Source organism: Danio aesculapii, chromosome 4 (assembly GCF_903798145.1).
Source record: "Danio aesculapii chromosome 4, fDanAes4.1, whole genome shotgun sequence".
Taxonomy (NCBI): Eukaryota; Metazoa; Chordata; class Actinopteri; order Cypriniformes; family Danionidae; genus Danio; species Danio aesculapii.
Genome location: NC_079438.1, coordinates 52152800 through 52224888, shown reverse-complemented (window position 1 = coordinate 52224888; position 72089 = coordinate 52152800).

Sequence of the window (72089 nt, the reverse complement as noted above, 5' to 3'; positions counted from 1 at the left end):
AGGCCTATAAATGAAAAATATATATATGAATTCTCAGAGACCGATGACAGGATTTGTTAAATTGAAACAGCCTAGGGATGCTGCAATATGGAAATGTTGTGTTGACGCTAAAATCTGATAACTGATATAACCGGTAATTTGATATAATCTACTCTGTTCACTTCAACTTCCTGTTCACTTTCACTTCTATCTTTGTAATCCAATAACTGCTTAAATAGGCCTATACATTAAAATTTCTATAAACATTTTTCAGAGCTTGATTACGTGTTTTGTTCAATTGAAACAAACTAGGAATGCATCAATATGAAATTTTTTGCTAATACCAAAACCGATAACTCTATATTTAAAAGAATATGACTGATAAATAGGCCTAAAACTGAAAATTTGATATGAATTTTCAGAGCCTGATGACAGAATTTGTTTATTTGAAAGAGACTAAGGATGCAGCAATAGGGAAATGTTGGCTGACACTGAAAGCTGATATAACTGATTAGATTTTGGGTAATACCAGTAACCGATAACTTTCTATTTGGAATAATATGACCGATAAATAGGCCTATAATTTTCAGTCTGATATAAATTTTTCAGTGCCTGATTACAGGTATTCTTTGAATAAAACAAACTAGAGATGCATGTGAATCTTAGCTGATATTGAAAACTGATAATTTGTTATCATTTACCCTGTTCACTTCCAAATAAACTCTGATGTAGTTTGACTGAATCATAAATTAAACATGAACCGAAGACATGAGGTAAAATAAATTGCATCCTTAAGCATTCCAAGTTTTGTAATGTACAGTTTTCCTTTTGAGTCTGTATCAAAATAACAGATTAAACTATGTATATGAACACATGCCAAAAAACCAATGGTCCTTTAAGAACTGCTCACTGAAAGGTTCTTTGGGGAATCTAAAATGTTTCTTCAATTGCATCATTGTAAAAGCCCCCTTTTGGAAGATTTTTAAGAGTCAGTGTAGATGAGGCGTTAGGAAGCTGTAAAGGTTGGTTGTCATCTTTTCTACAAGATGGTTTCCTATGGGAAAAGTGAAGGTTCTGAGTCATCATTCATCATTTGTGGTTCTGGTCTATTTTGCAGTCTCAAATGGCAGGAGTCTATCTCTGTACCATCCATCTTTCAGGCCAAAGTCTCACCTCAGCAGTGCAATTAAACTGCTAGTGCGTAATAAACAAGTTAAACAGGATTAAATTTAGATATAGTGAAGGTTATACAATCTTCAGCTGCTTAATTCAGTTCAAACCTGGTTTACCTTTGGCCCTGCACAGTGTCATTCAGCGTGTCGTCCTGTCTCCCCCCCAAGTCACCCTGGGACGGTCCTGTTTTGAAGACTTCAGTCCTTCTCATCACAGCAATGGGGACTGAAAGGGACTACTGCCGTAAACCTCCATGTCTACGGCGTCCACAAGAGATTTGTCAATACACTGAGCCATATAGGTTCTGGCAGGCTTTCTTCAGGGACGGCATTTGCCTTGAAGTACTGTCTTTTCTCATCTTCAATGTCAGCCCGCAGGCTGGAAGACAACATATGTTCTCTTCATGTCCACCAGACACGGACCCACCAGTCACATGACACATTATTGAGCTTAAACGCATCGCATACTTCAGCTTTCTTCACCAGTACCAGAACATATGGCGCAAATTACCGTGGCAGAGATACTTTGACAAACACAGTGTCCCGGCACTGAAATGACAAAATCATTAATTGGTATCTGGGTATGTTGGTGATTTTTCGCACAGCGTGAAGGCCTGTCTAAAACTCACAGATGTAAAAGATTAATCTGTTGCCTTCAGGTAGGTGAGATGAAAATCAATGCCTGCGTTGACGACGACTCGCTGTTTCGAGTTGCTCTCCTCTTTACACACAAAAAGCTCTTCCTCTACCTTCTGGGGAAATTGCTCTTTTTTTTTTTTGTCCTTGAACAGACTCATTGGTGGTGACCCCTTTGGCTGTGGTAATTATGACAATTTGAGGAATGGCCTGCAACTATCAGCGATTTCCTCTCATTTACTCAATGTGGAATTTAATTGATTTTACCACCCAAGAAGTCAACTAAATATAATCATATCATAAAGCCTTTCTCGTGTATTAAGAATGGTTTGTTTCCTCCTCTTGCTTTTTTATTAATTTTTTTTAGCTTATTTTGTTGTTAATATTTTAGTTTTAGAACAGTGAAAAAATTATATTAACTTCATTTTAATCTTAATTTTTATTTTTATTTAAATATTTTTTATTTTATAAAACCAGCACAACCTGATAGTGAACATAATCTGGATATTATATTATATTATATTATATTATATTATATTATATTATATTATATTATATTATATTATATTATATTATATTATATTATATTATATTATATTATATTATATTATATTATATTATTATATGTTTATAATGTATCACTTATTATTTAATACAGTGTACTTTTAAAATATGTTAAAAAGTGTTAAGACTCTCTTCAGTTTGGTCAACTAGCACTAGCTAATTAAACTATTTTGTCAGTATTATGCAAACAATATGATCAGCCAGAAATATTTAACATATTTAATAATGGTAATGTTATAATAAAATGTATGTTATAATTGGTTACGCCGTAACCCACTGTGCATCAACGCAGTTCCGTTTTTAATATTCAGTCAAGTATTTCAGTGCAGCCATAACCCACGAGTCCCACGTTGAGAGCTATAATCTTGCTCCTCTCTGGATGTGTGGAGCTCTTGTTAATGTTAAACAGAGATTAGCCCTTTCATTTGCCATACAGCTCAGTTCTCGCCCCCTCGTCTCCTCTGCCCCCTTCAAGTATTCAAAATTAATACTACCCTCAGCTCCGAGGCCACTGTCTGATATTAACAAAGTAATAAAGAGAATGAATTTTTTAAAGCATATATTCTTAGAGGGTTAATATTAGACTGTTATCAATGAGAGGTCAAGTGATGTGGGGAATTTTGCTGTCAGTTGTAGAAGCTCTGCAATTTTGATAGCTTATTCGTTTAACTTTATTTTATGGCATAGTATAGGCAAGCGTTCGCTTTTATGCTTTTATTAGCAATTTCTAGTTAGTTGCATGATGTAAATGTGCAAACACATACAGTAATTAGGGTAAATATTAGAGTTCAGGTGTACTGAAGAGCAGTATTGTTAATATATTCATGTTAGAGAGATGTACCTCTCCATCATATGCAAATTGAAGATGGATTGCTTCATTTAAATGCACAAACAGATAATTGGGGTAAATCTTAGGGTCCGAATGTACTGAACATTTCTAGTTAGAAAGATGTGATTCCATCTTTTCTTATCCTCCATCTACCTATCCAACATCTCCGTCCACTTCTTTTTTGTTGTCCTCTTTCTCCATTAATCTTTCTGAAAGGCCCGATATCATCCATCTCCCCAGTCGTCTATTCCCGGAGGGTAAATTACTCCAGAGGCCCGTGTGGCCCCGCTCTGTATCAGGTTGACCCACGTCTTGTTTGCCATTTTGTGTACGCCGCTGTTTATTTAACAAGGAGCAGAGTGAGAGGGCCTTCCAGAGACGGTCCTTTGATAGTAACTTTGACACCCGAGCTGAATAATAACCCTCATTATGGAGTGGCTGACAGCTCCTGAAAGAGCTGATTTATGAATATGCTGGGGGCTGAAGCCTGCTGCCTTTCCCCATTCGCTCTCCACAGCATCTTGGGCCGAGGCTGTCCCTGCGCTTCTCCCTTCCTCCGATCTCCTTTTCCCCTTTCTTTGCTCGTGATTACGGGCATGTTACGTCAGGTGACTGAAGGCCGATCGAAGAGTCTGAGATCTGAAATCAATGGGAGTTGAGACCAAGAACTAAAGAAGATTACCTCTGCTGGTGTTTAGATGAAAAAAAATCTAAAGATTAATAGACGGGTGCTTGGGTTGGTGGATTAATGGATGGATTCTGTAGATGGTTGATTGGTAGATAGATAAGTTGCTAGATAGATGTGTAGATAGATTAAAGGGTGGGTAGATACAGTAGACTGGCTGTTAGTTGGATATATAAAAGGTTGCATTAATAGATGAATGGGTAGATACTAGATAGATATTAAAGGTAGACGGATGGATGGATGGATGGATGGATGGATGGATGGATAAATGGGTAGGTGGATGAGTGGATGGATAAAAGATTGCATGAGTTGATTAATGAATTGGTACGTATATGAATGGGTAGATAGATATATAGTAAATACATTAGTGGATGGATGGAAGGATGGATGAATGGGTGGGAGGATAAATGGTTGGAAGAGTAGATTAATGGATTCATAGGTATATGGATGAATGGGTAGATATTAGATGGATATAAAAGGTAGATGGATGATGGATAAATGGGTAGGAGGGTGGGTGGAGGGATAAAAAATTGCATGAATTGATTAATGGATTGATACGTATATGAATGAATGGGTAGATGGATATATATATATATATATATATATATATATATATATATATATATATATATATATATATATATATATATATATATATATATATATAGTAAATGCGTTGGTGGATGGATGGAAGGATGGATGGATGGGTGGATAAAAGGTTGGAAGAGTAGATAAATGGATTGATAGGTATATAGACGAATGGGTATATGGTAAATGACTGGGTAAATGGATAGATTGATATAAGGATGGATGCATAGATGTATAAAAGGTTGGATGAGTAGATGAATGGATTAATAGGTATAAAGATGAATGGGTAAATAGATATACTGTTTGTTGGATGGATGGATGGATGGATGGATGGATGGATGGATGGATGGATGGATGGATGGATGGATGGATGGATGGATGGATGGATGGATGGATGGATGGATAAAATGTGGGATGAAGGATGGATGGATAAATGCTTGAATGGATAAATAGATAGATGTATGGGTAGATAAATGAGCAATAGAGAGTGGATTGTTAGATAGCATAGTTTTTGGTGATATATGGATAAATGGTTGGATAGGTACATAAATATATATAGATAACGGTAGATGCATGGGTTGATGCACAGATGTGTAGTAAACGTCCCTCAAACATCTCTAAAGTGCAGTCCAGGTACATTTTATTGACTCAGTCATTTCCTGCTGGATAAAATGCCCTATTCTGTTCCTTCTGAAAATGTCACAATAAAGCTAAATGGGTTACATACTGACTTTCAACTTTTTTTTCCCTTCTAAAGCACTTTATAACTGCAGTACTCTGAATTCATACTGTAACTTGTGAGTCAGTTCACGATCAAGTTACGCTTCTAAAAAACCGGCATTTTTGAAAAATTGCAAACTATTTCTTTTTTTATATTTCAGATAGTTGTTCATGAAATTTTAAAGCCACCCACGAGGTTAAGCCTTATATATATATATTAACCCTTTTTAAATATCATCCATATCAAAGCTTTCCTAAATAAATGATGAGATATATATTTCTCATTTTTTTGACACCCCAGCAGAATCAATTAAGCATGGAAGGGAAGGGATCTCTGGGAGGACCGTGGGTTTGGAGAGGCCTTGAGCCCGAGCTTTGGACGCTCTGGAGGTGGGATATCCAGCGGATATGCATAAACGGACTGGAGAGGATGAAAGCTGTTCAGCAGATAAAGCCATAGCAGCCTGTCGGAATCCAGCCACGCCGGGCCTGATTTATGACCAACTCAGTCAAACTCCCTACCAAATCCTACCTCTATACAGTACCTGACACACAAGGTGAGAACTAATCATACACAACACTGTTATCATCAGACTGTCAAATTTGAAAACATATTTGGTCCCCTAAAATTGGTAAATTTATAATTCTACTGAAACAGTACTCTAAATTGATTTCATTGTATTTTGAAGAAAATATGTTTTAAGGCTGATTCATACTTGATGCGTTCGCTAGTTCGCTTGATTGTGCGCAGCAACTGTTACATCATCACAGTGTTTGCGGAGGTTCGCTTTGGGTGTGCATGGCAAAAAATTTTGAGACTTGAGCTAACCGTTTTTGTGGCACCGCGTTTCATTTGAGTTTAATATGAATCACTTTGAAGAGATTTTGGTCCATCTGCACAGACATCTTTATGAGCTGTTCATGTGTGGTCATTGGGATAATCAGCTTTCCAATAATTCTTGGCTAGAAATTTCAACAGCAGTGGGAAAGGAAGAAAGCTTTTGGAAAAAAGTTTTGAAAAACTGGAGGGATAAAAGTTTGTTAAAGCCAAAAAGAGAGGCCACTGTAAAAGTGGAGACCCATGTGGTTTTAATACACAATTACAGAAAATGTTTTTCCAAAATTCATAAGTTTTACACTGATGTATATATTGCAATTTTGAATTTAAAACAATTTAAATGCTACAAAACTAAAATGAATTAAGAAATTATTTCTTTAATAACTGGAAAAGAATATTTGAAGCTATCAGTTTATAATATACTAATGCCCTGTTTTTCTAGCCTTTATTGGTGATAATGATCAGGAATGTTGGACCATTATTGTGAATTGTGGCGTGGACTAAATAAATTTTTTTTTTTAGAATTTTTAATACGTGTACTTTTTTTTGCTTTTATTCTTGCTATAATAAAAAATATATTTGTAGAGCAACCCATGTTCTGTTTTCATAAATATTCTAATAAACTTTAATAGGCAGAACTATCTGAGATATGAACAAAAGCAAGTGATGCATTAAAATTTGATTAAAAAAAATCTAGAATGGTAATAACAATCTTTATAATCATTAAAATAATTTAGAAAAATAATTAGTTTAAAATCTTGAATGATATTAATATGACATGACATAATTCCGGAAACATCTGATTTTACGGTCGATTTCTTTTGACTGCCCCCCTGTCGTTTTAAAAAATATCTCAACGGCGAACGCATCAAGTATAAAAGCCTCGTCCGTTTCATAAGGTGCGTGCGCACTCTGCGGGAGTGTGCAACGCAGCGCCAGGCGAAAGTGTAAATCAGCCTTTATTTAGATTTTATTTTAAACAAAAAAATTGTGTTATGTGTTACGTGTTTTTCTTTGTTTTTCTTTGCTTGTTTTGCTTTGTTTCATTTGTTTGTTTTGTTTTGTTTTTTGTTTTGTTTGTGTTTTGTCTTTTTTTGTTTTCATTTTGATTTGATTTGATTTGTTTCGTTTCGTTATAATTATGTACACTGGCTTAAAATATGTGATGTTTATTCCATTACTTTTTCACACGAATGGATCTAAGTCTTTTTCATTTTTAATTGTTATGCTTTTTTAGACTGAAGCGAGTGACAAAAATATTTTGTTCCACAGCTCTGATCTTCAAGTTCGAACATTAACAAGTTGCTCATGTTTTTTTTTCTCTGTCAATCTGCACTTCCATAAATACTGCATGAAAACCTAAAAGCGCCACAAAACTTAACAGACACCAAAGTTAAAACATGATGCCTATTATCACCCGGTCCACTCTGAAAAGCAGCGCTATATTATTTGGTGCTGTTTTTATGTCATTAGTGTAATGATGGTATGTGTGTGTGTTTCGAGGTCTGCTCCATCACACTGAACCTGAGGACACATCCAGCAGCACTCTGATGTTCCCTGCTCTCCCAACATTAAAAAGTCTGGATAAAAGGTAAGGAATAGGCTTTATTAACTTTAAATATGCATGATGTTTCTGAGAAAAGTGCAGCACGGCATCCAGAAACGTCCAAAAGCTTGACTACTTATTTCTTCATATTCCCCCCCTGCTCTTCCTCTTTCCTTCGCAAAAAAAAATTGTAAATAATTGAAAACAGAGAAGGGAAGGAAAAGAGGGGAAAGAGACAGAGATTCTGACACACTCTGCATAAACATCTCCTTATTAGTGACCCAAGATGCCCAGGGAGACTGTCACCACACGCACACACACACACACACACAGGGTCTCAGCGAGTCTCTTTCACGGCTCATCCGTGTTACTGAAACACCCTGCTGAGAGCCCAGATTGCAGAGGTCAGTTTTCAGCAGCAAAACCTCTGCAGACATGACTTCTGGTCTTTCACAGATGACTCCAACTGTGAGCGATTAAGCAGTGAGGTTAGAGAACTTGTGCAATACCTAAAATCCACTTGTTAGGTTTGACATCACTTGTCAGTTTCCTGTCAGAGTCCTGCCTCTCTATCAGATGCCACAAAATGGACAACAAAGAGCACTAATATGCACTCACATTGTGCTGTAATACTTTTGATAAGCGTGGCAGGAGTGGCATGTCGACCTATCAGAATCTGTTTCACAAGAAGCTTTGAAACACACTGATCCGTGATTATATGTTTATTGATTTTTACTTAACCTGTGAGGCTTGAAAGGAAGGGCTATGGTGATTGTCATTCAGTGAGTTCAAGACAATAACATCTTGAAAGACACATCAGTGTGTGAAACCTCCTGCGCGGTCGATTTTGATTTACATGGGTTGTAATGGCTGTCTGAAGAGAGCAGCGTCATGATATGCAGATATGTAACGTGCACTAGACAACAAAACCCAACTTAAAGTCCTTGTGAAATTAAAATCAAGTTTTTTTAGATGTTAGTATCAGTATGTTAGTCTTAAGGATATCTATTGGCGAGTGTGCTACAAAACAGTGATACAATTTGCATTAAAAAGATTTAAACATGCAAATCTTGCACCTAATTGGATCAACAACTCTTTTTCACATATTCTAGCCAGTCAAATGCTATCTAGTATCTGACATGTCCCACCCCCTTCAAAACACTACTGCTATAAGCTCTTGAGATCAACCTCTCTGTGATTAAAAACTGATAAAAACAAAACACTATTGGCTGGTTTTTAAGAAGGGGGGGGGGGGGGGGGGGGGGGCTTCTTTATGTCCCACCCTGTCTTCATGTTTCAGTTGAAATTGTCAAACGTTGAATAAAAATGCACATTTTAAAACACTTCACATGAGCTTTGAGTTGCAATACCCAAAATATATTTAGCAAATACACAGATTACCCAAACATCCTTAGAATATTAAGTAAAGACCATGATCCATGAAGATATTTTGTAAATTTCCTATTATAGATATATCAAAACAATTATCAGTTTGTTAGATCCGTTTTTGTTTATTAATGTGCATTGCTATGCTCTTTATATGGACATCTCAGTAATGATAGCAGTCATATGCCAGCATTTACATTCTGAAATGTGTATCTTCAATGAAGTGAAATTTGTTTTGGCTGTGTAATTCGGTGTGACTGAAAGTGCATGTCCGAAAATGATTTACATTCAGTTTATGGCTTGTAAATCCAGGCTGTAAACTGTTTAAGACAGTTCAGTCAGATTGGTGAACTGGTTCATTTGATTCTCTAAAAAGAATTGTTTCAAAAAATGATTCATTTCTGAATCAAACATGGCTCCCAAACCATTTGCCAAGGCTGAGGCTTAAAGGTAATATTCATTCATTCATTTTCCTTCTGCTTAGTCCCTTATTTATAAGGGGTCGCCACAGTGGAATGAACAGCCAACTATTCCGTTTGGTGAATTTAAGTTACATTGCATTTACATGCCAACTAACTCTCATTAGATTATAAGTAGACTGTTAGGTTTGGGGTTAGTGTAAGTTGACATGTACCTGCAAAGTTTCTTATAGTCAGTTAAATGTCTGTTGAAGGAGCAGTACCAGCAGATATTAAGCAGATAGTTTACTAATACTCAAATGGACCATCAGAATAAAGTGTTACCCAACCCAATACTGGGAAACACCCATACACTCTTGCATTCACTCACACACTCATACACTATTTAGTTTGTTCAATTCACCTATAGCGCATGTCTTTGAACTGTGGGGGAAACTGGAGCACCCAGAGGAAACCCACGCAAACATGGGGAGAACATGCAAACTCCACACAGAAATACCAACTGGCCCAGCCGGGACTCAAACCAGCGACCTTCTTGCTGTGAGGTGACTGTGCTAACCACTGAGCCATCGTGCCACCTTTAAAAGTAATAATAATGTCAATAATCTTCAGTTTTTTGCATATTTTTTTTCTCTGTATATGTTTCTTTATCTGCTGGTATCTGTTGGATTACATTTTGTTGAATCACCACAGTTTCAGCTTAAATCAAAATCTTATTTAATGTTCCACTGAAGGAAGAAATCACCTACATATGATTCCCTTAGGTTGAGTAGCTTCCCAGATGTGTGCTGTTTGTGTGTGAACTATCAGTCTATGATGATTCACAGAACACATGCTTTACCTTTGTGATGTTTTTACAGTATATATAGTCACACTGAATCTTTAGCTGTCTTGATGGCAGTCTTTCTTCATCCCTTCATCCCATTCGTTCCTCGTCTTCATTGAAAGTGTCAGGTCAAATGGATAAACAGCACGTATTTACCCGCCGTCTCGATACTGTCAAACACGAGTCTGTACTGGCGCTCGCTGGGGTATTTATGACTCTCATTCTATTTATTATTACCTGCTTTGCCTTTATTATCTCATGGCCTCTCTGATACATGGAGCCTCCTCTGAATTTTAATTTGAAGAACGTGTGATTATTCCTGCCAAGGCCTGTAAGAGGACGTCCTTCATGGTTCTCTCTCAGTGATGGATTAACACCCGGCCGCTTAATGAATGGACCTCATAAGTTGTTAATGCTGTTTTAAGGTGCAATTTCTATTCATTTTCTGGCCGGCGTGAATCACGTTTTCTCTTATTCAACACTATTTTTTCCCTTTCTTTTTTTTTGCAGTAGCATTTCTTCTGCAGTTTGTTTGAGAAGCACAGCTTTGAAGTGTACTAATCACATGTAAACGGTATTGACAAACAGTATGATAGCATTATCAAAAGTTTTTGCCTTTTTATTCATTTATTCATTCATTAATTTTCCTTTGGCTTATGCAGAGTTCAGACTGCAGGATTTTTAAAGTTGTCGTGTCACTGATGTTTTCACACTGCATGACTATCTAGGGTAGCGTTCTGTCGGTGCTGTGTTTACACTGTAGGATGGATCGGCGACAGGAGAGTTCACACTGCATGACTTTAAAATCACAGTCAAATTTGTCCAAACTTCGTCTCACAACCAAACAAATGCGAGAAGTGACATGGAAACAACGCAAGGTCACGCAATATATCTTTCGTTATTAACTACATAATGGCTTTAGCTTTAGAAACTTGTATTGCTCACCTGGCTTTTGAAGAGAATTACCAATCTCTCCTCAACTTATTTTTACTTTTCGACCTGATTGTGATATTGATTAGATGACACGTCAAACAGACTTCTAATATGCAAAATATTGTAGTCTTCTGAGTTACAGAAGGCTAGCATCCTTATTTTATTTTATTTTATTTATTTTGAATTTTTTTGCATCAGATATATTGTCTGATGAAAGCCAGCACCAATATTTCATTCCTCCATATTATTACTGTCATTTTCATAAAAGGGGCAAAGTAAACATTCATAAAAAGGTTTGCTTTCTAGTTCCGTACTGTAAAGCATAACCGGGTGTATTTACTTGAGATACATACTCCGCAACAATGGACATTTTGATAACTGCTTGTGTAGGCTATTTGATTTGTTTGCGCACTGTCTCGGTTATATTGTGTGATGGAAGGATTTGGCTGCGCGTGCCGGTTTTTTGAGTCCAGCTGTAACTGCTGTGCGGCCGAGACTGCGCTTCAGTTATGAGTACATTCAACATGATTCAGCCCATCCCAGCTTCTTTTACTACATGTACAAGTTAATAAATGATGAAGACTGTTTGAATTCTATTTTTTGTTCTACGACGAGCTTGGTTAGCCTACCTTTGACTGCATGGTTCTCACGGTAGTGCCAAAATAAGGCACTGTCCTGGGAAAATTGGGACATCTGATCACCCTTATGGGTGACTAAAACAGGGCTATTCAATATTCTGATTGGGCTACAGCCACTCTGAGCTCCAGTTTAGCACCGGTGTCATCGAAAGCAATACTTCACATTATCAACGGGAGAAAGCACAACGCAAAGAGACGTTTCCCACATCATAGCTTCAAAAAATAATTCCTCAGCCAATCAAGGGCCCCCTTCTTCCATGGGCCCTGGGGCTTCACCCCCACCTAGACCGCCACCCCGCCTAATCTGGCTCTGGGCGCAACCTAGTACTGGGAAACACCCATACAGACTAATTCACATACACACTCATACACTAATGGACAATTTAGTTTATTCAATTCACCTATAGGGCATGTCTTTGGACTGTGGGGAAAACTGGAGCACCTGGAAGAAACCCGCAAGAATACGGGGAGAACATGCAAACTCCACACTGCCTTTTTTATTTATCTAATTTATTTACAAATTTTCATCTGAAATTAAATGGGTTTATAATTGCATTTTTGACCATATTTGTCTGTATTTTTTTATTTAATGTTATTTTGAAACCTTTTTAACGTTTTTGTTGCAAAACAATATTTTTTCACATAAATACATTTTATTATAATACAAATAACAACAAATTATCAAAATATGCCAACTTTATTAAGCATTTGTCAACTTTTTTTGACATTTATTCATTTTAAAAAACAGCATTGTTGAATTTTCATATGAAATTACTTGAATTATATTTGAATACTTAATATTTTGAATATATTTTTATTATATATATTTTTTGTAAAAATTTTTGTACAAAGTTTTATTTCTAGTTAAGGATTTAAAATAATCAGAGCATGACATCTTATAAAAGCATTTTTATAGAATCCGTTTTTGCTGCATAAATTAATCATAAATACAAACACAACACTGGACATCAGAGCTATTAAAAAATAAAAACCTATGCTTCACTAACATACTATAAGATACATAACTATACACATAAGACAGGCTATACAAGTACTTGAGACTGAACAATGTTGTGCAGGATATTGCGCAAGAGAGGTATTAAAGGTGAATGTTATGCAAAAGAGGGATTTAAGGTTGAATATTGTGCAAAAGAGGTATTTAAGGTTGAAGCAAGCAGTGCAACATGATTGTGGTACATTTATAGTAAACATCATTTTCCCTATTGAGTCCTTGTAAGATGGAGTTTAAATAAAGTGTCAGATGCATAAGAGAGAAGATCTTTATTTCATCTGAATGTAAAGGTTGTCTTATCAATCTTCTTCGTCTCTTATTTGTATAGTTTTATTTCTAGTTAAGGATTTGAAATGATCAGAGGATGACGTCTTATAAAAGCATCTTTATAGAATCCATTTTTTACTTTTATCCACTTTATAATGCTAAGAAAATATCATGCTTGAAGAGGCATTTGTCAAAAGTTATTTAATTTCTGTTTTCTTTTGTCTTATGTTTCTTCAGTCTTTTTTCTTAGCAAATTACATTATTGTTGGCCTACACAGACATGTGTTTCCTACCTTCAAGGCTGAAGTATTCACTTTCCCAAAAGCCGAGTTACAGTTGAAGTTGTTAATCAGGTTCTACAGAGGATTGCAGGGTCAGTTTCACACCCCATCTATCGAGACCTCACAACCACTCCATGCACTTTATCAGCAGATCCAGTAATCTCTAGATTCTCACAAACACACATGCAATCCGTCAGCCTCCAATCCCGGCCTAAATGACAGCATGGCAGGCTAAGCTAGAAGCTCCGGGTTGAATATGGCATGCTTCAAAAAGCCAAGCAGGACGGCTAAATTAGCCAACCGCAGCATCGGAGCAGGGAATGTAGCGTCTTCCCGCTTCACTGGGTAGATTATTCTCAGGTATCAGGAGCCAAGAAAGAGGATTATTTCAGAGCAAATAGAGTTGTCAGTTTGAAAACTCCAGATGCGATCATTTCCATCTCTGGATAATTATGGGATCAAGGAGTGAGGTTTGGGTCGGGATGAGCTATCACTCTCTAATGAAGGATTTTTACACAGCCGAGTGTCTCTCCTGATCCGCACCTCCTGCTTTAATAGCAGCAGGTCCATCTGACCTGATGATAATTTTATGCTTTGTCTGTTCTATAGTCTATTAGAGGGTTAAAAGTGTGAGGAAAGTGGGCACTGTTGACCTCTGTCCGGTTCACATCAGAAAGCTATTGGTGAAAAAGGGCTCTCTGTTTTGGCTTTAAGACGGTCATCTCCACTGCAGACAGAAGCATCTGTGAACTGAGCCTATGGTTTCATTAAATTTTTTGATGAGAGCATGAATTAGGAATGTAAAAGTAGTAGAGTAAATAGTTTGGAGTCAATGTCAATCTGCAAAGTTGCAACACTCAAAGTTCAATACAACAGGAAATACATTCTTTCTATAGTTAGTACGTAGTTCTACAGTTTTTCTGGGTTTGTGACATCACAAACACTCAAATTTGCATAAACCCCACCTCCTGGTTTACGTTTCCTTCAGCATTCACTATCCGCTTATTAAATCTGACGTCAGGCAATGCAGCTTCCTGGTCCAAACTGTACAGGGAGGCTCAACAACAGTGGTGGAAAGAGTACTGAAAAATCATACTCAGGTAAAAGTAACATTACTTGTCCAAAAATGTAGTGTAAGTAGAGTAATAATATCCATTGTAAATACTACTCAAAGTATGAATAAAGAGTAGCCCTTTCAAAAGTACTCATGAGTAGTGAGTAGTGAGTATTACGCTGTAAAAAGCTGATGCATTTACATCTAATTTGTGTAGCTGTGTAAACATAACATTCTGTAGTGCATTTAGTTATTGCCCAGAAGGCACACAACGTCATAAGATGTTATTATTAGGTTCGGTTTAGGTTGCGATGTCAGGTGACCAAAATTCAATGTCTAGCCAGCGTCTAAGGACAAGGTTATTTTGATGTCTAATTATGATGTCAAATGACATTGATATTTGGTTGATTTTATGTACAGTATGACAACCAAAATTCAACATCTCATAGACGTCATAGTTGTAACGTCCACACAACGGCATGCTGTAACATCATTAGACATTGATATTTGGTTGATTTTAGGTTGGACGTTGGACATTGACTTTGGCCTGATGTTGGGTTCTGATGTGAACCCAATTTTCATTTTCAAACAAATTGCAACGTCCCCACGACATTGGGGTACAACGTCAATTAGATGTCATGTTGACGTCTTGTGTCTACTGGGTGTTTAAGGCCATTTCGGTCTTCATACAGTAAACATCCGCCATCTTCTCATCAGTGACATGCATCTAAACAGTATCTGGGTCGTTGTGTGCAAAGATTTTGGACATCTTGGACACTTTTATTGCTTCCAAACAGTTTGCTGCAATTATAAATCGCCCATGTTTTCAGGTAGTTCATTATGAGGCGATTTACCTTCTATGTGCGATTTAATTGGACAGGAACCACAGAAGTGGTTTTTCTAATCCTAAAGTAGTGACTGCAGGTTGAAGGAAAGTAGAGTAAAAGTACCAATACTGCACTAAAAATGTACTCAAGGGAAAGTAAAAGTACACATTTTTTAAACTACTTAGTAAATTCCAATTCCAGTCATTTGAGTAATTGTAATTTGTTACTTTACACCACTGCTTAACAAATAGTACTAATAAACATTTACAAAGTGATGCAATACTTTCAAAAATTATGACCACAATATATTCATCCATACCTAATATCAGATGGCCAGAAAGTTCAAATATTGGTGTCTGTGATGCAACAAATTCAGAGAATGTTGTATACACTATGATTTGATAATAAATTATGCATATAATTTAAATAATAAACTTTAATGTGTCATAAGACTAAAATGTGGTCATAAACGACTATTTTCACAATTTAAATGAATAGCGACTTGGACCCGGAAACAGTATTCCATATGCCACAACTTAACAAGCAGACAAGGATTTAGCCAATCAGAACACACTGGGCGGCTGAACAATTAAATTCAAGTACCTGGAAGTCAACAGACTGTTTTGATGGAACAGAAACAGTGTAGAATAAAGGTAAATGTAAATAAATATGCTATTACATGCTATAAATATGCTACTATACAGCGCACTCTAATAAACTCAATCAGTCCTTAAATAAAGTTTATTGACCTCTTTCTTAAACTTTTCTTTAAATATTTTAGAAAAAAAACATAAATAAATTTATTATAAATCCCACACATTTCTTTGCAAAGACAAAACAGGTTTTTATATCCTAGACACTACTCAACTTAGTAAAATCACATGCACACCAAAAAAATCAACCAATCGATCTGTCAATCAATCAGCAATGTTGTTTGGACGAGTGTTGGTGACAGAAGCAGTTTAGGAAGAGTAATCAGGTAAATTAGTTAAATAATGACATGATTTGAAACAGGTGATGTCAACAGGTGAATGTAATTATGATTTGGTACAAAAGCAGCATCTAAGAAAGGTCTACTCCTTTAGGAGCAAAGATGGGCTGAGGATCGCCAGTTTGTCAACAAACATTTTCTGATTTGGGGTTGTATATCTCAATTACTACATGGAATTTATATTTTTCTACTTTATATTTTTATTTTATCCAGTTTACTAATGACAAATATAGCTGTTTTATTACTGTTTTTTTATTTTACATGCAAGGAAATGTCAAAAGGGAAATTTCCCAACTTGAAGAACACCCTGCCGTGAGGTGAAGTTGTTCTAGGTGGTCTTGATCTGTGGATGCTAGATGGTGTCCTACTGGTCCAACTTCAATCCATTGACTTGCTATTTCCTATTTACTTTCCTAATACTTTTCCCGTCTTTCTTATCAATAACTACAGCTTTCCAACAATCTTCAACATCTATTCCTTTGTATTCAACAACAACAAAAAGAATCTCAAAAAGCTTTGTAACCACTTGAGGATCAGTAATGAGTACGGTTTCATTTTTAGTTGAACTGTCCCTTTAAGAATCAGGGTTTGGTGTGCTCCGCCACCCAGATGCAGCAGCTGTAAAACCGCTTTGCGTTGTCTATAATACTTATGAATGAAAGGCCCGACTGTCTTATTTCATGGCGTAGTATCGAGCATTCATTCCCTCCGGTGTGTGTGACACGTGAGGGGGTTCCTGCCAAGCGCACGGGCTGGATATGTCGCGCTGGGCTGTGTGCACTTGGAAAAGGTCACACATTTGAAGGGATGGCCATTATGTTGGTGTCACCGCATGATGATGTATCGTCGGCACCGGGCTCTACCTGACACACAGCGAGCACGAATATGATTTCAGAGAGCATTAAAAATTCAACAGCCTGACCTAATTACGCTGTAATATTCAGATGAAGGGCCGCACATCACACTGAGAGCTTGCCTTTGCAATCCGTTTCTAATTTTATTTAGTTTGATTCGTCAAAAGCATGGGATTGTAATGTCCCGACGCTGTGCAATGCTTTAATTGCAGAATTACATTGTTTGTTTATACCTTAACCTCTTGTATTATATGGCATTAATATGCAAATACTTTCCCCCAGACGCCATGCTGTTGGTGTTGCGAGTGGGGTAAGATGAGCCACTTTTTACTTCAATTGTGTATTGAGGATGCTGTTACACATAATTGTATGTATAAACTTAATTACGAAGAAAGCATTTGTAACTCAAAGCTAGAGATGTTTCAAGTATACATATCAAAATATGAACAAAAATGATTTACTAATGCACAGTTGACATTTGAAAGACTTATTTTCCTGCATGTTTTATTAATGAGGGTGGACATTTAACATTACAAATGTGTTTCAATGTACAGTAATGCAACAGATTTAAATATTAAGTAATATTAATTTTATTATTTAAGTAAAATTTAAGTAATATTAATATTATTATTATTATTATTAGTAAGATTTTTTCTGATACTCTTTAACCTCCATGTCATATTTTAGGGAAAAATGCTGCAGTTTAATAATTTACTGCATATCTCTGACCACATTATGGATGGATGTGCCATTTTTAGACTTGGATAAATGGGCTTTGACATAATTAATTTTACTTGTCATGTAGAAAATTTACTTTGATATTTAGTTTGCTTTCCTTGTGGTATAAATAGTGGATTAAAGAGGTTACATCTTTTAAAAAAGCCCTACAAGGAAAAACAACTTTCTTTTAATGACTTATTAATTTTTTGATTTTGTGACTAAAGTTGTGACTAATTTTGTGACTAAAATAAGATTAGCTTACTTGAAAAGCAAGACTCAACAGCCAGAGTTTTCTTTGTTGTTGTTTAAAGCGACTATATGTGAGAATTTTCATGTATTAAATGCTCGTTTATTACATGTTTGTTGATCTTTCACAACTTCATAGTCAATAAAATTTAGAATTATTAGGTGTGTTACTGTTAGCAAGTCATATTTTCCTTTCTTTTGTTTAATATAATAGAAAATGGGAATGTCGTTTTAGATTAAAGTCATTTTTTTCAATTAAAAAGAAATGTTTTTGGGAGGAAAGCAGTACTTGTGTGGACATTACCTGAATGTTTGTTATTATCAGTGTTGGGGAAAGTTACTTTGGAAAGTAATGCATCACAACATTGAGTTACTCCCCAAAAAAGTAACTAGTTGCGTTATTTAGTTTCTTTTTATGATAAGTAACGCGTTACTTTTGCAGGTGTTTTTTTTCTTATTTATCTTATTATTCTTTTTTCAGAGGAGCTCTGCAATTAACAACAGACTGTATAACCTTTATTTACCTTTAAAAAAAACACATAAAAACATTTATGTAGGATAACGTTATCTTTAGAGAATTTCCTGACCCCTGATCTACAGTGTACATGGCGTACAGTATATACAGATGCTTAAAGCAATGCATTTGCTACTTTTGTGCAGTATATTTTATCTTATTAGTGAGTTAAAAATAATGTCTATTCAGATAATCCTCTTTTACTTGTCTTCCATGTGTTCAAAATAATGAGAATATTTCTATTGCAGAAATTTAAGGCTCTGCCATCTTCGTTTCTGTCTGTTCTTGCATTGTCTCATTGCGTGTGGGAATTAACTTCATTTTAATATTTTTTTTTTAAAGCGAGTTAACTAAAATAAAAAGAAAGTCGCGTTACATTTTTAAAAAAAGTAACTCAAATATTGTTACTTTCTATTACTTAATTCTTAATTTTTAAAAGTAATGCATTTTTGTTACTTAACGTAATATTATTGCGTAATTCACGTTACTTGTAATGCTTTACCCCCAGCACTGGTTATTATTATGTTGCTGCAAAGTTATTTTTAACATTTCTTTTTTTACTTTGAAGAGTAAAACAGAAAAGAGGTTTACAGAGAGTATATTAGGCATTGAATTATGTTAAGTCTCCTCTTTTCTAAATTGTTCAATTTTAAGACGTTTTTGGCTGCAGTTCACATAATGGCCACTAGTGTCGCTAATAACAAGGGCTGTTATTTTAAAACAAGTATAAAGCTAAAAAAAAAGGATGAAATAAAATACACTTTAACTAAAGGTGCATTATATATAGTGTGCAGGCATTTTCAGATATTTTCAAAACTGAAAATTGTATGACTCTCATTAAAACGAACAATGTTTGCAGTGCACTGGCACATCTTACCCCTCTCCGCTTGTGTTTAGACAGTAAAGTCCTTTCACTTAGCATGTGTGGTGTGTAAAACGTCAGGTGGAAATCCTTATTTACAGCATCTGTCTTGCTTTAGGCTCCCGGCCTCCACTAAAGACGCGGAGGAGCTGGGATTACACTCAAGATAAACACTATCTCTGCACACAGGCAGTCTTAGAGAAAAGCAGCAGCATTTCCTGGCATTGTTCTAGAGTTAAATCAATTCCCCGCGGCATTCAACTCCCTTTTCTTACCCCGCTGATCAGGCCCGGTTACAAACAGCCATCATTTGCATGAGAAAAAAAGGAAGCTCAAATGGAGAGAGTGGCGTATTATCAATATTACAAAGTGTTGCAGGTAGCTTCACTGAAGTCAACGAGGAGCCCGGCTTTTCATGTCTGTGTGCATTGATTTAATGCTACTTAAAACGAATTGCAGATCAATTGGATTACCCAGAGGCAGATTTAATGAGCCGCACACCGCAAAGGATGTTTGTGCCCCCCCGTCATCTCAGCGAGAGAAAGAGACTCGTCATTCTCCGAGATCCGTTTCTAACAAGTGACGTCTTGAGCGGCCGTCATAACAATAGCACAAACTTTTTCAAAGTCTTTGAAATGTATATAAAACATATGGTTTCACTACGGTTTTCTAGAATATATAGTACCACAGAAGTACCACAGAATTACCATGTGATTGGTGGAAGTTTGTTTTTTGTAAATGCTATATCATGATCGTATGCCAATACCATGTCTTTTAGAACAAATATCATGGTATTATCATAGTACTCAATTTATATCATAGTACTCAATATATATTATACTTTTACCATCGTATTACCATCATCCAAGTACTTTTGGTAATACCTGTAGTGCATCTCTTTACTTTGCCATTCTTTGAAACACTTCAGAATACTAAAATCATTGTTTTATCATAGTACATTTACCATAGCTATGGTAATACAATCATTATTCCATATTTTTGAACATATAACATGGATTTACTATGGTATGCAATGAAATACATCTTGGTTTTTGGGCATACACCATTGTATAACCGTACTATTCTTTGAAATACTTCAGAGTACGACAAATCAATGTTTTACCATAGTAATTTACCATAACAATGGTAATATCATAGGTAATCCATTTTTTGAACATATAAGATGATTTTACTACAGAATCCAATGAAACACATCTTGGTTTTTGGGTACACATTATTGTATCACCATAGTATTCTTTGAAATACTTCAGAGTACTAAAAATCATGTTTTACTATAGTGAATTTACCATTACTATGGTATTACCATAGTTGTACAATTTTTAAACATTTGACACCATTGTATTACCATAGTATTTTTGAAAAAAATTCAGAGTACTATGGTTAATCCATGGTTTTTGGTCATGTACTATGGTGTTACTATAATATTATTTGAAATACTTAGAAGTACTTTATTTAATTCACATTATTGTGACATATTCTATCGTATTACCATGGTATTTTTTGAAATACTTATTAGAGAGTATTATCTGGTAAGTACTGTAGCAGTAGTAATACATTTTGGGGGGTTAAAAGGGAAATTGCTACAGTATATACACCATGGTGTGGTAATTAGTACTCACATGGCATACAGTATATGGTACATAGTATTTGGTACTTTTCAAAAAGTGCACCATATAAACCCATTGGAATATGAATATGGCAGTCATTCCGTATCTTACTTAAAGTCAAATTCAAATCTTACTTTAAATATTAGTCTTAAGGATATTAGCTAGTCTGTTTCAAAACAGTGACAGAATTAGAAATAGGAAGACAGTTAAAATGGTATCACTGATTTATTTAACATCACGTCATACTTCAGTTTCTCATCAAATCTTCTTCCCAATCAAATGCTCTTTTATATCTCCCAACCACATACTTCAATGCTATTGGCTTGTTTTAGAGGGGGGAGGAGCTACTCCGTCACACTCTGTCTTCAGTTTAAATTACGTCACACATCGAATATAAATGCAGATTTCAAAACACTTCAAGGGACCTTTAAATGCCAGATCTGCAGTTGATAAAGCTAGTCTGTATTTATAGAAGATTTTGTGATGTTATGCACAACTTCATACGTCATTATTCTCTTGTTGGTTTCCCTGCCAACTTTCCTTTTCTAGCCCATTTACCAAGCGCCACAGACTGAGTTCATCTTGATACTAGCATAAACTCCCTCTGTTTGACAAGCATGTTTTGAGTGGCTCTATACCATCAGTATAAATATTTATCCTCGCCGCTGATCCGCACCTGGGATCAATAAGGACTTTTCTCCGTGCTAATCAGATTGCCTCAGGATCATATAATTACTGTTTAATATCATGTTACAGTGAACAGAGTGAACCAGATCATGATTCCTAGCACTGTCATCCGAGCCGTGTGTATATCTGTGAGGTTGACCGCGGGACGCCGGCATATCCCATGAGCCTCAGCACACGAGGACTTCTAGTTGGACAAAATAGTGATCCTCAAATTTAGATCAGATTCATGTTTAGGTCAGAGAAAGTAACTAAGATGGACTCAAAAGAGTGCAATGGGGGAAGTGGAGTGACACAAGGGGCCTTAGGTTTAATTTGCTTGTTAGGCGTTTTAAAAGTTGATAATATCAGAATAATTGTGAGCATGCATAAGATTTACACACATATGATGATATCATGACCTTAAAGGTGTAGTTCAATCAAAAATGAATATCATTTACTAACTCTCAATTGGTTTCAAATATTTATTTGTTATTTATTTTTATATTATATTTATATTATATTCATTTATTTGTTGTTGTTTTTTATTTATTTTTTTAAACAATTTTTTGACGAAAGCTGGAAACAAAGGTCGCTGGTTCGAGTCCCGGCTGGGCCAGTTGGCATTTCTGTGTGCAGTTTGCATGTTCTACCCATGTCAGTGTGGGTTTCCTTTGGGTGCTCAGGTTTCCCCCACAGTCCAAAGGCATGCGCTATAGGTGAATTGGATGAACTAAATTGGCCATATAGTGTGTCAGTGTGTGTGTGAATGCGAGAGTGTATGGGTATTTTTCAGTACTGGGTTGTGGCTGCAAAGGCATCCGCTGCGTAAAACGTGCTGAAATAGTTGGTGGTTCATTCCACTGTGGCGACCCCTGATAAATAAAGGGACTAAGCTGAAGGAAAATTAATGAATGAAAGCTGGAAACTATTAACAGCCATAGTTTGCATTAGCTACAGTACTGGTTTTTGATATTCTTCAAACTAGCAGTTTTTTAATGCACATTTTTATTGAAGTTTTGTTTTAATATTGTGTTACGTTTTTAACTTGTTAGTGCTTCAATTTCCAGTTATCTTAATAGTTGTAAATGCACTTAAAAAAACATCCTTAAGACATAGTAATGAAGAAACAAAATAAAAAATAAATATTAATAAAATAAATTGAAATAAGTATAGGGTGGATAAAGAAAGTAATGACCTTATTTATAACAATATGGCTTCTTGAAATATTAAAGGCATGATGGGTCCATTTCTATAGGATTTAAAAAAAAATTTGAAGTCACAATTCATAGGTTATTTGTTCCAATTATCGATTTTATGTTCTCAGTTTGACTTTAAGGGTAAAAAACAAAGGCAAAACTAAATTAATACCTTAGGTTCTAATTAATATCTATGCCTTTTTATTATTTTATTATTTTTTTTATGACTTTCAAAGTGCCAGTAGCCATTGACTTTAACCCTCTGAGGTCGCCAGATCATACCAGCATCTTTTTTTTCTTATCAATGCAAAAGATGCTAAGAATACTCTTATATCTCAATATCTCAAGATTTTGGTCACACAAATAAGTGTTATACATCATTCAATTCTGTTTTCTAAAAAATGCATGCATGTACATCCATTTTTCTCACATATTATTGTAGCAAAGTTTGTGCTCAATACAAAAACATAAAAACTACAAGTTGGTCAGTACTATGTAATAAGTAGCTGAAATAAGCAGAAATGTCAGGCCATGTCAAAACAGTGGCCCCAAAATCATCTCAGACCCCTGGGTTAATCTTTAATGTTTACTTAATTTTAACTTTACTGGAAGAACTTTAAGAGAACCTTGCCAGAACATTCTGAGAACATTCCATATTCGTTGCACTCGTTTCCCATTATCTCTTCACCTGTTTTGTAAGTAATTCAAACATTACTTGACCTGAAACTGCTCTGATCTCTGCTTGAACCCCACAGAATCCTGTGACCTTCAGATGAAGTGCATTGGTCACCTGAGGAGAAGTCAAACCACGAGGCCACCGCTTGGCTTCTTGGAAATCACACCTCAATGACGCACATCACAATTCAATCACCCACGAGCACCATCCAGGCACACACCTCCACCCCCTTGTTGACTTGATTAGGGTGAGTGGAATTGTTTCAAAAACCCTCTCACACACACACACATACACACATATATGCAGACACAAACACAGGAGGGGCTCATAAGTCTGATTTCAAAGCTTCGTAATTGGGAAAGGATCTTTGAGACTTGGTGTTCCTTTATTGTTTCCTGATTTTAATGTGCATGGGGCACGATTACGGTATGAGGGTCCATTTAAAGAACGAGTCGGCGCTGAAGATGAAGAAACCGCGTCAACAGCCATGTCGTACCCTGCCATTACCTCTTCGGTTCCCTACTCCTATCCTGCTATTTGTTCCCATTAAAAAAGCCTACTAGAAGGACTGCAATTCATTCAGACGTATTGTATGCGGTAATGTACACTATTAAGTACCAGTATATTGAAACAAACCTTTGATTAAATGTATTTGAATCACAAAGAAACAGCAAGAATCCTCCCTTGCCTTTGTTAATGAGGGCCTCATTGTGCTACCTGTGCTCACCGACTTTTGTGCCTGTGGTTTCAAGAGGCCTTTCTTCACAGTTCTACTCTAATATTAAATCAAATCAACTTCGGGGGAAAAAAAAAAGCCTTTTGTTCGGATTTGAATAATTTGTACATATTGTTAGTTATAGTGGCTGAGCTTGTAACAATGTAAGGACGTTATATGGATTATTTTTTTGCCAACATAATTGGCATCAAAATGATGCCGGTTATTTTTTTATTAGATTAGATTTACGTCGTGTATAATTTGTTTGTTCGTTTATGCCATTCATTATGCTAATTTTTGTTTTGAGCCATGCAATTTGAATACAGCAACAAACCCAAACAAATTTATTTGCAGCATAAAACTGCATCCAAAAGGGTACGAAAACAAGACTTCTAAACACTTGTGCACCTTAAACACACAGTACAAAGGCAGCCATACCGAGAAAGGCGTGCGAATCTATGTAAGTATCATACTGTTTGCATAATAGATTAGAAATTAGCATTTTTGTTCATTTTCCATGTATGCACAGTGCCCTGGAAGAAAAACGCTCCATGCATATCAGATCAGCCAGCCTTCCATTTCGCGCACTATATTATTTGACAATCTAAAATGTGTAATTTGCATGAAATTGCTTAATTAAAACACAGTCACTTGGGGTATTAATTTCTTTGTCTGGCGACCGAGTGCAGCGCAGGCAGATGTAAAGGGGTGTCAGAGAGGACTGTCAGGAGATACTGTCCCAGCACGATGCGTCTTGGCTGGGGATGACTGCCTGCTTTGGGCACGATTGGTAAAAGGAGGCCCCTGCTTTGGCAGACAGTGGGGCAGTGCAGGAGGAGGAGGGGAGGAGGTTGGCAGTGTGCCATCGGCATGTGAGATCTGAGAATTGGTGATACTGAGCACCACACGTCATATGCACTTGCTGCTTGTGTGATATGAAATCCACACTAGACTGTAATACATCCATGTATCATGTTGTTTTTTATCCTGTTAAATGCACAATTAAAATCAAATAAATAATCATCAAATAAAAACCAAATAAATAAATAAATAACACAAACTTTTTTACTTTTTTACTTGTGTTTAGTAACTGTTTATTCAGTTAAACATGAATGTTGAACTGTAGGCCTACATAAGCTCCATACAGCGATTTCATACTTGCTTTTGATGTACGTACATAAAGAAAATGCTGCTTCTCAATGCCAAGTTCACAGAGCCCTGACGGTGTGTCAAACATTGCATGTTTACATGGGCAACAATACTTTAATACAATTTTAATATGATTAAAACAGTACTCTGATTAAGAGTCTACCATGTTAACAGAGATTTTTCATTACCTTAACGTGACTAAAGTAATAACTGAACTAAACAGAAATGGAATTAAGACATGTGGAGTACGCATATATTAGTGGCATTACTGAAGTAAACACTGCAATCAAACTATTACCGTCATGTAGGACTTTTCGTCATATTTTCCGACAAGATCCAAAACACAGGTGGCTGTCAGTAAAGGACCGCACAAAACACGCACAAACACACACGCACACACACGCACACACACACCGCAAAATGCGGAAGTTTTTTTTCTTTACGTTTGGCGAGCGTTATTACATTCTATAACACTCTAGCCAGTCCTTACCCCTTATTTGCGTCTTATACCCCAGTTTGTCACGACGGCGTTAAAGTTAAAGGGAAACTGCCGATTATGCAGCTAAAGTCAGGCATCCTGCTGATTTGATTCAGAAGGGCACTTTTTTTGTCAGACGGCTCACCGGTCAGGTATACATCCGCACTAAAAAATCAAGGTGAAAGTCATCATAGCTTGCGTAGAATAGACCCAGCTCCCAACCCAACTTTGAGAATAGATTAACGGCGATGTTTTTTTTTAAATCGCGCGATAAGAGTCTCGCTTTAACGCAGCACGTTAACGCTGATAACGGCCCAGCACTAATATATATATATATATATATATATATATATATATATATATATATATATATATATATATATATATATATATATATATATATATATATATATATATATATATATATTTATTTAAACAATGAATACAAAATACATATTTAAATTTAAATAAGAATTTTTATATATGAACTTTATTTTTATAAATTACTGCCATTTCTGTCTAAATGGATTTCTTAAAAATGACAGCATATCAGAACAGTCTGACACACAGTTACTGGGATTAAGTTCTGACGTCACTTAAACTAGTTAACTTTTAATATTTAGTTAAAACTTTTAGAAACTAGTTAACTTTTAATATTTAATATTTAAATTTAAATGTTAAATATTATTTTTTAATTAAAGCCTAAATTAGTTGTAGGGAATTGCTATCAAGGGGTGCTATCTGCGGTTCCGGGTAGCAAGCAGGTTGTTTCGCTGTTTCGAGTCCCGCCTGGGTCACTTGGCATTTCTGTGTGGAGTTTGCATGTTCTCCCCAGGTTCGCGTGGGTTTCCTCCTGGTGCGCCGGTGTCCCCCACAGTCCAAAAACATCCGCTATAGGTGAATTGAATAGGCTAAAATTGGCTGTAGTGCATGTGTATGAATGAAGGAGAGTATGGGTGTTTCCCACTGATGGGTTGCAGCTGGAAGGGCATCCGCTGCATAAAAAATATGCTGGATAAGTTGGCGGTTCATTACGCTGTGGTGACCCCAGATTAATAAAGGGACTAAGCCAAAATAGAAAATGAATGAATTGCTATTGAATTGTAACCCAATTTGGAAACATGAAGGCAGGCCTTTAATGTTAATTATTTTGAAACAGTGTCATTTAATTGTTTAAGATATAAAACATCCCTTTTTCTTTCTTCATTTATTTATTTTTTTCATTTTTTTCATCATCTTTATTCATTTAAACTTGCATTCTGTTATTAAAAGTTTAATGTCAGGAGACTCATGATTAAGTTGTAGAAACAACTGAGATTTATTTTAAACAAAATCTGACATACATTGCATTGTCATTATTAAGCCTTTTGATCAACACGTGTATAATCTTACAGCAAAACCTTGCCACAAATCTTATATTATTGAAAAAAATACACAGTTTTGAATCAGAATCTGACAATCAGAGCTGATCCTCTCAAACCTGCGCTCCTGCTAACCTGAGAGCTCACTTTCATATCACGATGCTTCAAGCCAAATGTCCCGTTTACAGTGCGCGGAGTGTCACCGCAAGTCTCACGCTGTAACATTTTTGTCTTAAATATCAAAGGCAACATGGGCACGGTAACATTTGAATATTTTCCAGAGCGCGTACAATAGGGCTCTGCGTAGTGAAGTAGCACATATCAAAATGAAAGAGCCCTTTCTCTCTCTCTCTCTCTATCTCTCTCTCTCTTTCTCTCTCTCTCTCTCTCTCTTTCTCTCTCTCTCTCTCTCTCTCTCTCTCTCTCTCTCTCTCTCTCTCTCTCTCTCTCTCTCTCACATCACTGACTGCCTGTGAAGGGCTTCCAAATCACAGTCCTTGTACCATTCAGCACATACAAAAGGGCTGTGTGAGCCTGAGCAGGCAAGGCCTAATTAAAATCCTTTAACAGAGAGAGAAAGAGAGCTGGGCTCAGGCTGTAAAGGAGGCTGTCAGTGAGTTGTGGAGTCGACAGCCACACACAGACTCAGTGACAGCTCTCCAGAGCCGCTACCACATACGCCATTTGCTCACAGGACCTTAATTGGGTCTTTGATGTCCCTTGGAAAGGTGGCGGAGAGATGGAAATGTTATCGTCACCCACTTTCATATACTTGCCTGTACTAGCTTAGATTGTTTATGATTTACAAAAAGATGTGATTCGCTTGTTTGCTCGCTGTCTTTTCTTCCAACTCCCATCTGTTTTGATAGTGATGGGCCATAATTATTGTGGATAACAAATGAGTTTGTCTTTTTTAGTGTTGATGATGATGATAATAATAATAATAATAATAATAATAATAATAATAATAATAATAATTATTATTATTATTATTATTATTATTATTAGTATTATTAGTATTATTATTATTGTTATTATTTATTTTCTTTTTTTATTATTTATTATTATTTTTATTATTATTGTTATTGTTATTGTTTGTTCCAAAAACAGTAGCAATGATAATATATATAATTGTTGTTTTTAAATTTTACTACAGAAGTTTTTACTATAGTATTTATTGTTTTTTTTGTTGTTAGTTTAAAACTATATTGATTCCATCTCTTAATAATTATAACTCAAATATTTGTGCTAAATTAAAGAAACAACAATAGTAGTAGCAGTAACATCAATAATAATAATAATATTTCTTAGTATTAGTAGTATTAGTATTTGTATTATTCGTAGTTGTAGTAGTATTATTAGTATTATTAGTAGTTGTAGTTGTAATAGTAGTTGTTTTTGTTGTTACGCTTACAGTTAGCTAAAGTCCAGCCTAATCTCACAAGGAAACGTACAGTAATTATTTTACGTTTTGTCAGTTTAGTGGCTAATTCGTATGAATTCGTATGAGTTCAATCATAAGAAAATGTACCATTTAAAAAAAGTAGGCGTGGCACCCAACCCCACCCTTAAACCCAATCATCATTGGGCGATGAGCAAATCCTACTAAATTTGTACGAATGAGATTGTACGAATTCATACAAATTAGCCATAAAATCAGAAAGGTGCGAATTGCCGTGAGATTGGGTTATGAAAGTCAGAAGTAGTCATAATAATAATTATAATGATTGTTTTTGTTAAATAAGATTTTTTAACAGATTTTTTAATTATTATTTGTTTGTTTTTTGTTGTTAGTTTGTAAGAATATTGATTATATCTCTTACCATAGATAAAATAGATAGCACGATCACCTCACAGCAAGAAGATCGCTGATTCTAGCCCCGGCTGGGTCAGTTGCCATTTCTGTGTGAAATTAGCATGTTCTCCGTGGTCGCGTGGGTTTCCTCCGGGTGCTCCGGTTTCCCCCACAGTCCAAAGACATGCACTATAATTGAATTGAGTAAGCTAAATTGGCCGTAGTGTATGTGTGTAAATGAGAGAGTTTATGGGTGTTTCCCAGTGTTGGGTTGCAGCTGGAAGGGCATCCACTGCTTAAAACATATGCTAGATAAGTTGGTGGTTCATTCCGCTGTGGCGACCCCTGATTAATAAAGGGACAAAGCCAAAAAGAAAATTAGTAAACGAATGAATACTTATTATATCCTTTACTTAACTAATCCTTTAATATTATTGAAATAATGCTAAATTATAGCAGTTACATGGCAATAATAATAATAATAGCAGCAACAATAATAATAATACTTATTAAATCAGTATTAGATCAACTTCTCAGAAAAGTTTTTTTTAATGCTCTAAATCTAAATTTACCAAAGCCCACTTTTGCACAGTGTAAATCTCCCCAAAACATGTCAGATCTGTGTAATGGACTCTAAATCAGCCTAATTATGCAGTGCTTTCTTAAGTCTGACCAGTTCACTGCTGCTTCATGCAACCCACCCACTATCTGTTGTAAAAAAAAAAGCTAATTCTCACATCCCTCCTTTCAGAGTCATTACGCCGTTAGCTTGCATTTTAACTCCTGTCAGGGTCGTAGCATCTGTAACTTCCACTCCGTGCTTAATTCTCTCCCCATAAATTCACAGCCGTTGCAAGGGGGGCAATAAAAGGTGCGCCCATTTATGTGCGTATTTGTGTCGGGGAAGGCTGGAGAGGGGCGAGTCCCTGCTGCCACCGCTGATCAAATGAAACAACAAGGGCAACGGCAGCTAATGCGGGAAGCTGTTTAGTGCAGGGCTGCCTTTTGAAATGATGATGATAATGGATTCAGTCCGCTCATTAATGGAGTCCGAGTGCTCGTTAGAGTGAACAAACAAGCCAGCCTGTCAGCACTGGAAATGCCAAGTGCCGGCAACTGTCTCCGTTTTATGTGAGGACGCAGCGTTCTCGCCATTTACTCACCTACTCCACCCCCAACATCAAAGTCGGTGACGGGGACCACCGCGACACACCACCACACCACCCTCGGAGGTGGCTCAGGCGAACAGGGTCGGCGGGTCAAGAGGGATGAAATCGATGCCTTCTCTTTTGGCTCGGTCCTTAGATAAGTAGAGAGTTTTGAGCCTGTGTGTTCACTCGTGCAAGCGGTAACTATTGGGAGTTTCTTTTCATAGCCACCTTCTCCAGCACCACCTGTACTAGTACTTTTGTATGCTCAGAATTCATAGGCACAATGGCTGACAACCTGTCAATCACGTGAGATACACCAATAATCAATCAGTTAACTCAATGTCTAGCCCAAATGACCAAATTGGTCCACACCCTAATTTGTACCTTGTTCAATAAGTGGTTTAATTTGGTTGTACTTCACAATAAGGAGAAAAGACTACCATTCTCTTTTGGTTTCGTCCTTGGATAAGTAGACTTTTGAGCCTGCGTGTTCACTCGTGCAAGCAGTAACTAGTGGGACTATCTTTTAATCTAAAGCTGATGTAGGAAGCCAATAAAGAAGTTGCAGTAGTGGCAATAGCCACCTCACCCAGGACCCCCACCAATCGACTCTAGTACTTTTGTATGCTGACTCAGAATTCACAGACACAAGGGTTGACAACCTTTCAATCACATAAGATCCACCAATAATCAATCAATCAATCAAATCAATGTCGACCTTGGGTTTTGATCCAGTCTGTTCACTCGTGCAAGCAGTAACTAGCGGGAGTTTTTTTTTCATCTAAGCTGATGTATTGAGTCAACAAAGTAGTTTTAATATTTGCAATAGCCACCTCCTCCTGCACCACCTGTGTACATCTGCACTAGTACTTATGTATGCTAACTCAGATTTCACAGCCACAAGGGCTGACAACATGTCAGTCACATGAAATCCACCAAAAATCTATTAGTCAACTTAATGTTTACCCCAAATGACCAAATTGGACCCCACCCTAAATTTTAGCTTGCCTCATCAGTGGTTTCCTTTGGATGTACTTCAAAATAAGGAGAAAAGACTACCATTCTCTTTTAGCTTCGTCACTATATAAGTAAAGAGTTTTGATCCAGTGTGTTCACTCATGCAAGAAGTAACTAGTGGAACTCTTTTTGTCTAAAGCTGATGTAGGAAAACAACAAAGACGTTTTAATAGTTGCAAAAGCCACCTCCTCCAGCACCACCTGTCTAAATCTGCTTTAGTACTTTTGTATGCTAACTCAGATTTCACAGGCACAAGGGCTGAGAACCTGTCAATCACATGAGATCCATCAATGACCAATCAATATCGACTTGTTAAACACTACCGCCACTGGCCTCAATCCACTTACATGGTCTTGGCCCCACCCACAGATGTACATATAGTAAAATGTTTTGAGAGGTGTGCATCAGGGTTTGGCGACCGGTATGCTGGACCTACTGCATGGACTTAGTGCAGAGGTATAAATTGTTCTTAAATCTGCTCGTATGATTTGCAACTCAAAATTCACAGACACAAGGACTGCCAACCTGTCAATCACATGAGATCCTCCAACTGTGCACCACAATCATTAAATAAATCCCGATATCAATGACAAAATCAAGTTCCGCCCTAAATTTCATCTTGCTCAATAAGTTCATTTGGATCAAAATAATGAATAAAAGACTGCAGGTCTCTTTTGGCTTTGTCCTTACATAAGCATTTTGAGCTAGTGTGTTTGCTTGTGGGCATCATGGTAATTCAGTGTGTATTATTGTTGCCTCACAGCAAGTAAGTCATTGGTTCGAGTTCTGGCTGGACCAGTGTAAAGTTTGCATGTTCTCCCCATGTTTTCACAGGTTTCCTCTGTCTATAGTAGAAACCCTCTACCTCCCCAGCACCACCTGTCTAAACTTCCTATGGTAGTTCTATGATCAGGCGATAATGTCAATAGGCAGTAATTTCATTCAGATACACATCACAGTATGGATGAAAAATGAATGATTATGATGATACACATAATCATTCACTATTGACTGAGAGATAGATGAGCGTAGTTTTGCAGAAACTTTAGGGGTTGGACCTGTAACCAGCTGTCGTGGTTAGTTTCTCTATTCTCAAACGTGTGAAATTCTTACACATTCTTACATTCGTCTTTCTCTGAAAACAAAGAAATTATTAACAGGCCTCACCTCAGCTGAAACAGTAGCGGCACTGATTTTTTTCCCCCTCTGCATCCTTCAATTAAACATTGGCTGAGCTAAACTGAGTCATCTTCTGTATGTCAGCCGATCCTCGATCTCTCAGTGTCTTTGAACCCATCAAAAAATAAAATGACAACATCTTGTCAAGGAAGTTGAAAGATCAGAGGACTTGGGTTCCCGAGATAAAATCGCTAGGGTCTGCTACCAATTCACAGAAGTTCTAGCTTCCACCAAGAACGTAATGAGTGCGTGTTGGCTACTTTTTTAGTAATTCGTAATGCACCTTATCTTCCCACAACAGATCATCCCTAATCAGCGCCTTTTTTTTTCTTCAGAGTACTTGTCATGTTCTCCTCTTGTACACATAGTAATCACACCTCTTCATATCAAAAATGAACTGTAATACTGATTAAGTTTAGGGATTCATTTTTTTCTTCAAGTGCAACAAAGTGTGAAGTTTCAGATAACACTCTGTTCTGCATGAAAGGAGCATTTGATCATATTACATAGTTATTTTTTGGAGGCAGAAAGAGAAAAAAGATCACCAATGAAAAGTCGTTGCCCATTAAAGTCAGGCAAAATTAACCCGGGTTGCATTAAGAAGCTTTAAAAAAAAGCGGGAGAGATATGTATCATGCATGTGGAGATGCATAAACATGATGGGGCAGCTTAAGTAGAAAATGAGATCTGATGCCGTACTGAAGAAGAGACCTCGTGCTCGGAATGCATTTAAATTTAAATATTCATATCATTATAATCCAGAGGAATATGTAATGACTGTATGATATTTTATTGAGGAGGTTTTAAAAATGAATGCTGTCCCAACTCCTTAATAAAAATCCTGCCAAAGCTCTTAGTAGTCATACTGAAGGCGTTCCTCTTTGGTGTCATGCCAGTCAAGTCTGCTACAGGTCCTCGGGTGCTTTGCCCGGCCCCCCACACACACACACATGCTCTGTCTCGCAGGAAGTCTTTCTTCTAGCTGTATTTACTACTTTCTTTGAATAGTCGGATTGTTCTAGTGCATTTATATTTTCAGAAAAACATGGCAGAGATTGGATGCACATGACAATCCCATGTGTGTTCTCTCTCGCACTTAAACACACACACACACACAGATATGTTTACTTTGCTGCTTAATTGGGGACATATAATAGCCAGCAACTTTATTTGATTTTCTTTTTTCTTTTTCTTTTTTACACATATACCTGTATGTGTATCTGTATATATGTAGGTGCATTTAAAGAGCCCCTATTATGGGTTTTTGAAAATGACCTTCCATGCAGTGTAACACAGCTCAATGTGAATGAAAACATCCAGCTGAGGTTTAAATCTGAAAGTGCACCGTGATTAAAACTATTGATTCTTTAATAAAATAGTCGACTCGGGGTCGAATAAATGAATCGAATTGGGTTTGGATCTTTTACTTGAACTTGTCAACGTCAATATGGTACCAGTTCCGGTAAAACGTGAATGTGCCCTTCTCTTCAGACACTAGCGGAGCGCGGGGAGTCACGGGACTGATCATGACATGAAGATGACAATCACTGACAAATGGAGATTCGGCTGCGGGGAATAAAGGGTTAACGTTCATTTTCACAACAGCACCAGAGTAAAACCAAACTAGTTCTGTGTTTGTTCCTGTAAATTATAATTTTTTTGATACAATAACCTATGATGCAACACGGGATTCGTCGGCCATTTGCTATTAAAGGAAGGAGCAGAGAGACTATTATATATTGGACTTTGTCAGACTTTGACAGGGACTTTGTCAGTAACTGTAACAGTTCAAATGGACCAGTTTCTTGTTCCTCCGGATCATAACATGTAAGTGTAATTAAAATTGTTGCCTCGTTTAGTGTAGTTTGCGAAGTATGCGTTTAATTGTGTGTTGTATCTTGTAATCACTCCACATGGCTTGTAATCACTTATCCATTATAGATCAGTGCTTGAACTGTATCTCTCAGGTTAAACCTTCATGGGGCTATTCACATATTGCGTCCAAAACCACTGTGAAAATACGACGCATGCTTCTTACTTTACTGATTTAAATGCGTTTCTGAGCTCGCAATCCTCTGGCGTTTGTCTTTGCTATAGCCACCATCAGCTGTTCCACGTGCAGCGCGGTAAATTTTCAAAATAGTTCAACTTTTGCCCCTGTGTGGATAATACTGAATGTGTGTCAATGTTATTACTTGGGGTCAGGGTTAAGAGTAGAGTAATATGCTGGTGTTTAACTGCATTGCTTTATTGCATTCCTGCATTGGCCTCTCACATACTCTGTGGGCTAATTCATAGCCATTGTGGGTGTTTCTCTCTGTCTTGTGCTGAACCCAGTTGACTAATCACAACAGACTGGGTCATCAGACCAATCAGCGCAGATTAGCTTCATGTTTGGGAACAAATTAATTGCTGAACAAATCATATGGGAGTCGTTGGGATAATTAGGTAAAAATAAATGCAAATTATAAGACGATGAAAGTGTTTTTTAACCTTGCATGCATATCAGCCTGTTGTTGGAGACCACCAAAAGCAAAATATGACCTTTTATAATGCAAAATAGGGGCTCTTTAAATGCAATACTTAACCCAGTTATCTTGGATTTTATAATGTGTTTAAATATCATACATTATTAATGATCATATTATCAATTTTGTGATTTTTTTTATTTGTTCTGTTATTGCATTTATTATTAATTTATATTTTGTTTGACCAAAATAGTCTAATTTCTTGTATGGAAAGAAATATGGCAGCACAAAAAGAAATTAAAACAGATACAAACAAACAATGACACAAGACAAATACATGATAGAAAAAAATAATCAGTACATGTATCCTTTAAAGTGCATGTATCCTTTAAAGTAGACTGAATTAAATATGACTTATAAATGTGATTTATTATTAATATATTTTACATAATACTTTATTTTATTTTTTTGGTAAAATACTTTTAACTAATCGTTATTGTTAAACACTAAACCACTGAAAAACTAAACACATCTCCTTCATTCGAGAACATCCTAAAATTACTTTTCCCCCAGTTTGCTTCCCATCATTTTTGTTATAAAACTCCTTTAAAACACACACTATACAGTCACTTCTCAGTATGAACTGCAGTCATTGTGTGTTTGTGGTCCATGTTCAGTGGTCTCCTGTTGTGTGCGAGGTGTGAAAGGCACTGCACACTTCTTGAGGAGTTGAGGACAGACTGAGACTCTGTACTGCCGAACAGCTGTCATTCCCTGCTCACTGTCACATGCCTGCACTTCTGGCAGCTCCACCGCCATCAGCAGCGTTTATTTATCTGACGAGGAGAAACAAGAGCTCCAATAACACCAGGAGCAGACGATGGTGAGAGATGTACAGTTACAGTGTGTGAAATACATGTCATTTCATGCCTGACGAAAACGTCATGGTTATAATGAAATGAGACTGATTGGTTTAATTTATTTATCCATCAACCCACAAATCTATAATCCAACCACCTACCCACCCATCCATCCATCTGTTTATCCATCCATCCATCCGTTCATCCATCTATCCGTCCATCCATCCATCCATCCATCCATCCTACTACTACTACTACTACAAATAATAATAATAATAATCCATCGACCCACAAATCTTGTCCATCTGTCCATCCGTCCATCCATCCATCCATCCTACTTCTGCTGCTACTAATAATCCATCGACCCACCAATCTAGTCCAAATCCGTCTATCGGTCCATCAATGCATCCATCTATCCATCCATCCATCCATCCATCCTATTTCCGCTGCTGCTACTACTACTATTACAAGTAATAATAATAATCCATCGACCCACAAATCTGGTCCAAATCCATCCATCTGTCCATCCATCCATCCATCCTACTTCCGCTGCTACTACTACAAATAATAATTATCCATTGACCCACAAATCTAGTCCAATCACCCACCGACCTGCCCATCCGTCCATCCATCCATCCATCCATCCATCCATCCATCCATCCATCCATCCATCCATCCATCCTACTTCTGCTGCTGCTACTACTACTACTACTACTACTAATAATAATAATAATAATAACAATCCATCGACCCACAAATCTAGTCCAATAACCCACCCGTCCGTCCGTCAATCCGTCTATCCATCCATCCATCCATCCTACTTCTGCTGCTGCTGCTACTACTACTACTACTACTACTACTACTACTACTACTACTACTACTACCACTACCACTACTACTACTTCTACTACTAAGAATAATAATAATCCATCGACCCACAAACCTAGTCCAACTCCCCGTCCGTCCTTCCGTCCTCCATCCATCCATCCATCCTACCTCCGCTGCTACTACTACTACTACTACTACCACTACTACTACTACTACTACTACTACTACTACTACTACTACTACTACTACCACTACTACTACTACTACTACTACTACTAATAATAATAATAATAATAATAATAATCAATCAACCTACAAATCTAGTCCAACCACTCACCCACCCGTCCATCCATCCATCTATCTATCCATCCATCCATCCATCCACCCATCCATCCATCCCACTTCTGCTGCTATTACTACTACTACTAATATACTACTACTACTAATAATAATAATAATAATATTAATCCATCGACCTGCATATCTATAGGCAGTCCATCCATCCATCCATTCTACTTCTGCTGCTACTACTACCACTACTACTAATATACTACTAATAATAATATTAATAGCAATAATGATAATAATAATAGTTGTTGTTGTTGTTGTTGTTAGTTATTCATCATATCTCTTCTAATCTATATAGTTGTTATTAATTAAAATTAATATCCTTAAATAATTATCTTATATCAATTTTAGATAATTGTTGTTGTTAACATATCTCATCTATATATTCTGTCCTCATTTTTATTATTAAATCATATTACTATAGTTATTATTATCTGTCAGTAATAATTGTCTCTCTTGTTGTTGTTATTATTAATCATATATTCTTCTAACGTATACGTTCTGTCAGTAACTATTATTATTATAAACCATTTTATCTTTATTATTATTATTATTATTATTATTATTATTATTATTATTATTATTATTATTATTATTATTAATCAAATAATTAAGTTTAGGCCTTGTGAACAGAGAGATCATTAATTGTTACATTGATTATTGAGTTATCACGTACCGTTTATGGTTTGTTATAGTTAAATTGATTACAGTAGTATTAACTGAAAGCCAAGACCTAAGACTGAAACATATCCACTTTAGTAGACTGTCCGTTATTTAACTTCCTCTCAATCACTCTCTCTGTTCATGCCCAGATTCTCACACCTCCATCTCAGCACTGATGTGTGTTCAGAAAGAAGCAGAGGGAACGAAAGAATGGGAGGAGGAGGTGCAAAGAAGAGGAGGGGGTAAAAATAAATTGCATTCCCCTCCTAACAGGGAGCCTTCACTAATTATGCTGTTTGAGTCCTCACAGAAGCCAAGTCTTCTAAATAGACCTGTGCTCGGTGAACCCTGAGTCGAGGGGTTCCTGGCGGTGCCCAGCCGGGCTCGACTGCCCTACTTCCTGTCGTTAATTATCTTTTGTTTGCCCTTGATAATCCGCGGCCCGCCGTGCCCGTAATGAAAGCTCTGAATCACCGCTAAGTGTAAAAAACAATGGCATTGTCATTACCACATCATCAGCGCATTATAAATAATGAATGAAACGTGCATTAGGCAGACAGAGGGAGAGTTTATGAAAATGACTTGTGAGAATAGATTAAATTACAACTATTATTACTTTTCCTTTTGATGTAGTGCATCAGAGTAATTACAAAATTGTATAAAAAGGGATTCTATTCTCCGGGAGCGATATAAAAATCAAATTTATGTTACGAGGGAATTGTGTCTGGAGTTGACAGTACTTAATGTATTATTTTAAATAACATTTTCTTAAAAACATCCCTTTCACATTCAGAAGGACATCATTAGGATGAGAATAAAGCATTCATTTTCCACTTGGCCAAACGTGAATGCCATCCGCCTGCGTGTGTGTGTGTGTGTATACATGCGTGGCAGCGAATAAAACCCTCGGTGTGATAAGCAGCCATTAAACATCGGCCTGCTACATTCTCATCCCTGATTTTGCTTTACGAGCTTCATAAATCTGTCGGCGAACTTATCAAGTCACAACGAGAGACTGTGTTGGGCCATTAGTTTGCAGTCGCCACCTTGTCTTTTTCGGTGGCAAATTCACCTGGCTGGGTACTGGTTATTGATTAGTGTTTCATAAATCTGATTTTGATTTGCAGTGTCTTGGTACAGATTCAAAACTGACTCAATGTCAACACACCTATCAGAAATGCCAAACTTGTATTACCGCCTGTCTAATAGACTGGTCAAACTAATATATTGGTCCTCTCACTGCTCACTGAGGCCTCTGAAGTTATCTTGTGGTATATCCTCAAAAACAAAGGTTCCTTATTGGCATGGGTTAAAGTAAGAAGCGAAGGGGTTTTAGCATTTTTACATTGATTCCCATAAAGAATAGAAGGGTTTATTAATGAACTAGTCATGATTCTTCTTTGGACTCATTGCTGAAGACCCCTTTTTGAACCTGTATTTTTAAGAGTGTATCTGGCTATAAGGTGTTAGCATCAGGTCCTCCAAGGTGGTGCAACCGTAGAGTGAAGTTATTGGTCTAACACATCCCATACATGTTCTTTCGGAATTGGAGCCAGGGTAACATCATGGGCTTTTAATCACGTTGTTCAAACCCTTAATGAACATTTTGTGCGGTGTGACATACTGTAGTGCTTTATCCTGATAAAAATGGTCACTTCCACAAGGTAACACCATTATCTTTGCTGATCTGACGTTATATATAGGTTGGTTTTCAAGTTGAACACTGATTCATGGTTCAAATGGTCCCAGGATTTCCAAACAACACTGGCTATAAACATCAGAAGTTCCAATTCTGATGCTCCCATGCTCATTGTAGATGCTTTCAATAGTAGACAGTGGTCATCATAAGCACACTGTTTGGTTTGTGGCTATGCAGCCTCATGCACAGGGCACACTCCTCTAAACAAGCTAAAGACACAATCCTCACATAAACACAATAAATAAGCTGTAAGCTGTGTAGCACTTAATTTGGTTCCTCTATGATTACTTAATCAACTAATGAAACATTTATACCCCTTTTCCATCAAGGCAGTTTCAGTGCTGGTTCAGAGTTGGACCCTAACTCTAACCCGAACTCTGCATCATAGGCTGAGGGGGCTTACAATGACCAACAAAATGAACAGAAACAGTTTTACCATCTTAGAAAGAGCAGCAGAAAATAATCCTGAACATATCATTTATTCTAATGTCTGTTTATTCAAATTACAGCACGATGTGAAAACACATTATTCTCCTTTATATTCTCTGCCTATAAAAATTACGGCAGGCTGCATGAATACATTATCTCCGGTAATCTCCACCTAGACAAACCACCGCAGTTTGGATTTGCTGTGTTTGGATGCCGATACAGGTTTGCAAAGTTATTGACATTAATAGCAGTGAATTTTTGTGGGAAAGATGAGATGCATGCAATGACGTCAAACCTGGCTCTATGTTGGGGAAGCTAGCTCTAGCTGGCGAAAAAGCAAGGCAGATCTTAGAAGACATGTCAGATGAACCAGCAATAGTACTGGCTCAGAACTAGCACCTGATTTGTGCTGAAGTTTGAACCTCACTCTCATAAACAAACACCCTTCTGAAAGCTTAAATGGTAATTGTCAAATATCTACACAGATTCTCATTGAAGAAACAGGACTCGCTGAACCAAATCTTCCTCCACTCCAACCATCAGAATGTCCCGTCAATGCTCCCACATTGTAGGCACTTTGGACAGTGGTCATCATAGGCCCCTTGATCATAGGCCCCTTGATTGGTTGACTGGTTTGTGGTTTGATTTGTGCACTGCAAAAATACTGACTTGCCATATACAGATATACTCTGAACCAGTTACTTTGACATTGCAATTTGGCCCTTGTCAAAGTCACTCAGATTTTGATTTCTGCCCGTATCTCCTGTATCCATTACAAGCCGAACTGATGGTTTGCTTACCATCTAATCTATCCAGACCTTAATATATGGCCTTGTTAGAAGATGATCAACCGCATTGATGCTGTGGCGCATGGGTGTATATCTGTGTTTCAAATATCCTTACATCTGTGTGAGGCAAATGAGATGACAATCCCGCATTTGTCCATGGAAGTTTTCAAACTGTGGAAATGATGTTATTACTGGTCCGCTGCATTGTGCGGCCGTAATGTGCTATTTGCCATGCCAGGCCTGGGTTTTGCAGATGGAAATTAAAGGGAGAAAATTGCTACTAACTACTCAATTACAGCGCTTGATGGTTACGCTGACCTCGGTTGGCAGCAATGGCAACACCGGGCCAATCATGTGGCCCAGATGGCATTAAATTAGAATAGGAAAAGAGGACGATTGCACATATTCATCGCACAAAAGACATTTGAATTACCTTAGACGCTTCGGCTTGATATCGAACAATTAAGTGCAGTGATAGGATTTTATGGGACAGTTTAGAGGCAACGTGCATACAGGAATCACAGCACAGTGGAGAATTGGCCTTAGATTTCAAATCTGTCAATTAAGGAGCTTCTTATTATTCCCCAGCGGGAAACGCTGGTGTTTATTTACAGTTTATTTAATAGCTTTATTTTCAGTCTCTATGTACTTGAAGTAATTAGGAAAGAAAGGAGAAAGAAAGATATATATATATATATATATATATATATATATATATATATATATATATATATCTTATAAATATATAAGAAGGTGTCTCATAAGAAACCTGTGCATCAAACATAGCAGATTACCCAGGAGATGGACGCCAAACTTATTTTAATATAAATCAATTATAGATCTTGAGTATTGAATTGCTTCTTTCTGGAGCTGGCAGTTGTTTGTGTTCCACCTTTAGTGTTGATTACATCATGATGTGTGTACATAGCATATATTATTTATATTGAAATTCTGCACGGAAGGATTTACAATTACCGAAGGCACTGGACTGATTAATTCCATTGAGTTGTAGTGTTTCTGCCGAGCGAAAGCCATCATTTGAAGTAATTTTCTCTGAAGTCTCATCTCTTTACGTTGATGAGGTGACTTTGTGATAAGTGTTATGATTTTGATATTGTTCTTTACTCGCGTGTCTCTTCTCATCTTTCTAGTTTGTGAACAATACTTCATCATTAAGAGAAAGATGCCTGTTGAAACCCAAAAACAAATGGTGCATTCACAAAAGGTATACATTTTTTGTATGCCTTACTGCATTCCATTATTTATGTTGCATATTTAAAACCACGTTTATTTAATGATCATTTCTATATATTATTTAGTTTTTTTATTATATGTAAAAGTGTATTTATATGGAATGCCTTTAAGACACTTATATGTACTACACTCACCGGACGCTTTATTAGGTACACCTGTCCAACTGCTCGTTAACACAAATTTCTAAACATCACATGGCAGCAACTCAATGCATTTAGGCATGTAGACATGGTCAAGAGATCTGCTGCAGGTCATACCGAGCATCAGAATGGGGAAGAAAGGTGATTTAAGTGACTTTGAAAGTGGTTGTTGGTGCCAACTGGGCTGGACTGAGTATTTCAGAAACTGCTGATCTACTGGGATTTTCATGCACAACCATCTCTAGGGTTTACAGAGAATGGTCTGAAAAAAGTGAAAATATCCAATGAGCGGCAGTTCTGTGGGCGCAAATGTCTTGTTGATGCCAGAGTTCAGAGGAGAATGGCCAGACTCGTTCGATCTGATAGAAAAGCAACAGTAACTCAAATAACCACTCCATATGTAGAAGAGCATTTCTGAACGCACAACACGTTGAACCTTGAGGCGGATGGGCTACAGCAGCAGAAGACCTCACTGGGTGCCACTCCTATCAGCTAAGAACAGGAAACTGAGGTTGCAATTCGCACAGGCTCACCAAAATTAGATAATAAAAGATTGGAAAAATGTTGCCTGGTCTGATGAGTCTCGATTTCTGCTGTGAAATTTGGATGGCAGGGTCAGAATTTGACAACAACAACATGAAAGCATGGATCCATTCTGCCTTGAATCAACAGTTCAGGCTAGTGGTTTTGGTGTAATGGTGTGGGAGATATTTTTTTGGCACACTTTGGACCCATTAGTACCACAGTGTACCCATCTTCTGATGGCTACTTCCAGCAGGAGAATGTGTCATGTCATAAAGCACGAATTATCTCAGACTGGTTTCTTTAACATGACAATGAGTTCACTGTACTCAAATGGCCTCCACAGTCACGAGATCTCAATCCAATATAGCACATTTGGCATGTGGTGGAACAAGAGATTCACATCATGGATGTGCAGCAGACTAATCTGCAGCAACTGCATGATGCTATCATGTCAATATGGACCAAAATCTCTGATGAATATTTTCAGTACCTTGTTGAATCTCTGCCATGAAGGATTAAGGCAGTTCTGAAAACAAAAGAGGTTCCAACCTGGCACTAGTAAGGGCTACTTCAGGGCTATGAACATTATATATATCCTAAATATGAACATTATATATCCTAAATATGAAACATTTAAATGTATAGCCGATAAGCAATAAAATATGTATTTTTCAATTTGTTTTATTTTATGATTTATTTCGCTTGAGGAAACTTCTTGCAATTCAGTAAAATCATAAAATCATCTTACTCTGCATAATCTCTATAGCACTAAGACAAAGTTATCAAACCCTTATATCAGCGTTGTAAGCATTACTCGTATAAAATGCCTTATGATTGATAGTTTATGGAGTAAAGATTGCATCGGTAATAAATCTCGACTGATGTAACTGGACGATCTCTTTAAACTGGTACAATGCTGGGTCATTACAGGCCTCCGGTCTCCCTGAAAGGCTTTGACTCTTTGTTTGTCCAGTGCTCTGGTTCTATGGATTGCATTCAGCTGTAATTCCAGGCAGCCACTAAACCCAGCCGGAGTCAATAGCCCATAAGTCTCTTGTTTATCACCAGATCAATTGCTCCACTTCACAAGGGAAGGCGAAGACTAATTGTTTTAGGAATAATCTCTCTTTGTGCGTTCGGATATGGCATTGACTTGCAGAAATGGAAAACGATTTTCACCTCTCAAACCAGATGAGAAGGCGCACTTCTGTTTGTGTGTGTGAGCATGTTTATAAGTCATGAAAACACCCTTGAGTTTTACGAGTTTGCTCATCATTTAGTCCCATATTATGCAACCTTTGGCCCAGTTCTTGACCTTAGATCTTCTAAAATGGCCCAGTTTGTTCCAATATTAGTCACTAAATTATTTTGCCACAACTAGCTGGATGTTTTCAGGACCTGCAGGTGAAAAGCCTTCCTTTTGGGATCAATTACTTGGCATTGGGATCTTTAAAGAGAAACCCGCCTGTGCATTTTTTTTTTTAAACGCACAACCTTTGCTACAGTTATGTCTGGCTTCCACATTACTCTGGAGACTTTTAGTGACACTGAAAACCCTCTGGCTAAGTGTTTCAGTGTATACTGTACTCACCATTTCGCAGACTTTTGAAAATGATGGGACATCTGCCTATATTCATGTTTCTTATGGTCTGAGAGTCCTGCCTTTTGGCAAATTCCAGGCGGGGAGTGGCTTCCGTCTGGCCACTCTACCATACAGACCTGATTGGTGGATTGCTGCACAGATGGTTGTCCTTCTGTAAGGTTCTCCTCTCTCCACAGAGTGACCATCGGGTTTTTGATCACCTCCCTGACCCTTCTACTCTGATCACTCATCTTAGATGGCCGACCAGCTCTAGGAGGAGTCCTGGTGGTTTCAAACATGTTCCACTTACGGATGATAAAGGCCACTGTGCTCTTTGGAACTTTCAGAGGAGCAGATTTTTTTTCTGTAACCTTCCCCAGCCTTGTGTCTCAAGACAATCCTGTCTCGCAGGTCTACAGACAATTCCTCATGCTTGGTTTGTGCTTTGACATGCACTGTCAACCCTGGGACCTTATGAAGACAGGTGTATACCTTTTCAAATCATGTCCAATCAATTGAATTTACCACAGGTGAACTCCAATTAAGCTGCTGATACATCTCAAGATTGATCAGTGGAAACAGTATGTACCTGAGCTCAATTTAGAGCTTGATCGCAAAGGCTGTGTATACTAATGTACATGTGATTTATTTATTTTTTTTTTTTTGGGGGGGGGGGGTTATTATTAATAAATTTGCAACAATTTCAAAAAATCTTTTTTCACATTGTCATTATGGGGTGTTGTGTGTAGAATTTTGAAGAAATAAATGAATTTAATCCATTTTGGAATAAGGCTGTGACATAAAAAAGTGTGGAAAAAGTCAAGCGCTATGAACACTTTCCACTATAATTTTATAATTTTATAGGTATGCTTAGCTTCTGACATGCATTTCCAGTCATGTAGTGTGGATGGAGAACTTACCTGAAATATCAGTATAGACAACAGTACAATAAGTTAAAATGCTGTCTTCAAACAAACACACACTAGTGTAAATGCATTCTAAAACTCTGCATGGCACTCAGAGGTATCCTATGTTTGGCGTTCATGGCCTCAGCATGGCTATTTATTACCATATAATATTTAAAGGTCAGTTACTGTTCTACATAGGCACTCTATTAGATGGAGGTCAGTCCAGGCCATGTGTATTGTTTCATTGCAAGCATAAAATTGAGCGTTTTTGCTCTTTGCTTTCAAAACATTAACATTGCATGGCCACGTTCTCTCAGGGGGAAATCCGAAAAGCACTGTTGATTTTGCATCCAAATGTTAGCTTAGATATGCAGTAATACTCTCATATTGTAATGCATTTAGTTCTTCGTGGCTTAGGGACTTCTTTTTTTTTTGAAACACCACGTAGAGAACCTTGGGAAGCCGTCTCTATTGGCAAATCATTGGAGAACGTGCACAAAAGAGAAGGTAGCGTGTTCAACATAGCCGCTGATCAAAGAGGCCGGAGGCTGGTGGAGATGGAACGGCTCTCCTCCATGGATAATACTGTATTATAGTGTATTAAACAAAACCAGTGAAGGAGCAGAGGAATCCCGCCAGTGCTTTCAGAAGTGCTAAATGCTGGGTCCCAGTAGAGTCTATTAGACCCCCATCCTGCTCTGGTACTGCATTGTAGAGAGAGGGAGTGAGAGAGAAAGAGATATCTCACTTTGTGTCTTCCTGGAACTGTATTTAAGCCCCATATTGAAGGACTAAGGTGTTTCACAGACACTACTGAAGCTAATAAAAGGAGTAATGTCAGCTTTGCCATTGCCACATTGTTCACATTTTTCTCTCTGAGAGCAATTTGTTTAGCAGTTTATTTGATACATTTTTTAATTATTATTATGAGCATAAATTTTGGTTACTTGCATGGTGGTTTGGTATAATGTATAGCATCCTACATTGTACATGCTGTAAACATGTTTTTTTAGATTAGATTAGATTAGATTAGATTAGATTAGATTAGATTAGATTCAACTTTATTGTCATTACACATGTACAAGTACAAGGCAATGGAATGCAGTTTAGGTCTAACCAGGAGTGCAATAGCAGCAAGTGTAGGATATAGATATATATACAGTAGTTATAAAGTGCAATTATAGAAGAGCTTTGGTGATATTTACAGATGGATGTATTATGAACATTATATACATGTTGTATTAACTGTGAACAGAGATTAACAATAGATGAATATATGTACAGATCGCTATAAATAATGAGAAGTATGCAGATAGATATGAACACAATTACAACTGTATATGTACAGTGGCTATGTTCAATTCAAAATGAATCAGTGCAATGTAGTGCGATGAATGTGCAATTTTTAAATGTGCAAATATTAAATAGTGCAGGGATTATGGGGAGTGTAAGTTATGAGGAGAGTGAGGGGGTGTATGGCGGGCAAAAGAGCCCAGGCTGATTTATGCTTTTGCGTCAAGCGCACGTGTATGCTACGGCACAGCCTACGTGTGGTCGCATAGCCCTCACCGACGCTGGCGCGCACCTCTCTAAAAATGTAGCTACATGTTGCAATAACTCCTAGCGCAAGCTTTGTGATTGATTGGTTTGGTAGTTTAGGCGGAGGTAAGAGCCGTGCAAGCCTGATGCAGCGAGTGTTTACAAGTGTAGAGTCCCGTAAAGGAGCTCCTGATGGAGACTGTTGCTTTGTGTTTACCTTAAGATTAAAGTTGTTGCACGTCCGTTGATTCCAGCCTCAAAATGAGCAAGTTTGAGCCACTTGTAGATTAAGGTAGTGTTCAGAAAAAATGAAGAAACTCGACACAGAGGAACATAAACACCTATTGCCAGCTTGTGTTTCAGAAGTATGATTGCAGAGCGACACAAACAGCATGCAGAAGTATAAATGCTCGGCTACGCACATTGCATGCACCGTGGGTCACGCTGATCACTTGACACAGAAATATAAACCAGGCTTTATGCTCAGCAACAGAGCAGCTTCCACACCAGACTGTGGAGCCGTTGGTCAGGATGGTCTCTATTGCGCTGCGATAGAAGTTCACCAATACAGCTGAGTACAGCTGGTTCTTTTTAAGTTGCCTTAAGAAAAAGAGGCGCTGGTGAGCCTTCTTGACCAGGTTGGAGGTGTTGGTGGTCCAGGACAGGTCCTTTGAGATGTGGGTCCCCAGGAACTTGAAGGATGAGACAGGCTCAACAGCCATCCCGTTGATGTGATTGGGATCATGTGAGCCTACTCGTCCCTTCCTGAAGTTCGTTTTCTGATTCTTTGTAAGCTTTGACATGTGCACATAGTATATATTAGTATGAAATTACACGTACAGTTGAAGGGAAAAAAAATAGAAATTAATTATTTTGTTTTTAAATATGTCGCCTCACAGCAAAAAGGTCACTGGTTCGAGTCCCGGCTGGGCCAGTTGGTGTTTCTGTATGGAGTTTGCATGTTCTCCTCATGCTGGTGTGGGTTTCCCCTTGGTGCTCTGGGTTTCCCCCACAGTTCAAAGACATGCGGTGCAGGTAAATTGAATAAGCTAAATTGGCCATAGTGTATGTGTGTGTGAATGTGAGAGTGTCTGAGTGTTTCCCAGTACTGGGTTGCAGCTGAAAGGGCATATGCTGCGTAAAACATATTCTGGAAAGTTCATTCTGCTGTGGTAACCCCTGATAAATAAAGGGACTAAGCCAAAGGAAAATAAATGAATATTTCCCAAGAGATGTTTAATAAAGCAAGGACATTTTAACAGCATTTCCTATAATATATATTTTTTCATTTGAAGAAACTCTTATTTCTTTTAGTTTGTCTAGGATAGAATAATTGTAAATAAATTTAAAGTCATTATTGCAGGCCTGTAGCCAGCCTATTGATAGGGGTAGTTCTTTTTCTTTAATGCAGTTATTCGCCTCATTTTCTGTTAAATTATGAGGGGTTTAAATACTGCATTTAGTGACATTTTAAGCACTAATCTTTGCTGGACCAGCTTGTCGGATGGTGATCATAACCAGAATTTTTGATGTACTAAAAAAAATTCCTACAAAGTATGCTTAACATACTATTTTATTACGTAATATTTATTTACAAAATTGAATTTAAACTGTAAATTGTTACAGTTTTATAAATATTGTGATATTAGCATTTTAAATAAAAAAATAATAAAGAAAAATGAAAAAAATCGCATTTTTAAATACAAACTTATTATCATCCATCATTTAAAAAATGTAAAACAATTAGGTAAACAAGTAAAACTTGTTTTAAACTAAAAAGTGTAGCCTATAAACAATAAAAAAACTGACCCTCTCCTCTTACTTTTCCCACTCTGAATTTGGCCTATTCAATTCAATTCAATTCAATTCACCTTTATTTGTATAGCGCTTATACAATGTAGATTGTGTCAAAGCAGCTTCACATAAAAGGTCATAGTAAATAGGAACAGTGTAGTTCAGTTTGTAGTGTTTAAGTTCAGTTCAGTTTAGCTCAGTTCAGTGTGGTTTAATAATCACTACTGAGAGTCTAAATACTGAAGAGCAAATCCAACGATGCGCAGCTCTACAGATCCCGAACCATGCAAGCTAGTGGCGACAGCGGAGAGGGAAAAAAAACTTCACTAAATGGCGAAAGTGAAGAAAAAAAACCATTGCCTATTAAATAATTGAAAATTTAATTTGTCTTAAAGCCTTCTTCTATTGGTAGTTTTCACAATTTATTTTGGCATGGCAGTCAAAAATAGGACAAACAAGCACATATAAAGGCCTAATTCTGGAATTTGTCAGTGGGGGGTGGGTCTTTCAAACCACCTAGACCCCCCTCTGGCTACGGGCCTGTATTGCATACACTGTTGTCCAACAACTTGCCTATTAATAGTAATATCTTGCCAACTAACTTGTAAAATGTTATGCATTGTTATTATGGCAAAGAAAATATATTAGTTATTAGAAATTATTTATTAAAACTATTATTCCCTCTTTTAAGGGTCATTTTGAAAAGTCATTTTCTTTTCCCAATCAAATATTTGTACCGGACATAATTGTAATGACCAGGCCTACTTGTCATTCTTGACCATTTTTTTTAGTCAGGCCAGTTTCTTAACTTAACAAGCAAGCTTTTAATTACCATAAGTCATATCATGCAACTTAAAATCAACCATCCACATTTAGTAAATGGCAACAGTTTTGTTCAGTCAACTACTCATTGTCTCAATACACTTCTCATTTTATCAGGTCAATCCTATTACCATATTCTGAACAGCCTGTTTTTCATCTGATGTGAGTGTTCAGAAGTGAGCTTGTTGGATAGAGTTGCGAGTGTTCCAGCACATGTACTACTACTACATCAATCTCTTTGATTTCCAAAAAGCAGCCAAATCCTGTTTTCCATGCTTTAATAATCAGCGCATTTCTCCACAATATGCTGCATTTATTTATAGACGTGCATTTTTTTTTTTAAAGTAAGTAGATCTCTCAGAATCAGAATAATTGGAGCTCTTGGTCAAGCAGTAAGGAAATGCACGGCACTGTGTTATTAGATCTGACAGCAAGAGAGGCTTGATTAGATAGTTGCAGTGTAAGATAATCAAGAGTCAAATCACATACATTTTCATTTTTGGTGCTGTATGATCTCCCTCTCTCTCGCTCTGTACTTGTTTCTCACTCGAAAGCATGTAATTACGGCTGATAAACAGCTCCTGAGCTGCACTCCACCTCACACAACAACACATGTAACATACTCCAGATCATACGTGTAATCATGTTGTTGAGTCTGATGGACGCAAGAGCAATTACAAGAGAGGCAGTCAGATGGGCGAAATTAGAGCTGTTTGCTGGTGGAAGCAGTAATGACTAAAAGCTGTTTCTGACTTGGGTTGTTTACTCAGGAAAAAAAAAAACCTAAATTGTCCGATTAGAGCATTCAGGGCCAATAAATGCATCTCTCTGCATCCCAAACTCTGTTATATTCCTGTGTACTGAATAAGAGGACGTACGGTGCTTCTCTTTTTCTCCCCCAATGGAGTCGTGAATAACCGGTGTGATTAAACAAGGTGATAAGCTTCCGTTTTTCTCCCTGAATGTCATTCCAGGTTTGCTTTATCGACCTCGCTCTAATTGGCCAACCATTTCCTTGTCGAGTTCAAAAATAATGAATTGATTTAGGCCGCTTTTCTTTGTTAGTGATGCTCGCTCCACAGAGATGTGGCTGTGTGTTTGCTTATTTTTCTATTTAATGAGCATATCAGGTTGTGATGTAGGCAGCTGTGTGTGTGTGTGTGTTTGAGTGTGCATATGGTGGTGGATGTAATCTTTAATTTATTGAAGGTTTTATTGAAGATGAAGACTGAGTTCGCTTGCTTGAAAATTCTTCTAGGCCTAGATATAGCGTTTGCACACTGATTTATTTTCCTCTGTTTTGACTTGAGATGGTTAAAAAACACAGTAGTTTTATTGTGGTTTTTGGGAGGGTTCTTGCTTTAGTTTAAAGCAAGTGTTTACCATCGTACAGTAAAAATTATTCATTTTAGATTCCATATTTTGTGATTCATGTGTGTTTTTTTTTTTGTTGTTTAAGCTTTCAAACCGAATTATACACTACCTGATAAGATTCTTCCTAATGTTTAGGAAAAACAAATAATAACTTGACTTCTAGTTGATCATTTGGTATCAGACGTTGATTATATGTAAGGCTAGATTACGCTTATTTTACCAATATAAAACATGATCATGCCTTGATTTTTAATGATTTAATTAGGACAGTAAGGTCTGTTTTTGCTTAGACAAAAGTCTTGTCACTCAACAGAAATAACGTACAGTATAGAATATAAAGTCATGGTGCAGTAGAAAAGGAATGAATATTGTGTATGACTCTCATGAGTTCGGAGGACTGCATCCATACATCTCTGCAATGACTCAAATAACTTATTAATGAAGTCATCTGGAATGGCAAAGAAAGCGTTCTTGCAGGACTCCCAGAGTTCATCAAGATTCTTTGGATTCATCTTCAATGCCGCCTCCATCTTTCCCCAGGCATGCTCAATAATGCTCATGTCTGGTGACTGGGCTGACCAATCCTGGAGCACCTTGACCTTCTTTGCTTTCAGGAACTTTGATGTGGAGGCTGAAGTATGAGAAGAAGCGCTGTCCCGGTGAAGAGTTTGCCCTCTGCTGTGGTTTGTAGTGTAATGGGCAGCACCAATGTCTTGAAAGCTCAGGCTGCCGATGTTGCCATCCACTCTGCAGATCTCTTGTATACCACCATACTGAATGTAACCCCAAACCATGATTTATCCTTCACCAAACTTGATTGATTTCTATGAGAGACTTGGGTCCTTGTGGGTTCCAATAGGTCTTCTGCAGTATTTGTGATGATTGAGATGCAGTTCAACAGATGATTCATCAGAAAAATCTACCTTCAGCCACTTTTCCAAATGATCAACTAGAAGTCAAGTTATTGTTTGTTGCTCTTACAACTTTTGTCAGGAAGTGTTGGACCTTGATCTCTGCGACATCCACATCCAAGTTTTTTTTCAACAACACATTTCTAAACATAATAGTTTTAATAACTCATTTCTAATAACTGATTTATTTTATCTTTGCCATGATGACAGTACATAACATTTTACTAGACACTTCTATACAGCTTAAAGTGACATTTCAAGGCTTAACTAGGTTAATAAGTTTAATTAGGCAAGTTAAGGTAATTAGGCAAGTCATTGTATAACGATGCTTTGTTCTGTAGACAGTCAAAAAAAAAATTCCTTAAAGGGGCTAAAAATTTTGACCTTAAAATGGTTCATAAAAAATTAAAAACTGCTTTTATTCTAGCCGAAATAAAACAAATGAAACTTTCTCCAGAAGAAAAAATATTATCAGATGTACTGTGAAAATTTCCTTGCTCTGTAAAACATAATTCGGGAAATATTTAAAAAAAAACTTCAAGAAAAAGACTTCAACTATATATATATATAGTCAACTTGTGTATATATATATATACTGTATATATACACAAACACATACACACACAAAATATACACAAAATATGGTTTAATACTTCTAATGTCAATAGTAAAGTAACTTTACTACATTTTCAGCATCAAAAGTTGCCAAAGCAGAGCCCAAGGTCCCATAATGCAATTCAAAAGCATAAATAAATGAAAAATCAATAAAAAATAAATAAAATTTTAAATAAAAATAATAAAAAACTTGTTTCAAGTTTTTACGAAATCAAAATGCAATCACATTGTTGTTCTGTGTGTCTTGATTTATTTTATGACACTCTGATCAATCAGATCATTCAGTGAAGGATTTTGTCCTGCTTCATCACACATTCCCTGATTAATTTGAGAATGTATCTCTGATATAAACAAGATCCTTCTCACAACTTGAAATTGCTTGTCACACTCAAGTTTCGAACCTAAACCACTAGTATGAAGCACACGTTTAGATAGACAGAGAGATTGTGACAGAATGAGGGGAAAAAAAAGAGATAGTTTCCAGGACAGGGATCTACTGCATGGCCAGGCACTCAGCCACATCTGACTTTGATTAATTACAACCTCTCCATCCCCCTCATCCCAGTACCTGACAGGGAAAATCCAGCCAGCAGACCAGGAAGCTCCACCACTTCACTTTGTCACAGCACACTCGTTTTCTCCCTCAGGATGTGCTTTTTCAGAACACACACACTCGCTGAGAGATACAGGCCTGCGCTCTTTTGTCCCGTGAGGATGTGGAGCTCTGCCCAAACAGATCATGCCGCATTAATCAGAGCTCGAAGTACACAGTTGCCTGGCGGCCCCTTCCATCGGATTAGTTGTGCACGGCTTTAAGCGTTCGCGTCGCAGGGCCTTTTATCAGCCATAAGCGTCTAATTTATGAAGCGCTCCGGCCTTTGCCTTCAGTCAGCTTGAAACCACTAAAAGTGAGAAAGGACAGAGCATGAGCCGCATCGTTTTATTTAATGCAGATCATTTTGCGGCATTAACTCCTGAAGAGCTTTTTGCAGCCACCGTGCGAGAGAAAGCAACACTAATGCAGGAACTTAAACTCCATAATAGACCCGTAATTAGCTTGTGTTAGAGTTTCTGGACTTTTCATTCATTAAACCCCATAGTCTTCCTCTTTGTCTTTGGCATCCAGACAGAAGATGTGCGGGGTTTTAAAGGCGCGTGGGTGAAATTAGCCAGACGTGAAAGCATATCATTATTCAGAGAGGGCCACGTCAATTTGATTTCCTGTCGTAAGGTCAGAGACATTTGTTTAAGGAAGACGGTCGAGTGTTAGCAAAGGACATGTCTAAATTCACAGAGTTATGACTTCCTAATAAACGAATGCAGAAGGAGATGGAAAAGGGGTTTAAGAAAGCTCTAATTAATACCTCGGCCCATAGTAGAAAGGTTAGGATTCAGAGCGACTATCTAGATTGTTCTTAATAAGACCTCAAACTACGGCCGAACTAAGTGCAGAGCAGCTTCCGTCGAGCGCTTTTGTTCAAATATAAAATTGACCATCTAAGCTGTGGGCAGATTATTGTAATAGCTCGGCGAAGGAACGGCCACGCATCGCTCGCATGTCGTGAATTTGGTTCCTGGGAGGGAAGAAATGAAAAAGCGACACAGAAACAGGACTCGCCGTTCCACTCTCTGGGTGTTTAACCAAGCACAATTTGCAGCTTCAATGAGACAAAGCTTGTGATCAATGCATAATAGCTCCTTATTAACCTCAATTACCACAATTAAGCCCGACTGCCACTGGGCTGCTTTGATGACTTAATTAATCTGATTCAGCGAAGAGGCCACAGTGTCCCCCCCATAGTTCCAAGCCTTGACTGACCATGTGGCCCCTGTTAAAAGCACATCTGGTGGAACAAAACATCTCCTCGCTGGCAGACAAATGCCTCCACTCTGTGAATGAAAGGCAACCCTCTGCTCTGTGATGTTCCTAATGAATGGTACAAGCCCTTGGCACAGTGCCTTATTGGGTGGCTTGGATAGCTGCCCAGTTTGTTCGCTGCTAATTGCTTAATTGATGCATTGTTTTTAGCGGTGATATGAATTGCTCTCATTTCGACAACAAAAGGCATTACATGCCATTAGCGAGTCACAGCTCTCTATGCATGCTTGTTTTAAAGATTTAAGGTGGCTTTTAAGATTTGACGCATCAATGCGATTAGCAAACACCGTCTTGGAGGATGTCATGCTATGCAAATAATATGCTTGTGGCAGGATTGTGCCAAATCCACAGCTGAAGAATAGGCTTCTTTTCAGTTCACAATTTTGGGAATCTACCTAACTAAAAGTTGAAATGGCATGGATTTATTGCATCCTACATACAGTACCCCACCCAATTCAGATTTAGCTTTTCGGTCACGCTTTATTTTGATGGTTTGTTTGTTGAATTTAAATGAAGTTTATTTATAATCTAATTTCGAGAGGATCACATGCTAATGATTGCTTGCGTCCGGTCCCACATTATTAAATTTATGATTCACCAATCAGACGATTGCTAAGCCACTATAAATACCCTAAGTTCCATTTAACAGCCATCTTTGTTTTGAAGAATCCCCCCATCCACCCCTAAACCTCCTCCTTTTCTAGATGGGTTGCACGGTGGCCCAGTGGTTAGCACTGTTGCCTCACAGCAAGAAGGTCAGTGGTTCTAGTCCTTACCTAGCCAGCCGACGTTTCTGTGCGGAATTTACATGTTCTCCCCGTGCTCGCGTGGGTTTCCCCCTGGTTCCTTGGTTTCCTCCCACCATCCAAAAACAACTTAAGTTGTTGACTTGAGTTAATTGACTAATCCAAATCGGCACTGTAGACATGCTCCTAGTAAGTAGTTATCTCTTAAGAGCAATCTCTATCTGTTCATTTGCTACTACAGCAGGCGAGTTCTCGAACTCAAACTTCCCTCTCGCCTTGCAAACGGGAGGGAGCCCAGGGCTCAAGGATCTTATTAGCTCAGGGCTCTCTCCCGGGACAGCATGCCAAACAAGCTTTATATTCAATCATCAGTGTGAACTCTTGAAATTACATTGCATCTGCATGCCCACTAATAAGATTATAAGTAGACTGTTAGGTTGGGGTTAGGGTTAGTGTACTTGCAAAGTTTCTTATTGTCAGCTAAAGGGGAAATGAAGCACTCAGTCAAGTTTACATTATTTTGTACATTGGATTCCACTTTAATGAAAATTTATTAAACAAACTTGATTAATGAAACCGTTTAGCATAAAACGGAATGTTTTACTATAGCTTTTAGACCCAGGGCACCACCATCTTGCAATATTGTTGTGTCTGACGTCATCCCTCGTTGGTTCTGTTCTCTCAGCTGAACAAATACAGTGGAAGTAATGGACTGAACACGGAGACTGTAAAGCCTAATTTAACCCAATGCAAGAAGTTGTGGACGTGGAGCTGCGGCAAATACATTAATCAGATGTGTGTCTAATAAAAATGTAAATATTTATTCTATTTTTCTTTTTTTTCCTTTTTAATTACCAATCATTTAATGCATTTTGGTCCACTCTCTTTGTTACGCTGTTAGTAACAGACTGAACAGAGACTGGACAGCCTTTTTTTAACCCAATGCATGAAGCTGTGGACGTGCATCGCAGAACTGGTGTAAATACAACAAATACAAGCATTAAAGTTGTGTATTTTTCTTTTGTTAATGCTTTTCATTTGTCGCTTTAGTCTACTCTCTCACACTGCTCCAGCGCTGCCTGACGAGGGAATTTACATTCAGCCTAATGCAACAATTAAAATGATACATAACTTCACACTTTACTAAGTCACATCTTTGTGCATTGTCAAGACATTTTCCCCTTTCAAGTCAATCAATTCGATCTCTCAACCTGTATGAAGGACGTAAAAACCTGCTATGCGAAAAACCCTGCCGATCTTAGTTTGTTTTAAACATGAAAAGAGGTGATGGCTGTAGTAGTAAAAAGTGAAAGTGCCTGCCCCCATTACGTCAGTATTGGACCTTGTTGAAACCATGGTTGAAACCCAGTTAGGCAATGTAATACAGAGAGTGGACCAAAGCGCATCAAATGATCGGTAATTAAAAGGGAAAAAAAATAGAATAAATATATTTGTTTTTATTAGACACACATCTGATGCTTGTATTTGCACAAGCTCCACACCTTCACACATTGGGTTAAATTAGGCTTTACAGTCTCCATGTTCAGTCTATTACTTCCACTGTATCTGTTCAGCTGAGGGAACAGAACCAACCCCGTGATGTCAGATGCAGCGATATTTCAAGATGGCAGCACCCTAGGTCTAAAAGCTATAGTAAAACATTCCGTTTCCTGCTAAATGGTTTCAGTAATCAATTTTGTTTAATATATTTTTATTAAAGTGGAATGTACAAAAAATGACTGAGTCCTTCCTTTCCCATTTAAATGTCTGTTGAAGGAGCAGTATCAACAGATATTAAGCAGACAGTCTACTAATACTCAAATGGACCATCAAAATAAAGTGTTAAAAGCTTTTCTAGTTCAAAAGTTGCAGCTATGTGAAAAAGATTTCACGTTTCCTGGTTTTCTTAGCAGGGGATGTCGTCATAGTTGGGTAAACTTAGAGAGCAATGAATGGGAGGGGGATTGATCAATTGACATTAAAATCTAAATATTAAAAACCTTCAAGGATTAAAGAGGCTGATGACCACTGAAACTCACCATCACCATCTTGTATTTTCTTGGAACCAACTTTTGAATAGTTCAGGCCTGCAACAACTTTTGGCAACAGCGTCTTCTTCGATTATTTTGCAAGCCAAAGACACATTTGCTCCCCACGCGTGAACACAAAAACACTCTTAGTATTTACAGTTCCCTCTTCGCAGTTAAAGGAAATGAAATGGCATTTGACTCAGTGTTGGAGCTGTTTAATTAGCAGGCTAAGGGTTAATAAGTTCCTCCTCCGGCGCTGGAGTGTCTCCTCAGGAGAGTTGACACTTCCATAATGCATTCCCTTTCCTGCTAGAGTGTAGCACTTCCACCCCCTCCTCCGTCTCTACATATTCCCACTGAAGTCTGGGATAAAGAGCTGTTTTTCCCTCTCTCTCTCTCCGCTGCATGTTTGTCCCCAGACCCTCAGAGAGCATTCGGGAAAGCTGGCAGCCTCTGTGGAGCGTCTTCTGCTGCCAGGGGAGCTCGTGGAACTCGCAGGGATGAAGAGAGCGCCGGCCACATGGAGACACACTGTTACTTATTCATCAGCTCGCAGCGCTCTGAGGGAGGAAACAAGGCCTGTGTGCTGTAAACACAACACAAAGACTGAAATAACAAGAGCTCAGCCCGGCATCCCAGCTGACAGAGAGATGGGTGCGAGGCAGGTTGTGCATTCGCTGTGTATGTTTTGGAAGGCATGACTTGAGCGGATGCCTTGATCATGCGGTGTTTGGGTGCACCAGACTGTTGTGGGAGGAGATGTTGATGTGTGTTGCATACCGTATAGACGACAAAAGCCAGCTCTCTTGTGACCAGACAAATGCCGCGTTTGAACATTTTAATAAGAACTGATTGGGGCCAAATGTGCGAGCATCCACAGAGAACGTGCGTAAGGGGGCTCTGTTTTGGTGAGATTTGGGATTTCACGGGGTATAAAAATAGCATGCTTGCTGCCTATTATCTCAACAAGACAGCGCCATACGTGCCTTTCCCCCATGGTGCGAGACACCGGCATTTACATCAGCCTTGCACGCAAGATAGGAAATTACCTGCTTTGTGATTTGCTTGTCTGCCGCGATTACAGCATTATCATAATGTTACGGTGGGAAAAGCGTACCTACGAGGGCGTCTGGCCTTCTCTCTTCAAGCAGAGGGGTGCAGACCCCCTCCAGAGAGGAACCGAGGGCCCACACAGACGTGTGTCGTGCCGGGCAGGTGGAGGATGTGGTCGGAGGCATCCCCCCGGGGAGCTGGCGGGTGCAGATGCTTGACAAAGCCCCCGTGTAGGCATTCTGATTCAATCAGTGCTTTTTGCTGCAGCAGCATACAGTGGCTCATTCTACTGTTACCACAGCAGCTGCTGCTGAGATAGTCTGAGTTGCAAAGACAAGGACACTTGGTGCATTACATTAGGTGCTTTTGTGATATGGTTGATTTTCTTCTGTAATCACTTTAAGGATATCTGTCTTTTTTATTTTGAGTCACAATTATTAATATTGACATCATTAACTCTGATTTTTAGCTCATACTGCTAATTTGCTGCCTATTAATACAGTAGTTATTAAGGTTGTAGGGTTAAGTGTGTAGAATAAGATCATGCACAATATGTACCTTTTAATTATAAATAAACAGCCAATATCTTAATGTTAGGCAGGTAGTAAGCCACTAGATCAGAGATGCCCAAACATTTTCATATGAAGGGCCAAAAACATCATTGAGAGCCATGGGCAGAAGGTAAATATACTATACTGTATTGCATTAAAGTTGCCATGTGTAATATCTTAATTTATTTCATATTATTTAAAAATAAATAGAAAACATCACTTTAAATCCTGTTAACTAATGCAGCATAGCATTTAAGACATTTAAAATAATAACGTATTGCAATAAAACCATGAACAATCACATTTATATATATAATTAGAGTTTAATGCTGAGTACACTAGTCAAGCAGAATCTGCCTTTGTCTTGATTTGCTCACCAAAGTCTGTTCATTTCAGTTAGCTTTTAACAATAAAACAAACAAAAAAGGTAACATTATGTTTGAAATGACAATCTCTAAACGATGGCCATCATTCTCCCTCTCTTCTTAGATGGGACGGCGTGCCAAATCAAAGGTTACCATCGGCCAACTTTGGCCTGCGGGCCCTAATTTTGGCATCTCTGCATTAGATAAAGTTATAGTTACCTAAATGAAATCTACCTAATCAATTCTTCACCTCCATGTTGTGGTTTTAAACCTTTATGAGTTTCTTTCTTTTGTTGAACACAAAAGAGATATTTTGGTGAACGCTGGTTGCTGGAACCCGTCGACTTCCGTAGTACAAAAAAATACAATACAAGTAAATGGGCTGCCAGCTACCAGCATTTAATATATATATATATATATATATATATATATATATATATATATATATATATATATATATATATATATATATATATATATACACCCTACCAGTCAAAAGTTTGGGGTCAGTTTTTTTTTTTTTTTTTCGTGTTTTTCTTTTTTTTTTTTTAAATGTATGTGTTCATCAAGGCGGCATTATTAAATGTAAATAAATGTTAAATTGTTAAATATTTATTACAATTTTAAATAACTGCTTTCTTATTGTATGTACTTTCAAATGAAATTATTACTCCTGTCATTATTGATTTTATTACTATTACCATTAATAATAATAATAATGATAGTAATAATAATAATAATAATAATAATAATAATAGCAATTAATATTAGAGGAATTTCTAAAGGATCATGTGACTCTGAACAGTAATAAAGGTGAAAATTCATCTTTAAAATTACTGTAATATATTATTAAATTAAATTATAAACTACATTTGAACAGTTCCTTTATAGTGCAATAACATTTCACTATTTTACAATTTGTACTGTAATATTGATGAAATAAATGCAGCTTTGGTGAGAAGGAGATTTTAAAACACTTAAAAATCCTACTGAACCCAAACTTTTGACTGGTAGTATATATAATTTCAACCAAGAATGGAAACATTTTAATGATTTTGGCTATAACAATAATTGGGGGGCATGAAAATGCAAGCTTTTGAAAGGCCTTCAGTGCATAATATAGAATTTTAATTGTTTCGCTGATCTTCGTGAATGAGAAAACCATAGGACAGTATTTGTTGCAAGGGTGTTGCATTTGTGACTTTAAACCCTCAAAGGTTCAAACGTAATGACAAATCTGATGTGAAATCCATCCCAGAGTTTGCACCTCTCCTAGTTTTAGTCAGTTTTAGGCTTTAAATATAAACTATTGCATTGTTATTTGTTATTTTTGTGTCTATAATAGCATTATTAGATGCTTTTGGCATTATTTGATTAGGTCCTTTCATTGTTTACTAGAGTAAAACCCTTGTATTTTCTGTGAGGATGCAATGTGTTTGTATAAGCTACAGTAATTATCAGTGTTAACTCCCACTAATTCAAGTTAATTTACTATCAGATAACAGTAATTATAGATACTGTGGAATTTTACTGAACATTATGGTAAATTTGTGCAAGGGTGAGCTGCTACAGGCCATAATCTGCACAACAACTGTCCTGATAAAATCAGTGAGCTGGGATCTGCTTTCATGTTTTCATGCGGTCGCAGCAACACGCTTTACATTTTCCGTGTGTTTAGTAAGCAGTCATAATCAATTAGCTAACAAGATGTTACAGGTTACATTTAGTTGTGGATTCAGCGTTTAGAGCATCAGAGGGGAAATCTTATGAACGGTGAAATATTCATGATGTTTGTTTAAATGCTTGGTGCACGCCGTTAAACTGTTTATAAATTCTAATAGGCTGCTTTGGAGTCCTCGCTCTCGAGTTTTCTAGCGTTTAGCAGTGATAGGCGGGGAGTCTATGAAACATAAGCAAAGGCCTGCCAAGCCTGTTATGTTGCACCTCTGAAGTGCAAATGAGCGTTTTTCTCCCCAACCAAAACTAGATTATGTTTTTTATGAAACGGCAACATCAGCAGACGCATGTTTATTTCATTTCAGATTAGCATAGCACTAAGAGCGAGCATGACAACATAAACAAAATGATGGTAATGCCTTCTTACTGAATTTAGCTCGAGTTATATCTCGTATATCTGATTTTTTTTTTTGTCCTCAAGAGAGCCCTGTTATTTATTGGCCGATGAGATCTAAAGCTTCGGCGAACATTAACTGTGTTCAAAAGAGCAGGTAACTCAAGGCAACTGACAGCTTTCATCTTGCCGGAGTTGGCTTGATTGTTTATAGAGCGAGCTGGTATTGACCACAAACTCAACATGTTTTCGCACTATAGAGGCCCCCGAAAAAGTGTGTGGGTGTGTGTTTTTCTGGGCTAGTTTGGGTTTTGGAGTTGTTATGTTTCACCGAGGGGTCTTCTTTCTCTCTCCAAAGGCCTCAGCGTGGTGTATTTCTGCCTCTGTCTTATTGAAAAAGCTTGAATCAGACTTTGATTAAAGGCCGAGAAGCTCGTCGTCTTTCTGCCTGGGTGGTTGAAGCTGCAGCCTGGGGAAATCTGATTTGGATCTAGCTGATGTGACTAGATTAAGATCATAATTAGTGGCGTGCGGGATGGCGATGATAAGCGGCTATGTCCAAAGAAGAACAAAAGGATTAAAACATTTTCAGGATGGCAGTCAGTGCGTGTGCATGTGTGTGTATACCGGTTTCTGTGGTTTGCAGGGACACAAAGTTCTATAATGACATGGGTATGGCTTTACAGGTGTTTTACAGGGACACACCTCATGTCCCTGTAATTCAAAATGGCTAAAAATCATACTTAATAGGGTCATTTGAAATTCAAAATTTGCCACAGGTTTCCTGTGAGGGTTGGGTTTAGGGGTGGGGATGGAGTACTTTGTCTATGGAGTGTTCCTGTAACCCATGTATAGAAGTGTGTGTGTGTGCGCATGTTTTTATGACATATAAGGTTTTTTTTCTTCACTTCCGCCATTAGTTAAGTTTTTTTTCCCTCTCCGCTGTCGCCTCTGGCTTGCATGGTTCGGTATCTATAGAGCTGCGCATCTTTGGATTAGCTCTTCAATATTTGGACTCTCAGTAGTGATTATTAAACCACACTGAACTGAGCTAAACTGAACTGAACTTAAACACTACAAATTGAATTAGACTGTTCCTATTTACTATGACCTTTTATGTGAAGCTGCTTTGACACAATCTACATTGTATAAGCGCTATGCAAATAAAGGTGAATTGAATTGAATTGAATTGAATTGAATAAGGACACAAATGTGCATAATGACATTGGTATGACAGAGGTACTAATAGGTGATTCTGAATTATGAGGACATTGTTGATATACTCATTTTTCAAAAGGTTTTGACACTATGGGTGACACGGTGGTGCAGTGGGTAGCACTGTCGCCTCACAACAAGAAGGTTGCTGGTTCGAGCCCCGGCTGGGTCAGTTGGCATTCTGTGTGGAGTTTTCATGTTCTGCCCCGTGTTGTCGTGGGTTTCCTCTGGGTGCTCCGGTTTCCCCCACAAGTCCAAAGACATGCGCCATAGGTGAATTAAATAAGCCAAATTGGCCGTAGTGTATGTGTGAGTGTGAATTCAAGAGTGTATGGATTTCCCAGTACTGGGTTGTGGGTGGAAGGGCATCCGCTGCGTAAAAGACATGCTGGATAAGTTGGTGGTTCATTCCACGGTGGCCACCCCGGATTAATAAAGGGACTAAGAGGAAAAGAAAATGGACGAATGAATTATACACTGAGTTTTATTCAGAAGGTAAAAGTGCACACAGTTTCCTGTAAGGGGTAGGGTTAGATGTAGGGCTGGGGAGGGTGTTATAAAAATGCAGTTTGTAGAGTATTAAAGCAATGGAAACCTATGGAATGTCCTCACAATTCACAAAAGCCATCCTCTCTGAGTGTGTGTATGTTTGAGGGTGCTGTCAGCTGACAGGGTGGGCAGTCCATATGTCAGTAAGACAAGGGTTTGACTGCTAAACATTTCACATCATGTCAGAATGAATTCCCAGCATCACGTGTAATGGGCGGGTTAGATTTAGGAACCTGCGACTGATGCAGGCCCTGGATGATTAGTGCAAATTACGCCAGTAAGGCTTCATTTAGAAATGAAATGAAGTTCTTTTGGCGCAAACTGTCACCCGAGTGGAATACATAATCCAGGGTGATTTTGCATCGCTGTGAGAGAGAGAAAAAAAACATTTCCTGTTTTCACTCATGAGTGCATTATTAAGAAATTTGTGACGGTGGGATGCGGGTGATGTGGTAATATCCTGTGACAAAAGCTAATATGATGGGGGTGATATTAACGGGGGCCTTGTTAGGACAGGCTGTTTTTTTCCTGTGCTGTGTTTTAGGAGAAAATAACTCCCCTCCGTGACATTTTTGACTGGAGCCCTCGGGGTACGAGGGGGAATCGGACAGGGTAATTGCACTAGGGTTTCTCCTTACTAAATTAACCACTGCTTGGAAATTTATTGGCCTGCTGTTTTTGAAAATTATTTAAACTTGTGCTTTTTTTTCTAATTCCAAGTGTTTGGTGTCAGACCTTTTAGTTTTGATTATACCGGAGAGGATGTTTGGCAGAAGAGACGGTCTGGATAATCCATTCTGGACCGACAGTGTTTTATAACTGCTCACCTGTGGAAATATACATATCCATGACGACTGGGTTAAGTCAATACATGTTCCCGGGTCACTGGAGGTGCAGTCACTATTCTAAATTAGGGTGATTCAGTCTTTACAGGACGTCATCCAAAAAGAGTGCGAGTGTGTCTTTTGCATTGCTGGTTGGCTGTGTTATGAAGATATTACATCACACTCCAGTAGTAGCCATAAATGAAAAATTGAATTCTCCTGTGAAATTTGGTTATATTATTTCCTCTTGTATTACTGCAAGTTATTTCACATTGTCTTTTATGAAACAAGACTAAAGTACTTTTAATGACAACATTTCACTTGATTTCCTGAGGCCCAAAAATATTTTGGACAATTATCAAATAGTTTCAGGAAAAGAAAATAAAGCTACTAGAACGACCCGGCTAATCACCTGACTTGAATACATTAGAAAATAAGAACTAAATATCAGAGTTTAAAGACAAAATCCACAGAACAGTCAAGATTTTGTTCAAGTTTGAGGGTAAAAAAATCACATTTTAGCAATGCATTCTCCATAGAAGAGCCATCTTGAAGCTGTCATTACCAAATAAGCCTTTTAAACAAAGTGTTAAATACATTTAAGTTCAGTTCATTGTTATTTGACATAACCAATTTTTTAAAATTGTTTTAATTTATTATATATTCAGATTCTTTGGATTATTCCCAAAATCTGGGTCAACTTCATGCCAATGGCTTATTTCGAAATTTATTTACCAGGAAAATTCCCGATTGTTTAAAACCTATGGACCCTTTTCACATTTCCGGGTTTTTCAGTAGTGGAAATAGCCGTCATAATTGGGTAAACCTTGAGTGCAGTGAATTGGAGAGTGCAACAAATAATTTTATTACAATCCTACTTGCTGAAATAATAAAAGAAAAACTCCATGATGGTGTTATAAAGACTTTCAGAAAAAGGAAAAAAAACGTGTGAGACTGATAACAGCAGCCAGAAGAGAAAACAACGTCAAATTTGCTGTTCTGCCTCATAGACACTGCCACAAGTCATTTCACGCTGTCTTTTATGAAACAAGACTGAAGTACTTTTATTGATAAAATTTCACTTGATTCTCTGAGGCCCAAAAGTATTTTGGACAATTATCTACAGACAAAAGATTATAATGATAAAGATAACAGTCATTAATTTTAGAATTTGAATGTTATTTAAAAAGCAAATAAATGTGTGAGTTGTTTTAGATCATGTTGTGTTATTTAAAGGAGCACTTTAAAAATCACTTGATGTTTCATTTTTTAATTATTTAAATTATTCAGCACATGATTTCTGAAGGGAACAAATAAATAAAGAATAATGCATCCTACTGTAGATACTTGTTCTTCTTAGCCACAACAGATTGTTTTTTACTATATTACATGATTTGCATGTGTTTGATTTGGATCACATTGACTTCTTAGACCAGTGAGGATCATAAAACCATGTATTACTTTCTAATACCTAATAAAGTTGACTCTCCCGACTGTCACCATAGCCCATTTTTAGTCACATCTGTACTCGGTGAGTGTTAGATTTGGCTCAAACTCGTATCCCACAACAGACATTACTTGATTTAATTTGATCCACACATTTTTTCCATGCGTTTCTATCAGTATCAGACAATTCATGCAGTCTTCATTGTTTCATAATGGCCTTGACTCGAGATGCCCGACTGTTGATGCTCTACCGCCAGCCACATACGGTCTGAGCGATTGCTTTTTATTGCACATTAAAAACCATCATGTGAAAATCCAATGTGGCAAATGCTAACACTTAAAAGGGATATTAAGACATCCTGAGCCATTAGTTCCCTGAACCCGAGCTCACTAAACTTCCTCGACAACCCTTTAAATATGGGTTAGATAAATGATACAATCTCTCAAGCTCTTCCTCTTTCCCCTCCTCGAGCATATTAAACTCCTCTACACCCGGAATAGGTGGACTAATGATGTGGTGTCCGTTCTGATGGTTCCGTTGCTGAAATATGTTGGTCGGCCATCGGAGCGAGACGCTTTGAATAAACATCAATCTCAGGCTCCTTCTGAAGTCGAAGACAATTGTCCAAACCGTACAGCGTAGACGGCCGACAGGCAACTGACAAGTAGCCAAGAGATGCCGGCGAAACGGTCAGCCGATCATGATTTACATGCTATCTGGCATTTGGGCCGGCTGACGGAGAAAACTATCACTCAGCTCTATTTGACTTTTTCGCTCTGACAGGCCCCCCGAAGTCATCCTTGTGTGTCTATATGTAAAGCGCTCCTTTTTCTTCTTTCCACTTGTGTTCTTCCTTCTCATGTTCCAATGGTCATTTGCTTTCAGGGTTGACCATCTCGATGTTGCAATGCCAATTTGGCACGTTGGCCGTGACAAGGGGAGAGTTGTAGCATGTTGTATCGTTCCACCCGACAAGCTACGGGGGTTGTTGTCTGCATCCCTGATGCTCACCAACAGCCCAAAGCGCTGGCACAGTAATGAACAAACCCTTATTCAGCGTGTAAAATAAGTATTGAACACTTCACCAATTTATTTCTAAAAGTGCTGTTGACTTGAAATGTTCACCAGATGTCAGAAACAACCAGAAACAATTCAAGTACACACAAAGAAACTAAATACTTGCTTTAGAAATTAAGTTATGTTTCAAAAATGAAATGACACAGGGAAAAAAGTATTGAACACATGAAGAAAGAGAGGTGTAAGAAGGCGTGAAAGACCAGACAGCAGCTGAAATCTCTCCGATTTTAGAAAGCAACCCTGCCCTTTGTCAGTGTAAATAATGTTAGCTGTTACAGTCCCAACACCTACATTACCAGATGATGATGATGAAACCAGGGTGGACATTTCAGCAAGATGATGATCTTAAACATACTTAGTTGGTTTCAGAAAAAGAAAATAAAGCTACTAGAATGACCCAGCCAATCACCTCACTTGAATACAATAGAAAATAAGAACTAAATATGCGGGGCAATAGACGAAATCTACAAAACCATCAAGATTTGTAGACTCTGTTCAAGTTTGAGGGGAAGAAAATACATTTTAGCAACGTATGCAACTCCATTCTCCATAGAACAGCTGTACAAAGTATTAAATACAAAGTATTAAATACATTTAAGTAGTTTAGCTCATTGTTATTACACATAACCAAATTTCAGAAATGTTTTTGTTGTTTTGTTTTATTTGTATGTTCAGATTCTTTGAATTATTGCTAAAATCTGGGTCAACTTCATGTCAACTGCTTCTTTAGAAATATATTTACCATGAAAAATCATGATTGTTCATTACCTACTGACCTTTTTTCACATTTCCGGGTTTTTCAGTAGTGGAAGTAGCCGTCATAATAGGGTAAACTTTGAGCACAGTGAATGGGAGAGTACAACAAATAATTTTATCACAATCTCATTTGCTGAAATAATAAAAGAAAAACTTGACGATGGTGTTATCAAGACTTTCAGAAAAAATAAATAAATAGTGTGAGACTGGAAATGACAGCCAGAAGAGAGAACGATGTCAAATTTACTGTCCTGCCCCCAGAAACACTGCATTACAAACACCTCTCACAAGCCGTTTTTTTTTTTTTTTAGTAATTTGATGCAAAGATGATATAATGCATACATGAAAACATATAAATGTTCATAAGTTTAAGAAACTTAAAGGATGTAAGATGCTGATGACCGTTAAACAGGCTCCATTGTACCCGCTGTATTGCCCGTATTTGACGCCACTTTGTTAATACGCTCCGAGTTCTTGGGGCTCGTAATTAAGAGCTGATATTAAAAAACGGACGCATGTAGTACCACACTGACCTTTCAGCGGGAAAATAACGGCTCCTCATAATCAGCTCTGTTGAGTAAGCAACCTACAAGGCAAGGTTATAGTCTGGGAAAAATAAAAGGCTGTCCTGAATGCGATTTCACAAGTCAATAAACTTCCAGCGTGCGCGCGTGTGGCTGCGGCGGTTATGCTGATGCACAGGTTTTTAAAGAGTCAGGACAGCGGGATCCCTCCAGACATTTGTAACGCATCAGATAGGAAAGCATCAATCTCTCCCTCCAAAGTGCCCCGAATTTAACACGGCCAGAGGCAATGCGGGGAAGGAGAGCAGTTAAATGTTCTTTATTTATCTCCCTCTGAATTCTCTCAGTAGGCTGGAGGGGTGAAATTGATATGGATGCGTTCCAGGGTTTTATTTTGCGGCATGCTGTGACTTTGCAGTGTCTTGTTTTGTATCCACTTATTTATTTATCATCTGTTTTCCTATGCTGCTTTTTATTTGCAGCAACGGGTTTTGTGTCGCTGTAAATTGAATTCCCTTCCACGCAAACCCAATGATATTCCGCAGAAATGTGCCTAGACGACAGTATATTTTCATATTAACATTACATTTACAGTGTAGGCTCTAGTAGAAGAGGAAAAATCCTTGTCTGACAGTCCATGTGTGTGAAAGTAAGTCAGAGTTTTCTGTTCGAGCGTAACAAGCTTTCCCAAACAGTGGCACTTGTTTTTTTTTTCTCTTCTTTTTTTTTCTTTTGCGGTCTCGCAGTGACTGAATCGGCAAGTGCATCTTCCTCTGCCTTTCTGCCTTTCTCCACGCACCGCAAACTTCTGCTGACACCAGCAGAGAAACATCTTCTTCCACCCCTTAACAATTTAGCCACTGGTCCATCACTCTCGTCAAACCTTGTGTGTTGAATTTTTACCTCACCGCAGCTGATAGCAGACTGTAGCACGAGACTTTAAGAAAGTTCAAGAAAAACATCAGTTTCAGCGTATTTTACTCACACCTGTGCTAAGCTGACTAGTTGAGCAGTCTTTACTGGGCTGCTTTCATTAGTTAATTCTTCTGGATTCAATGCAAGCATTAAATAAATGTAAAAGTAGAGATCATTAATCACCACTTGTTTTATTTCACTTTATTTTAAAGTACTATCCTCACTATTAATTAATTAACCATTAACTATGACGCTTGCCTCAATGAACTCTTTATTCATTGCTTATTGATAGGTAAGGTAGAAGTTAGCATTATGTATTAGGTAGGATTAAGGATGTAGAATAAGATCATGCAGAATATGTATTTTTAAGTACTAATAAACAGCCAATATCTTTATAATAAGCAGGATCTAAGCCACTAGTTAATAGTGAGAATTGGTCCTTAAACTAAAGTATTTCCACTACTTTATTGCTCAGAAAACAATAATAATTGTTGTGAAACAATTCATGCGAACACTAAACTTAACTAAAAAGCTTTTACTTTTAATTTAAAACCTTTACTTCTCAGTTTGTATATGTTTTTTTAAACCTGAAAGATGAGTTACAGTAATACCTATGACATTAAACATATAAATGTCTCAGTATATATGTATAAATCAGCATTTAAGTATAAATACTGTCAATAGAACATAACTTTAACTTATTAAATCTGAAAAACAGCCCTTTGAGGACATTTAAGATGCAGTGCCAACCAGTGAACAGCTTGCGTTGCAAATGACAGTGATTTCTTTTCTTTTTTTTTTGCGCATCACTCTTCGGTTTTGTCTTACTGTGCGTGTTTCTTAGTGCACACACAGAGGAAACAGACAAGGGATTATCAATCTTCATTTTGTAATTCATGAAGGCCCGCTTGTCAGGTATCCAGCGGTGACTGAAACAACTCATTCTAGCGTGCTGGGGTAGAAACCCGAGGGAACAGCAGACTCCTCCACCTTTCGGCTGTCAGCTCGATGCTCACCGCGCGGGATTAACCCCTCTGTTCCTCACACAGGTGCGCGGGCACCCACGCGTCCAGCCTCATTAAGACGGGGGGCAGTTTGGTGCTGCCTCAACAAACGGGAAAACAAGCGACGCCAGCGGTTGCTGGGTCTAGCTCTGCGGAACCACGCTCCTACCAACGGGAGACTCTCAGTGGGCCTCTCCGCTAGCCCAGGACACTCAAACATGGTTAATTATTCAAGCACTGACGCAAACTCACCTGAGACGCCATCAAAAAACAACTTATTTCTTGTTTGATAAGTTTAATTTAAAGCATTTTGGGTCTGTTGCTTTACCCACATTGAAATTTTGATATCCTCAATAAGTTAAAATTATGAATCATGAGGTAAGAGGTCATAATAGTGAAACACTAAGATGACAGAAAGTTATTCAAAGCTATAATTGTGACTGTGTTGAAATTATGAGATCAAAATCCATAATTATATATATAAAAAGTGAAAATTAGTGCAAAAAATGTGAAATTGTAAGATTGAAATCGATTGTTGTGATTATTATAAGAATATGATATAAAAAAAGTTATAGTTATGACAGAAGTTGAAGTTATCATTATGTCGTTAAGACAAAAGTATGACAGAAAATGAAACAATTATTATGTCCAAATGGTTGACTTGAAAAATGACAACAAAAAATTATTATAATTAGGACATACTAAAAGTGAGGGAATCATAATTCTGAAATTATTCATGTTGATAACAAAAAGTCAAAATTGTGAGCCAGAATTGTGTTTGATTTTGGTGCTGCAACAACAAACGGGAAAACCATGTTCCCAATGACAGGAGACTCTCGATGGGCCTCTCCGTTAGCCTGGGACACTCAAACATAGTTAATTATTCAAGCAATGACGCAAACTCACCTGAGACGCCATAAAAAAACAAATGAATTTATACAATCTTGTAAAGAAATATATATTATGAAAAAAATTCATTAAAATGGTAAATATGTTATGATTATGGGGTAAAAAGTCATAATTGCAATACAAATCGATGACAGAAAGTTATATAATGCTTAAATTGTGACTGTGTTGAAATTATGAGATCAAAATTATATAATTATAAACCATAAATTAGTGAAAATTAGTGCAAAAATGTGAAATTGTAAGATTGAAATTGATTGTTGTGACTATTATAAAAATATGAGATACAAAAGTTATGGCTGAAGTTGAAATGGAAATTATTAGAAGCCATGTTGAAAATATGAGATCATAAATATTATAGAATTATGACAGACTTTATAGATGGAGTCATTAAGACAAAATTATGACAGAAGACGAAACAATTGTGACGTCAATTGATGATGTGACAATTGTGATGTCAAAATATGGTGGACGGGAATATATAACAAAAAGGTTAGAAGTATGACATAGTGAAAGTGAGGAAGTTATAATTCTGAAATAATTCATATTGATGACAAAAAGTCAGACTTCTTAATTAAGATTAATAAATTAATGTCTAAAAAAGCACCTTTGTTACATTCTATGAGAATTAAATGTTTCAGAAATGAAATGTCACCACTCATAGTGTGTTGTGCTGCATTTACTGTTAGTAACGTCGATAATTATATTTAATGTTTTACCATGGTATAAATGCAAGTGGGTTTTCATCTCCAGCCTGTAAGTACTTTTAGCTGCAGCATCTTTTAAAGTTTAGCAAGGAGAACTAATTCAGTCTGAAAGAACACATTTGATTTCCGTCTCTTTTCATTTTTCCTTTTTTCATTTTCATTTTGGGGACGTGGGTGATCAGAAGCAGTTTAAAACTAGTTTACATCATCAAAAGTTCACTTACTGTGGATTTCACCATCAAGGTGGAGAGCAAACTTAATTACCCAGCCAGCGAGGGTGTAGCCGAGGTCCGCTCTTAATAAATCTATCATTAATATTGCCAAGTGCATAAATCTGCAAATTTGAAAATCACTTTGATCGCATCTCGCTCCTCACTCTCTCCATTTGCAGTTTTTACTTTTTCCATTCTGCTTTTTTTTTTCCCTCCCTCGTCTCTCAAACCATTAAAGATTGAAATGTACTTTTTCGAGAAGCGGGCCCAAGAAAGAGCGGGTTCGGTTCATTTCAGAAGAGCTAGTTTATGGCGACCTTTTTTTTTTGCCTGTGAATAATTCACTCTCTTAAGGAGCTCAGTGGGCCCTCCTCACTAGGCTTTGATTGGGGAAAATGTGCTGATTTGCAAGCAATAGCCCCAGGCACCCACCCTAGAGCTGCCTTTGGGGTTGGGGGGGGCTTCAGTCCCGCTCCCCACCTCCGATCCCCATCCCGATCAACCGGTCGGCAGCCCAAAAGTCCAGCCTAAGAGCACCAAATACAGTCCTTAAAGAATTAGCATAGAGTGCTGAAACTCTTGAATCCTCCCTGAGGAGCGCGGCCTGATCTAGGAGCTGATCCTCAGAGAGACGGTCACTGATAGCTCTCCCAAACGCTGGCCGAAAACCTTCCATCACCCCAGGCTGCAATTTGTCGCTTGACCTGCCAGAGGCCTTTAGAAAATCCTCACCGGAGGAGAGGAGCGCTTTTCTGCTCTAAAGCGTGGAGCCAGTGTCATCCTCATCTGTTTTTATCCTGGCATTTATGCATGTGGAAAACTTGACCGCCACGAGGGTTTAAAAGAGAAAACTTCCAATGTGCCCAGGAGTGCGTTTAGGTGCTGTGTTTTTTCATGTTTTAATGTTAGACTGAGGGATCGCTGAAGGATAAAGACACTTTTTTCATGCTTCATGGCTTTTTGCTGTCCGTAGGTTATTAGTTGTGAACTTTAAGATATACATTTCAATATTAAACCATTTGCTAAATAAACTCTTCAAATAAGGGCTTCATATGATTTGTTGGATTTTCCTTTTTTTCTTTTAAGATAAGTGGCTGTAAGGAATTTATTTGGGCTGACAAATGAAGTTGAGCATTACTAAATTTAATTTGTTTGTCTTAATTCAACCCATATACATTGTTTGCAACCACTTGCCTTAAACAAAATGTGTAAATCCAATGAAGCATTTTTCATTTTGTCAAGCCCTTATATGTAAGTTAACCTAATTGTTTTTACAAATTTAAGTGGATCAAACACAAAACAATTAAGTTGT